A 70,690-nucleotide genomic window follows, 5' to 3' on the forward strand; every position below is an offset into this window, starting at 1 on the left:
GTGAAATGGACACAGCTAAAATTATCGCACGCCCGTTCTCGAGCTTCTAGGTCGAAATATAGCCCCCCTTAATTTTAAGACTGGAAGAGTAGCCGAGACCGCCTTACGCGCATCGTGATTTTGGGCCACTTTTGCTCAATTTCCCGGAAGTTGGCGAATAATTTAAAGTCCCGGGGACGCTAAACTAACTCCCGATGACCTTGGTTTGCAGTTTAATGAACACAGCAAAACATTCTGAACGCTCACCTTAAAGCTTCAGGGCCGAAATATAGCCCTAGTTCAATTTAAGACTGAAAGAATAGCCGAGAGCCCGTTACGCGCATCGTAATTTTCATCAACTTCGGCGCCATTTCCTGGAACTTGGAGAATATTTTCCAGTCCCGGGGACTCTATACTAACTCCTGATGGCCTTGGTTTGCAGTGAAATGGAGAGAGCAAAACTTTTTGAACGCTCACTTTCGAGCTTGTGGGCCTAAATATAGCCACACTTCACTTTAAGACTGAAACAGTAGCCGAGACCGCGTTACGCGCATCGTGATTTTGATCAACTTCTGCCCGCTTTCCTGGAACTTGGGGAATATTTTCCAGTCCCGGGGACTCTAAACTAACTCCTGATGGCCATGGTTTGCAGTGAAATTCACACAGCACAAGTTTTTGAAGGCACACTTTCGAGCTTCTAGGCCGAAATATAGTCCCACATTACTTACGACTTAAATAGTAGCCGAGACTGGCGTGCGCGCATCGTGATTTTCACCAACTTCGGGTCGATATTCCGGAACTTGGGGGATATTTTCCAGTCCCAGGGACTCTAAACCAACTCTTGATGGCCTTGGTTTGCAGTGAAAGGGAGACAGCAAAACTTTTTGAACGCTCACCTTCAAGCTTCTGGACCGAAATATAGCCCACTTTACTTTAAGACTCAAAAAGTAGCCGAGACTGCCTTACGCGCATCGTGATTTTGACAAACTTCGGGTGGATTTCCGGGAACTTGGGGGATATTTTCCAGTCCCTTGGACGCTAAACTAGGTGCCGATGGCCTTGTTTTGCAGTGAAATGGACACAGCAAAGCTTTTTGAACGCTCACGTTCGAGGTTGTGGGCCGAAATATAGCCATACTTCACTTTAAGACTGAAACAGTAGCCGAGACCGTCTTGCGCAAATCGTGATTTTGACCAACTTCGGTTCGGTTTCCCGGAACTTGGGGGATATATTCCATTTCCGCGGGCTCTAAACTAACTCCTGATGGCCTTGGTTTTCAGTCAAATGGACAAAGGAAAGCTTTTTCAACACTCTCTTTGTAGCTTCTGGGCCGAAATAGAATCCCACTTCACTTTCAGACTGAAATAGTAGCGAGACCGCCTCACGCGCATCGTGAGTTAGACCAAGTTCAGCTCAATTTCACGCAACTTTTGGGATATTTTGCAGTCCGGGGGACTCTAAACTAACTCCTGATGGCCTTGGTTTTCAGTGAAATGGACAAAGGAAAGCTTTTTGAACACTCTCTTTGTAGCTTCTGGGCCGAAATAGAATCCCACTTCACTTTCAGACTGAAATAGTAGCAGAGACCGCCTCACGCGCATCGTGTGTTAGACCAAGTTCAGCTCGATTTCACGCAACTTTTGGGATATTTTCCAGTCCGGGGGACTCTAAACTAACTCCGGATGGCCTTGGTTTGCACTGAAATGCGCACAGCATAACTTTTTGAACGCCCACTTTGGAGCTTCTGGGCCCAAATATAGCCCCACTGCACTTTAAGACTGAAAGAGTAGCCGAGACCACCTTACGCGCATCGTGATTTTGACCATTTTCGGATCGATTTTTCGGAACTTGGGGATATTTTCCAGTCCCGGGGACTCTAAACTAACTCCTGATCGCCTTGTTTTGCATTGAAATGGACAGAGCAAAACTTTTTGAACGCTCACTTTCGAGCTTTTGGGCCGAAATATAGCCACACTTTACTTTAAGACTGAAACAGTAGCTGAGACCGCATTTCGCGCATCGTGATTTTGATCAACTTCGGCTCGCTTTCCCGGAACTTGGGGAATATTTTCCAGTCCCGGGGACCCTAAACTAACTTTGATAGATTTGGTTTGCAGTGAAATACACACAGCAAAACTTTTTGAACATTCACTTTCGAGCTTCTGGACAGAAATATAGCCCGACTTCACTTTAAGACTGAAAGAGTAGCCGAAACCGCCTTACGTATATCGTAATTTTGACGAACTTCGAATGGATTTCCCGGAACTTGGGGTATATTTTCCAATCCCTTGGACGCTGAACTAGGTCCTGATGGCCTTGTTTTGAAGTGAAATGGACACAGCAAAACTTCTTGAACGCTCACTTTCTAGCTTGTGGGCCGAAATATAGGCACACTTGACTTTAAGACTGAAACAGTAGCCGAGACCACGTTACGCCCACCGTGATTGTGACCAACTTCGGCTAAATTTCCCTGAACTTGGGGGATATTTCCAGTCCCGAAGACTCTTAAGTAACCCCTGATGGCCTTCGTTTGCATTGAAATGGATACAGCAAAACTTTTTGAAGCTCACTTTTCAGCTTCTCTGCCGAAATATAGTCCCACTTCACTTTAAGACTGAAAGACTAGCCAAGACCGTCTTGCGCGCATCGTGATTTTGACCAACGTCTTCTCCATTTTCCGGAACTTGGGAAATATATTGCAGTCCCGGGAACTCTAAACTAACTCCTGATGGCCACGTTACTTTAAGACTAAAAGAGTAGCCGAGACTGCTTTACGCGCATCGTAACTTTGACAAACTTCGGTGAAATGGACACAGCAAAACTTTTTGAACTTTCACTTTGTAGCTTGTGGGCCGAAATATAGCTCCGGTTCACTTTAAGAATGAAAGAGTACCGAGACCGCCTTACGCGCATCATGAGTTTGACAAAATTCGGCTCGACTTCCCCGAACTTGGGCAATATTTTCCAGTCCCGAGGAGTCTAAACTAACTCCTGATGGCCTTGGTTTGCAGTGAAATGAACACAGCAAAACTTTTTGAACTTTCACTTTCTAGCTTCTCGGCCGAAATATAGCCCCAGTTCACTTTAAGAATGAAAGAGTAGCCGAGACCGCCTTACGCGCATCGCGATTTTGACAAAATTCGGCTCGATTTGCCCGAACTTGGGCGATATTTTGCAGTCCCGAGGAGTCTAAAATAACTCCTGATGGCCTTGGTTTGCAGTGAAATGAACACAGTAACACTTTTTGAAGGCTTATTTTCGAGCGTCTGGGATGAAATATAGCCCCACTTCACTTTAAGACTGAAAGAGTAGGCGAGACCGCCTTACGCGCATCGTGATTTTGAGCAACTTCCGCTCGATTTTCTAGAATTTTGGCGATATTTTCAAGTCCCGAGGAGTCTAAACTAACTCCTGATGGCCTTGGTTTGCAGTGAAATGGACGCAGGAAAACTTTTTGAACGCTCACTTTCGAGCTTCTGGGCCGAAACACAACCGTAGTTCACGTTAGGACTGAAATAGTAGCCGAGACCGCCTTACGAGCATCGTGATTTTGACCAAGTTCAGCTCGATTTCCCGGAACTTGAGGGATATTTTCCAGTCCAGAGGACTTTAAACTAACTCCTGGTGGCCTTGGTTTGCAGTTAAATGCAGAAAGCGTAACTTTTTAAAGGGTCACTTTCGAGCTTCTGGGCCGAAATATAGCCCCACTTTACTTAAGACTGAAAGAGTAGCCGAGACCGCCTTACGCGCTTCGTGATTTTGACAAAATTCGCTTCGACTTCCTCGAACTTGGGCGATATTTTCCACTCCCGAGGAGTGGAAACTAACTCCTGATGGCCTTGGTTTGCAGTGAAATGAACACAGTAACACTTTTTGAAGGCTTATTTTCGAGCGTCTGGGATGAAATATAGCCCCACTTCACTTTAAGACTGAAAGAGTAGGCGAGACCGCCTTACGCGCATCGTGATTTTGAGCAACTTCCGCTCGATTTTCTAGAATTTTGGCGATATTTTCAAGTCCCGAGGAGTCTAAACTAACTCCTGATGGCCTTGGTTTGCAGTGAAATGGACGCAGGAAAACTTTTTGAACGCTCACTTTCGAGCTTCTGGGCCGAAACACAACCGTAGTTCACGTTAGGACTGAAATAGTAGCCGAGACCGCCTTACGAGCATCGTGATTTTGACCAAGTTCAGCTCGATTTCCCGGAACTTGAGGGATATTTTCCAGTCCAGAGGACTTTAAACTAACTCCTGGTGGCCTTGGTTTGCAGTTAAATGCAGAAAGCGTAACTTTTTAAAGGGTCACTTTCGAGCTTCTGGGCCGAAATATAGCCCCACTTTACTTAAGACTGAAAGAGTAGCCGAGACCGTCTTACGCGCATCGTGATTTTGACCAACTTCCGTTCGATTTGCCGGAACTTGGGGGATATATTCCAGTCCCGGGGACTCTAAACTAACTGCTGATGGCCTTGGTTTGCAGTGAAATGGACACAGCACATTTTTTTGAACGCTCACTTTCGAGCTTCTCGGCAGAAATATAGCCCTACTTCACTTTAAGACTGAAAGAGTAGCCGAGACCGCCTTACGCGCATCGTAATTTTGACCAACTTCGGCTCGATTTCCGGGAAGTTGGCGAATATTTTCAATTCCCGGGGAAGCTAAACTACCTTCCGATGGCTTTAGTTTGCAGTTAAATCGACACAGCAAAACTTTTTGAACGCTCACTTTCGAGCTTATGGGTCGAAATATAGCCCCACTTAACTTTAAGGTGGCTCGATAGGCTAAAACTGGTCATTTTGACAACATAATTCTCAACACTATCTTATAAAATCATGTCAATTCAACTATATCATTGTATTAAGCAGGTCCCTATGATTCATTTGCCATACATTTGGGATGCATTTCTCACATTCCTGAGGAGCCACACCCCTTTTTATAACCACACGCATTTCCGAGGGCCTAGAAGTAGGTGTTTTTTTAAACACAATATCTCTACTCTGCTTTAGGCTGGAAAGTTGAAATTTGTCACAATTTTTTTTATGTTCTCAGAGCTATGCAATGACCAATTATTATAAAGAAATTGTGTTTTGATCATGAATGAGGCCTTCACCCAGAACATACATCAAAATGTGCAATATCGGCTTTGAAAAAATGTTAATAAGTCATGATAGGGTGTCACAAACCAAGTAAAAATTGGTCATTGCACAGATCTATTTCTGGCCAACCAAATGTGAAAGTTTCATTGAGTTATCTTAAATAGTTTTTGAGATATTGTGTTTACGGTGACTGAACATGCCTAAAAAACGGAATCTGAGAAAATAGCATTTAAAGTTGATCATCAGCAATGTTCACTGTGTTCAGTCCTAAAAGGCTCCAGCTTCATAGTGAAGTCCTTCAATAGCCTCTAAACGGTCACTGTAGCCTTAAGGTAAAGTGATGCTATATTTCGGTCCAGAAGCTCGAGAGTGAGCGTTCAAAAAGTTTCGCTGTGTCCATTTCACTGAAGACCAAGACAATCAGGAGTTAGTTTAGAGTCCCCGAAACTGGAAAATATCCCCCAAGTTCCGGCAAATCGAGCCGAAGTTGGTCAAAATCACGGTGCGCTTACGGCGGTGTCGGCTACTGTGTCAGTCCTAAAGTGAAGTGTGGCTATATTTCGGCCCACAAGCTAGAAAGTGAGCGTTCAAAAAGTTTTGTTGTGTCCGTGTTACTTCAAAAGAAGGCCATCAGGACTTTGTTTAGCGTCCAAGGGGCTGCAAAATATCCCCCAAGTTCCGGGAAATCCATTCCAAGTTCGTCAAAATTACGATGCGCGTGAGGCGGTCTCATCTACTCTTTCAGTCTTAAAGTAAAGTGGGGCTATATTTCTGCCCAGAAGCTCCAAAGTTGTGCTCTGTCCATTTCACTGAAAACCAAGGCCATCAGCTGTTACTCTAGAGTCCCTTTGACTGGAATATATCCCCCAAGTTTCGGGAAATAAAGGCGAAATTGGCCAAAATCATAATTCGCTCAAGACGGTCTCGCCTACTCTTTCAGTCTTAAAGTAAAATGGGGCTCTATTTCGGCCCAGAAGCTCGAGAGTGAGCGTTCAAAAACTTTCGCTGTGTCCATTTCACTGCAAACCAAGACAAGCAGGACTTAGTTTAGAGTCCCCGGGACTGGAAAATATTCTCCAAATCCCAGGAAATGGCGCCGAAGTTGTTGAATATTACGATGCGCGTAACGGGCTCTCGGCTATTCTTTCAGTCTTAAATTTAAGTAGGGCTATATTTCGGCCCTGAAGCTCGAAGGTGAGCGTTCAGAATTTTTTGCTGTGTTCATTAAACTGCAAACCAAGGTCATCGGGAGTTAGTTTAGCGTCCCCGGGACTTTAAATTATTCGCCAACTTCCGGGAAATTGAGCAAAGGTGGCCGAAAATCACGATGCGCGTAAGGCGGTCTCGGCTACTCTTTCAGTCTTAAAATTAAGGGGGGCTATATTTCGACCTAGAAGCTCGAGACCGGGCGTGCGCTAATTTTACCTGTGTCCATTTCACTGACATCTTACTCCATCAGGAGTTAGTTTAGAGTCCTTGGGACTGGAAAATATTTCCCAAATTCTCGCAGATCGAGCCAAAGTTGCTCAAAGTCACAATGCGCGTAAGGCGGTCTTGGCTACTCTTTCAGTCTTAAAATGAAGTGGGGCTATATTTCGGCCGACAAGCTCAACACCGAGCGTGCGCTCCTTTTGCCTGTGTACATATCACTGAAAACTAAGTTCATCAGGAGTTAGCATAGAGTCCTCGGGACTGGAAAATATTCCCCGAATTCCGGTAAATCGAGCCAAAGATGCTCACAGTCACGATGCGCGTAAGGCGTTCTCGGATACTCGTTTACTCCGAAAATGAAGTGGGGCTATATTTCGGTTCTACAAGCTCGACACCGAGCCTGCTCTCCTTTTACCTGTGTCCATTTCACTAAGAACTAAGTCCATCAGGATATAGTTTAGAATCCTCGAGACTGGAAGCTATCCTCCAAGTTTCGGCAAATTGAGCCATACTTTCTTAAAATTACGATAAGCCTACGGCAGTTTCGTTTACTCTTTCAGTCTTAAAATGAATTAGGGCTACATTTCGGCCTAGAAGTTCGACACCGAGCGTGCCCTCCTGTTACCTGTGACCATTTGACTGAAAACTAAGGCCATCAAGAGTTAGGGTAGAGTCCCCGGGACTGGAAAATATCCCCCAAGTTTTGGCAGATCGAGCCATAGTGGCTAAAAATTTCGATGCGCTTAAGGCGGTTTCGTGTACACTTTCAGTCTTAAAATAAAGTGCGGCTAAATTTCGGCCTACAACTTGGAAACCTAGCGTGCGCCCTTTTACCTGTGTCCATTTCACTAAAAACCAAGGCATTCAGGAGTTACTTTAGAGCTTCCGGGACTGGAAAATATCCCCCAAGTCCCAGGAAATCAAGCCGAAGTTCGACAAAATTACCATGCGCGTAAGGCGGTCCCGGCTACTCTTTCAGTCTTAAAGTGAAGTGGGGCTATATTTCGGCCCACAAGCTCGAAAGTGAACCTTCAAAGAGTTTGGCTGTGTCCATTTCACTGAAAACCAAGGCCATCAGGAGTTAGTTTGGAGTGGCCGGGACTGGGAATTATCTCCCAAGTTCCGGGAAATCGAGCCGAAGTAGCCCAAAATCACGCTGCGCGTAAAGCGGTCTCGGCTAGTCTTTCAGTCTTAAAGTGAACTGAGGCAATATTTCCGCCTAGAAGCTGGAAAGTGAGCGCTCAAAAAGTTGTGCTGTGTCCATTTCACTCCAGAGCAAGGTCATCAGGAGTTACTTTAGAGTCCGCGGGACTGGAAAATAGCCCCCAAGTTCCGGGAAATCGAGCCGAAGTTGGTCAAAATTACGATGGGCGTAGGGGGGTCTCGGCTACTCTTTCACTCTTAAAGTGAAGTGGAGCTATATTTCGGCCCACAAGCTCAAAAGTGAGCGTTCAAAAAGTTTTGCTGTCTCCATTTTACTTCAGACCAAGGATTTCGGGGGTCAGTTTAGAGTCCCCAGGACTGGAAAATATCCCCCAAGTTCCTGGAAATTTAACCGAAGTTGGTCAAAATCACGACGCGCGTACGGCGGTCTCGGCTACTCTTTCAGTCTTAAAGTGAAGTGGGGCAATATTTCGGCCCAGAAGCTCGAAACTGAGTGTTTCAAAAGTTTTGCTATGTCCATTTCACTGCAAAACAAGGCCATCACGACTTAGTTTAACGTGCAAGGGACTGGAAATATCCCCCAAGTTACGGGAAATCCACCCGAAGTTAGTCAAAATCACGATGCGCTTAAGGGGGTCTCGGCTACTCTTTCAGTCTTAAGGTAAAGTGGGCTTAGATTTAACTCCAGAAGCTCGAAAGTAAGGGTTCAAAAATTTTTGTCTCTATTTCACTGACATCTTAGACAATCAGGAGTGAGTTTAGAGACTTTGGGACTGGAAAATATCTCCCAAGTTTCGCCAGATCGAGCCGAAGGTCCTCAAAATCACAATGCGCGTAAGGCGCTCCGCCTACTCTTTCAGTCTTAAAAAGAAGTAGGGCTATATTTCGGCCAGCAAGCTCGAAAGTGCGCCTTCAAAAAGTGTTCCTGTGTCCATTTCACTGGAAACCAAGGCAATCAGGAGTTAGTTTAGAGTCCCCGGGACTGGAAAATATCCCCCTATTAGCGGGAAATCGAGCCGAAGTATCCCAAAATCACGATGCGCGTAAGGCGGTCTCGGCTACTCTTTCAGTCTTAAAGTTAAGTGGGGCTATATTTCGACCCATAAGCTCGAAAGTGAGCGTTCAAAAAGTTTTGCTGTGTCCATTTAACTGCAAACTAAAGCCATCGGCAGTTAGTGTAGCTTCCCCGGGAATTGATAATATTCGCCAGCTTCCGGGAAATCGAGCCGAATTTGGTCAAAATTACGATGCGCGTAAGGCGGTGTCGGCTACTCTTTCAGTCTTAAAGTGAAGTAGGGCTATATTTCGGCCCAGAAGCTCGAAAGTGCGCGTTCAAAAAAATGTGCTGTGTCCATTTCACTGCAAACCAGGGCCATCAAGAGTTAGTTTAGAGTCCCCGGGACTGCAATATATTTCCCAAGTTCCGGAAAATCGAGAAGACGTTGGTCAAAATCACGATGCGCGCAAGACGGTCTTGGGTAGTCTTTCAGTTTTAAAGTAAAGTGGGGCTATATTTCGGCCCAGAAGCTCAAGAGTGAGCGTTCAAAAAGTTTTGCTGTATCCATTTCAATGCAAACGAAGGCCATCAGGGGTTACTTAAGAGTCTTCGGGACTGGAAAATATCCCCCTAGTTCAGGGAAATTTAGCCGAAATTGGTCAAAATCACGGTGCGCGTTAGGCGGTCTCGCTTACTGTTTCAGTCTTAAAGTGAAGTGAGGCTTTATTCCTGCCCAGGAGCTTGAAAGTGAGCGTTCAAAAAGTTTCCCTGTGTTTATTTCACTGCAAACCAAGGCCATCAGGAGCTAGTTTAGAGTCCTCGGGACTGGAAAATATCCCCCAACTTGCGGGAAATCGAGCCGAAGTTGGTCAAAATCACGATTTGCGTAAGGTAGTCTCGGCTACTCTTTCAGCCTTTAAGTGACGTGGGGCTATATTTCGGGCCAGAATCCCGAAAGTGAGCGTTCAAAAAGTTTTGCTCTGTCCATTTCAATGCAAAGCAAGGCGATCAGGAGTTAGTTTAGAGTCCCCGGGACTGGAGAATATTCCCCAAGTTCCGAGAATTCGATCCGAAAATGGTCAAAATCACGATGCGCGTAAGCCGATCTCGGCTACTCTTTCAGTCTTAAAGTGAAGTGGGGCTATATTTCGGCCCAGAAGCTCCAAAGTGGGCGTTCAAAAAGTTATGCTGTGCCCATTTCAGTGCAAACAAAGGCCACCCGGAGTTAGTTTAGAGTCCCCCGGACTGGAAAATATCCCAAAAGTTGCGTGAAATCGAGCTGAACTTGGTCTAACTCACGATGCGGGTGAGGCGGTCTCGCCTACTATTTCAGTCTGAAAGTGAAGTGGGATTCTATTTCGGCCATGAAGCTACGAAGAGAGTGTTCAAAAAGCTTTCCTTTGTCCATTTCACTGAAAACCAAGGCCATCAGGAGTTAGTTTAGAGCCCGCGGAAATGGAATATATCCCTCAAGTTCCGGGAAACCGACCCGAAGTTGGTCAAAATCACGAATTGCGCAAGACGGTCTCGGCTACTCTTTCAGTCTTAAAGTAAAGTGGGGCTATATTTCGGTCCAGACGCTCGAGAGTTAGCTTTCAAAAAGTTTCGCTGTGTCCATTTCACTGAAAACCAAGACAATCGGGAGTTAGTTTAGAGTCCCCGGGGCTGGAAAATATCCCCCAAGTTCCGGCAAATTGAGCCGAAGTTGGTCAAAATCACGGTGCGCTTAAGGCGGTGTCGGCTACTCCTTCAGTCTTAAAGTGAAGTGGGGCTCTATTTCGGCCCACAAGCTCAAAGCTCAAAAAAATTACTGTGTCTATTTCACTGCAAACCAAGGCTATCAGGAGTTAGTTTAGAGTCCCCGGGAGTGGAATGTATTTCCCAAGTTCCGGAAAATCGACAAGACGTTGGTCAAAATCACGATGCGCGTAAGACCTTCTCGGCTACTCTTTCAGTCTTAAAGTGAAGTGGGGCTATATTTCGGCCCAGAAGCTCAAACGTGAGCGTTCAAAAAGTTTTGCTTTATCCATTTCAATGCAAACCAAGGCCAACAGGGGTTACTTAAGAGTCCTCGGGACTGGAAAATATGCCCCAAGTTCCGGTAAATCGAGCCGAAGTTGGTCAAAATCACGATGTGCGTAAGGTGTTCTCGCCTACTCTTTCAGTTTTAAAGTGAAGTGGGGCAATATTTCGGCCCGGAAGCTCGAAAGTGAGTGTTTCAAAAGTTTTGCTCTTTCACTTTCAGTGCAAACCAAGGCCATCAGAAGTTAGTTTAGTGTCCCCGGGACTGGAGAATATCCCCCAAGTCCCGGGAAATCGAGCCGAAGTTGATCAAATTCATGATGCGCGTAACGTGGTCTCGGCTACTGTGTCAGTGCTAAAGTGAAGTGTGGCTATATTTCGGCCCACAAGCTAGAAAGTGAGCGTTCAAAAAGTTTTGTTGTGTCCATTTTACTCCAAAAGAAGGCCACCAGGACTTAGTTTAGCGTCCAAGGGACTGCAAAATATCCCCCAAGTTCCGGGAAATCCATTCGAAGTTCTTCAAAATTACGATGCACGTAAGGCGCTCTCATCTACTTTTTCAGTCTTAAAGTAAAGTCGGGCTATATTTCTGCCCAGAAGCTCCAAAGTTGTGGTCTGTCCATTTCACTGAAAACCAAGGCCATCAGGAGTTACTTTAGAGTCCCTTTGACTGGAATATATCCACCAAGTTTCGGCAAATAAACGCGAAATTGGTCAAAATCACGATTCGCTCAAGACGGTCTCGCCTACTCTTTCAGTCTTAAAGTAAAATGGGGCTCTATTTCGGCCCAGAAGCTCGAGAGTGAGCGTTCAAAAACTTTCGCTGTGTCCATTTGACTGCAAACCAAGACAAGCAGGAGTTAGTTGAGAGTCCCCGGGACTGGAAAATATCCCCCAAGCTCCGGGAAATCCACCCGAAGTTTGTCAAAATCACGATGCGCGTAAGGCGGTCTCGGCTACTCTTTCAGTCTTAAAGTGAGGTTGGGCAATATTTCGGCCCAGAAGCTCGAAACTGAGTGTTTAAAAAGTTTTGCTATGTCCATTTCACTGCAAAACAAGGCCATCACGACTTACTTTAGCGTCCAAGGTACTGGAAATATCCCCCAAGTTACGGGAAATCCACCCGAAGTTAGTCAAAATCACGATGCGTTTAAGGGGGTCTCGGCTACTCTTTCAGTCTTAAGATAAAGTGGGCTTAGATTTAACTTCAGAAGCTCGAAAGTAAGGGTTTAAAAGTGTTTGTCTCTATTTCACTGACATCTTAGACAATCAGGAGTGAGTTTAGAGACTTTGGGACTGGAAAATATCTCCCAAGTTTCGCCAGATCGAGCCGAAGATCCTCAAAATCACAATGCGCGTAAGGCGCTCCCGCCTACTCTTTCAGTCTTAAAAACAAGTAGGGCTATATTTCGGCCAGCAAGCTCGAAAGTGCGCCTTCAAAAAGTGTTCCTGTGTCCATTTCACTGGAAACCAAGGCAATCAGGAGTTAGTTTAGAGTCCCCGGGACTGGAAAATATCCCCCTATTAGCGGGAAATCGAGCCGAAGTATCCCAAAATCACGATGCGCGTAAGGCGGTCTCGGCTACTCTTGCAGTGTTAAGTTAAGTGGGGCTATATTTCGACCCATAAGCTCGAAAGTGAGCATTCAAAAAGTTTTGTTCTGTCCATTTAACTGGAAACTAAAGCTATCGGAAGGTAGTGTAGCTTCCCCGGGAATTGAAAATATTCGCCAACTTTCGGAAAATCGAGCCGAAGTTGGTCAAAATTACGATGCGCGTAAGGCGGTGTCGGCTACTCTTTCAGTCTTAAAGTGAAGTAGGGCTATATTTCGGCCGAGAAACTCGAAACTGAGCGTTCAAAAAGTTTTCCTGCGTCCATTTCACTGCAAACCAAGGCCATCAGGAGTTGGTTTAGCGTCCCCGGAGCTTGAAAATATCGCCCAAGTTCGGGGAAATCGAGCCGAATTTTCTCAAAATCACGATGCGCGTAAGGCGGTCTCGCCTACTCTTTCATTCTTAAAGTGAACTGGGGCTATATTTTCGGCCGAGAAGCTAGAAAGTGAAAGTTCAAAAAGTTTTGCTGTGTCCATTTCACTGCAAACCAAGGCCATCAGGAGTTAGTTTAGACTCCTCGGGACTAGAAAATATCGCCCGAGTTCGGGGAAATCGAGCCGAATTTTGTCAAAATCACGATGCGCGTAAGGCGGTCTCGGCTACTCTTTCATTTTTAAAGTGAACTGGGGCTATATTTCGGCCGAGAAGCTAGAAAGTGAAAGTTCAAAAAGTTTTGCTGTGTCCATTTCACCGCAAACCAAGCCACATCAGCAGATTGTTTACAGTGTCCGGGACATCAAAATATCCCCCAAGTCCCGGGAAATCGAGCCGAAGTTTGTCAAAATCACGATGCGCGTAAAGCAGTCTCGGCTACTCTTTGAGTCTTAAAGTGACGTGGCTGTATATTTCGGCCCAGAAACTCGAAAGTGAGCGTTCAAAAAGTTTTTCTCTCTCAATTTAACTGAAAACCAAGGCCATCATGAGTTAGTTTCGAGTCCACGGGACTGGAAAATATCCCTTAAGTTCTGGCAACTCAAGCCGAAGTTGGTCAAAATCACGATGCGTCTAAGGCGGTCTCGGCTACTATTTCAGTCTTAAAGTGACGTAAGGCTATATTTCGGCCTAGAATTTCGAAAGTAAGCGTTGAAAAAAATTTGCTGTGTCCATTTCACTGCAGACCAAGGCCATCAGGGGTTAGTTTAGAGTCCTTGGGAGTTGAATATATACCCGAAGTTTCGGGAAATCGAGCCGAGGTTGGTGAAAATCACGATACGCGTAAGGCGGTCTTGGCTATTCTTTCATTCTTAAAGTGAACTCGGCCTATATTTCGGCCCAGAAGCTAGAAAGTGAAAGTTCAAAAAGTTTTGCTGTGTCCATTTCACTGCAAACCAAGGCCATCAGGAGTTAGTTTAGACTCCTCGGGACTAGAAAATATCGCCCGAGTTCGGGGAAATCGAGCCGAATTTTGTCAAAATCACGATGCGCGTAAGGCGGTCTCGGCTACTCTTTCATTTTTAAAGTGAACTAGGGCTATATTTCGGCCGAGAAGCTAGAAAGTGAAAGTTCAAAAAGTTTTGCTGTGTCCATTTCACCGGAAACCAAGCCACATCAGCAGATTGTTTACAGTGTCCGGGACATCAAAATATCCCCCAAGTCCCGGGAAATCGAGCCGAAGTTTGTCAAAATCACGATGCGCGTAAAGCAGTCTCGGCTACTCTTTGAGTCTTAAAGTGACGTGGCTGTATATTTCGGCCCAGAAGCTCGAAAGTGAGCGTTCAAAAAGTTTTTCTCTCTCCATTTAACTGAAAACCAAGGCCATCATGAGTTAGTTTCGAGTCCACGGGACTGGAAAATATCCCTTCAGTTCTGGCAACTCAAGCCGAAGTTGGTCAAAATCACGATGCGTCTAAGGCGGTCTCGGCTACTATTTCAGTCTTAAAGTGAAGTGGGGCTATATTTCGGCCTAGAATTTCGAAAGTAAGCGTTGAAAAAAATTTGCTGTGTCCATTTCACTGCAGACCAAGGCCATCAGGGGTTAGTTTAGAGTCCTTGGGAGTTGAATATATACCCGAAGTTTCGGGAAATCGAGCCGAGGTTGGTGAAAATCACGATGCGCGTAAGACGGTCTTGGCTATTCTTTCATTCTTAAAGTGAACTCGGGCTATATTTCGGCCCAGAAGCTAGAAAGTGAAAGTTCAAAAAGTTTTCCTGTGTCCATTTCACCGAAGTTGCTCAAAATCACGATGCGCCTAAGGCGGCCTCGCCTTCTCTTTCAGTCTTAAAGTGAAGTGGGGCTCTATTTCGGCCCAGAAGCTCCAAAGTGAGCGCTGCAAAAAAATTGCTGTGTCCATTTCACTGCAAACCAAGGCCATTAGGACTTAGTTTAGAGTCCCCGGGACTGCAATATATTTCCCAAGTTTCGGAAAATCGAGAAGACGTTGGTCAAAATCACGATGCGCGCAAGACGGTCTTGGCTAGTCTTTCAGTCTTAAAGTGAAGTGGGGCTATATTTCCGCCCAGAAGCTCAAAAGTGAGCTTCAAGAAGTTTTGCTGTATCCATTTCAATGCAAACGAAGGGCATCAGGGGTTACTTAAGAGTCTTCGGGACTGGAAAATATCCCCCAGGTTCAGGGAAATTTAGCCGAAATTGGTGAAAATTACGGTGCGCGTTAGGCGGTCTCGCTTACTGTTTCAGTCTTAAAGTGAAGTCAGGCTTTATTCCTGCCCAGGAGCTTGAAAGTGAGCGTTCAAAAAGTTTCCCTGTGTTTATTTCACTGCAAACCAAAGCCATCAGCAGCTAATTTAGAGTTCCCGGGACTGGAAAAGATCCCCCATCTTCCGAGAAATCGAGCTGAAGTTGGTCAAAATCACGATTTGCGTAAGGTAGTCTCGGCTACTCTTTCAGTCTTAAATTGAAGTGCGGCTATATTTCGTGCCAGAAGCCCGAAAGTGAGCGTTCAAAAAGTGTTGCTGTTTCATTTCACTGCAAACCAAGGCCATCAGGAGTTAGTTTAGCGTCCCCGGGACAAGAAAATATCCCCCAAGGTCCGGGAAATTGAGCCGAGGTTGGTCAAAATCAAGATTCCCCTAAAGTGGTCTCGGCTACTCTTTCTGTCTTAAAGTGAAGTGGGGCTATATTTCGGTTCAGAATCCCGAAAGTGAGCGTTCAAAAAGTTTTGCTGTGTCCATTTCAGTGCAAACCAAGGCCATCAGGGGTTAGTTTAGAGTCCCCGGGACTGAAAAATATTGCCCAAGTTCCGGGGAATGGAACCGAAGTTGATCAAAATCACGATGCGCGAAATGCGGTATCGGCTACTGTTTCAGTCTTAAAGTTAAGTGGGGCTATATTTCTGTCCAGAAGCTCGAAAGTGAGCGTTCAAAAAGTTTTGCTGTGTGCATTTCACTGCAAACCGAAGCTATCAAAAGTTAGTTTAGGGTCCCCGGGACTGGAAAATATTCCCCAAGTTCCGGGAAAGCGAGCAGAAGTTGATCAAAATCACGATGCCCGAAAGGCGGACTCGGCTACTGTTTCAATCTTAAAGTAAAGTGTGGCTATATTTCGGCCCACAAGCTCGAAAGTGAGCGTTCAAAAAGTTTTGCTCTGTCCATTTCGCTGCAAAACAAAGCCATCAGGACTTAGGTTAGCATCCAAGGGACTGGAAAATGTTCCCCAAGTTCCGGGAGATCCACCCGAAGTTTGTCAAAATCACAATGCGCGTAAGGTGGTCTCGGTTACTCTTTAAGTCTTAAAGTAGAGTGGGGCTTTATTTCGGCCAGGAAGCTCGAAGGTGAGCGTTCCAAAAGCTTTCCTCTGTCCATTTCACTGCAAACCAAGGCCATCAGGAGTTAGTTTAGAGTTCCTGGTACTGGAAAATATCGCCCAAGTTCTGGAATATCGACCCGAAGTTTCTCAAACTCACGATGCGAGCAAGGCGATCTCGGCTACTCTTTCAGTCTTAAGTGAAGTGGGGCTATATTTTGGGCCCAGAATCTCGAAAGTGTGCGTTCAAAAAATTGTGCTGTGTCCATTTTAATGCAAACCAAGGCCATCAGGAGTTAGTTTAGAGTCCCCGTGACTGGAAAATATCCCCCAAGTCCCGGGAATTGGAGCCAAAGTTGATCAAATTCATGTTGCGCGTAACGTGGTCTCGGCTACTGTGTCAGTCCTAAAGTGAAGTGTGGCTATATTTCGCCCCACAATCTAGAAAGTGAGTGTTCAAAAAGTTTTGCTGTGTCCATTTCACTTCAAAACAAGGCCATCAGGACTTAGTTTAGCGTCCAAGGGACTGGAAAATATACCCCAAGTTCAGGGAAATCCATTCGAAGTTCGTCAAAATTACGATGCGCGTAAGGCGGTCTCATCTACTTTTTCAGTCTTAAAGTGAAGTGGGGCTATATTTCGGCCCAAAAGCTCCAAAGTTGTGGTCTGTCCATTTCACTGAAAACCAAGGCCATCAGGAGTTAGTTTAGAGCCCGCGGAAATGGAATATATCCCCCAAGCTCCGGGAAACCGACCCGAAGTTGGTCAAAATCACGATTTGCGCAAGACGGTCTCGGCTACTTTTTCAGTCTTAAAGTAAAGTGGGGCTATATTTCGGTCCAGAAGCTCGAGAGTGAGCGTTCAAAAAGTTTCGCTGTGTCCATTTCACTGAAAACCAAGACAATCAGGAGTTAGTTTAGAGTCCCCGGGACTGGAAAAGATCCCCCAAGTTCCGGAAAATCGAGAAGACGTTGGTCAAAATCACGATGCGCGTAAGACCTTCTCGGCTACTCTTTCAGTCTTAAAGTGAAGTGGGGCTATATTTCGGCCCAGAAGCTCAAAAGTGAACGTTCAAAAAGTTTTGCTTTATCCATTTCAATGCAAACCAAGGCCATCAGGGGTTACTTAAGAGTCCTCGGGACTGGAAAATATCCCCCAAGTTCCGGTAAATCGAGCCGAAGTTGGTCAAAATCACGATGTGCGTAAGGTGGTCTCGGCTACTCTTTCAGTCTTAAAGTGAAGTGGGGCAATATTTCGGCCCGGAAGCTCGAACGTGAGTGTTTCAAAAGTTTTGCTGTGCCACTTTCAGTGCAAACCAAGGCCATCAGAAGTTACTTTAGAATCCCCGGGACTGGAGAATATCCCCCAAGTCCCGGGAAATCGAGCCGAAGTTGATCAAATTCATGATGCGCGTAACGTGGTCTCGGCTACTGTGTCAGTCCTAAAGTGAAGTGTGGCTATATTTCGGCCCACAAGCTAGAAAGTAAGGGTTCAAAAAGTTTTGTTGTGTCCATTTTACTTCAAAACAAGGCCATCAGGACTTAGTTTAGCGTCCAAAGGACTGCAAAATATCCCCCAAGTTCCGGGAAATCCATTCGAAGTTCGTCAAAGTTACGATGCGCGTAAGGCGCTCTCATCTACTCTTTCAGTCTTAAAGTAAAGTCGGGCTATATTTCTGCCCAGAAGCTCCAAAGTTGTGGTCTGTCCATTTCACTGAAAACCAAGGCCATCAGCAGTTACTTTAGAGTCCCTTTGACTGGAATATATCCACCAAGTTTCGGCAAATGAACGCGAAATTGGTCAAAATCACGATTTGCTCAAGACGGTCTCGCCTACTCTTTCAGTCTTAAAGTAAAATGGGGCTCTATCTCGGCCCAGAAGCTCGAGAGTGAGCGTTCAAAAACTTTCGCTGTGTCCATTTCACTGCAAACCAAGACAAGCAGGAGTTAGTTGAGAGTCCCTGGGACTGGAAACTATCCCCCAAGTTCCGGGAAATCCACCCGAAGTTTGTCAAAATCACGATGCGCGTAAGGCGGTCTCGGCTACTCTTTCAGTGTTAAAGTAATGGGGGGCTATATTTTGGCCCAGAAGCTCGAAATTGAGCGTTTAAAAAGTTTTGCTGGGTCCATTTTACTGCAAACCAAGGCCATCAGGAACTAGTTTACAGTCCCCAGAACTGGAATATATCCCCTTAGTTCCGGCAAATCCAGCCGAAGTTGCTCAAAATCACGATGCACGTAAGGCGGTCTCGGCTACTCTTTCAGTCTTCAAGTGAAGTGGGCTTCTATTTCGGTCCAGAAGCTCGAAAGTATGCGTTCAAAAACCTTTTCTGTTTCCGTTTCACTGCAAACCAAGACCAGCACGAGTTAGTTTAGAGTCCCCGGGACTGGAAAATATTTCGCAAGTTCCGGGAAATCGAGCCGAGGTTGATCAAAATCACGATGCGCGAAACGTGGTGTCGGCTACTGTTTCAGTCTTAAAGTGAAGTATGGCTATATTTTGGCCTAGAAGCTCGAAAGTGAGCGTTCAAAGAGCTTTGCTGTGTCCATTTCACTGCAAACCAAGGCAATCAAGAGTTAGTTTAGAGTCCCTGGGACTGGAAAATATCCCCCAAGTTCCGAAATATCGACCCGAAGTTGGTGAAAATCACGATGCGCGCACGCCAGTCTCGGCTACTCTTTAAGTCGTAAGTGATGTGGGACTATATTTCGGACTTGAAGCTCGAAAGTGTGCCTTCAAAAACTTGTGCTGTGTGAATTTCACTCGAACCAAGGCCATCAGGAGTTAGTTTAGAGTCCCCGGGACTGGAAAATATCCCCCAAGTTCCAGGGAAGCGAGCAGAAGTTGATCAAAATCACGATGCGCGTAACGGGGTCTCGGCTACTGTTTCAGTCTTAAAGGGAAGTGTGGCTATATTTAGGCCCACAAGCTCGAAAGTGAACGTTCAAAAAGGTTTGCTGTGTTCTTTCACTGAAAAACAAGGCCATCAGGAGTTAGTTTAGCGTCCCTAGGACTGGAAAATATTCGCCAAGTTCCGGTAAATCGAGCTGAAGCTGGTCAAAATCACGATGCTCCCAAAGCGGTCTCGGCTACCCTTTCAGTCTTAAAGTGAAGTCGGGCTATATTTCTGTCCAGAAGCTCGAAAGTGAGCGTTCAAAAAGTTTTGCTGTGTGCATTTCACTGGAAACCAAAGCTATCAAAAGTTAGTTTAGGGTCCCCGGGACTGGAAAATATTCCCCAAGTTCCGGGAAAGGGAGCCGAAGTTGATCAAAATCACGATGCACGAAATGCGGTCTCGGCTACAGCTTCAGTCTTAAAGTAAAGTGTGGCTATATATCGGCCCACAAGCTCGAAAGTGAGCGTTCAAAAAGTTTTGCTCTGTCCATTTCACTGCAAAGCAAGGCCATCAGGACTAAGTTAACATCCAAGGGACTGGAAAATGTTCCCCAAGTTCCGGGAGATCCACCCGAATTTTCTCAAAATCACAATGCGCGTAAGGTGGTCTCGGTTACTCTTTAAGTCTTAAAGTAAAGTGGGGCTTTATTTCGGCCAGGAAGCTCGAAGGTGAGCGTTCAAAACGTTTTGCTCTGTCCGTTTCACTGCAAACCAAGGCCATCAGGAGTTAGTTTAGAGTTCCTGGGACTGGAAAATATCGCCCAAGTTCCGGAATATCGACCCGAAGTTTCTCAAACTCACGATGCGAGCAAGGCGGTCTCGGCTACTCTTTCAGTCTTAAGTGAAGTGGGCCTATATTTCGGCCCAGAATCTCGAAAGCTTGCGTTCACAAAATTGTGCTGTGTCCATTTCAATGTAAATCAAGACCATCAGGAGTTAGTTTAGAGTCGCCGGGACTGGAAAATATTCCCCAAGTCCCGGGAATTGGAGTCGACGTTGATCAAATTCGTGATGCACGTAACGTGGTCTGGGCTTCTGTTTCAGTCTTAAAGTCAAGTGTGCCTATATTTCGGCCCAAAAGCTAGAAAGTGAGCGTTCAAAAAGTTTCGCTGTGTCCATTTCACTTCAAAACAAGGCCATCAGGACTTAGTTTAGCGTCCATGGGACTGGAAAATATACCCCAAGTTACGGGAAATCCATTCGAAGTTCGTCAAAATTACGATATACGTCAGGCGGTTTCGGCTACTCTTTCAGTCTCAAAGTAAAGTCGGGCTATATTTCTGTCCAGAAGCTCGAAAGTGAGCGTTGAAAAAGTTTTGCTGTGTGCATTTCACTGCACACCAAAGCTATCAAAAGTTAGTTTAGACTCCCCGAAACTGGAGAATATCCCCCAAATCCCGGGAAACCGAGCCGAAGTTGATCAAATTCATGATGCGCGTAACGTGGTCTCGGCTACTGTGTCAGTCCTAAAGTTAAGTGTGGCTATATTTCGGCCCACAAGCTCGAAAGTGACCGTTCAAAAAGTTTTGCTCTCTCCATTTCACTGCCAACCAAGGCCATAAGGAGTTAGTTTAGAGCCCCTGGGACTGGAAAATATTCTCCAAGTTCCCGGAAATGGCGCCGAAGTTGATGAAAATTACGATGCGCGTAACGGGCGCTCGGCTTTTCTTTCAGTCTTAAATTTAAGTAGGGCTATATTTCGGCCCTGAAGCTCGAAGGTGAGCGTTCAGAATTTTTTGCTGTGTTCATTAAACTGCAAGCCAAGGTCATCGGGAGCTAGTTTAGCGTCCCCGGGACTTTAAATTATTCGCCAACTTCCGGAAAATCGAGCAAAAGTAGCCCAAAAATCACGATGCGCGTAAGGCGGTCTCGGCTACTCTTTCAGTCTTAAAATTAAGGGGGGCTATGTTTCGACCTAGAAGCTCGAGACCGGGCGTGCGCTAATTTTACCTGTGTCCATTTCACTGACATCTTAGGCCATCAGGAGTTATTTTAGAGTCCTTGGGACTGGAAAATATTTCCCAAATTCTGGCAGATCGAGCCAAAGTTGCTCAAAATCACGATGCGCGTAAGGCGGTCAGTTAGTCGTTTACTCCGAAAATGAAGTGGGGCTATGTTTCGGTTCTACAAGCTCGACACCGAGCCTGCTCTCCTTTTACTTGTGTCCATTTCCCTAAGAACTAAGTCCATCAGGAGATAGTTGAGAATCATCGAGACTGGAAGCTATCCTCCAAGTTTCGGGAAATTGAGCCATACTTTCTTAAAATTACGATAAGCCTACGGCAGTTTCGTTTACTCTTTCAGTCTTAAAATGAACTGGGGCTACATTTCGGCCTAGAAGCTCGACACCGAGCGTGCGCTCCTGTTGCCTGTGACCATTTGACTGAAAACTAAGGCCATCAAGAGTTAGGGTAGAGTCCCCGGGACTGGAAAATATCCCGCAAGTTTTGGCAGATCGAGCCATAGTGGCTAAAAATTTCGATGCGCTTAAGGCGGTTTCGTGTACACTTTCAGTCTTAAAATAAAGTGGGGCTATATTTCGGCCTACAACCTGGAAACCTGGCGTGAGCCGTTTTACTTGTGTCCATTTCACTAAAAACCAAGGCATTCAGGAGTTACTTTAGAGCTTCCGGGACTGGAAAATATCCCCCAAGTCCCAGGAAATCAAGCCGAAGTTCGACAAAATTACCATGCGCGTAAGGCGGTCCCGGCTACTCTTTCAGTCTTAAAGTGAAGTGGGGCTATATTTCGGCCCAGAAGCTCGAAAGTGAACCTTCAAAGAGTTTGGCTGTGTCCATTTCACTGAAAAGCAAGCCCATCAGGAATTAGTTTAGAGTGGCCGGGACTGGGAATTATCTCCCAAGTTCCGGGAAATCGACTCCAAGTAGCCCAAAATCACGATGCGCGTAAAGCGGTCTCGGCTAGTCTTTCAGTCTTAAAGTGAAGTAGGGCTATGCTTCGGCCCAGAAGCTCAAACGTGAGCGTTCAAAAAGTTGTGCTGTGTCCATTTCACTGCAAACCAAGGCAATCAGGAGTTAGTTTACAGTCCCCGGTACCGGAAAATATCCCCCATTGCCAGGGAAATCGAGCCAAAGTTGGCCAAAATCACGATGCGCGTAAGGCGGTCCCGGTTACTCTTTCATTCTTAAAGTGAACTGGGGCAATATTTCCCCCTAGAAGCTGGAAAGTGAGCGTTCAAAAAGTTGTGCTGTGTCCATTTCACTCCAGAGCAAGGCCATCAGGAGTTACTTTAGAGTCCGCGGGACTGGAAGATATCCCCAAGTTCTGGGAAATCGAGCCGAAGTTGGTCAAAATTACGATGGGCGTAAGGCGGTCTCGGCTACTCTTTCACTGTAAAGTGAAGTGGAGCTATATTTCGATCAAGAAGCTTAAAAGTGAGCGTTCAAAAAGTTTTGCTGTGTCCATTTTACTGCAGACCAAGGACGTCGAGGGTCAGTTTAGAGTCCGCGGGACTGGAAAATATCCCCCAAGTTCCGGGAAATTTAACCGAAGTTGGTCCAAATCACGACGCGCGTACAGCGGTCTCGGCTACTCTTGCAGTCTTAAAGTGAAGTGGGGCAATATTTCGGCCCAGAAGCTCGAAACTGAGTGTTTAAAAAGTTTTGCTGTGTCCATTTCACTGCAAAACAAGGCCATCACGACTTACTTTAGCGTCCAAGGCACTGGAAATATCCCCCAAGTTACGGGAAATCCACCCGAAGTTAGTCAAAATAACAATGTGCTTAAGGGGGTCTCGGCTACTCTTTCAGTCTTAAGGTAAAGTGGGCTTAGATTTAGCTCCAGAAGCTCGAAAGTAAGGGTTCAAAAATTTTTGTCTCTATTTCACTCACATTTTAGACAATCAGGAGTGATTTTAAAGACTTTTGGACTGGAAAATATCTCCCAAGTTTCGCCAGATCGGCCCGAAGATCCTCAAAATCACAATGCGCGTAAGGCGCTCCCGCCTACTCTTTCAGTCTTAAAAAAAAGTAGGGCTATATTTCGGCCAGCAAGCTCGAAAGCGCGCGTTCAAAAAGTTTTGCTGTGTCCATTTCACTCCAAAGCAAGGCCATCAGGACTTAGTTTAGCGTCCAAGGGACTGGAAAATGTTCCCCAAGTTCCGGGAGATCCACCCGAATTTTCTCAAAATCACAATGCGCGTAAGGTGGTCTCGGTTTCTCTTTAAGTCTTAAAGTGAAGTGGGGCTATATTTCGACCCATAAGCTCGAAAGTGAGCGTTGAAAAAGTTTTGCTGTGTCCATTTCACCGCAAACCAAGCCACATCAGCAGATTGTTTACAGTGTCCGGGACATCAAAATATCCCCAGAGTCCCGGGAAATCGAGCCGAAGTTTGTCAAAAACACGATGCGCGTAAAGCAGTCTCGGCTACTGTTTTAGTCTTAAAGTGACGTGGCTGTATATTTCGGCCCAGAAGCTCGAAAGTGAGCGTTCAAAAAGTTTTGCTCTCTCAATTTAACTGAAAACCAAGGCCATCATGAGTTAGTTTCGAGTCCACGGGACTGGAAAATATCCCTTAAGTTCTGGTAACTCAAGCCGAAGTTGGTCAAAATCACGATGCGTCTAATGCGGTCTCGGCTACTATTCCAGTCTTAAAGTGAAGTGGGGCTATATTTCGGCCCAGAATTTCGAAAGTAAGCGTTCAAAAAAATTTGCTGTGTCCATTTCACCACAGACCAAGGCCATCAGGGGTTAGTTTAGAGTCCTTGGGACTTGAATATATCCCCGAAGTTTCGGGTAATCGAGCCGAAGTTGGTCAAAATCACGATGCGCGTAAGACGGTGTCGGCTACTCTTTCAGTCTTAAACTGAAGTGGGGCTATATTTCGGCTCAGAAGCCCGAACGGGAGCGTTGAAAAAGTTTTGCTCTCTCCATTTCAATGCAAACCAAGGCAATCAGGAGTTACTTTAGAGTCCCCGGTACCGGAAAATATTCCCCATTTCCCGGGAAATCGAGCCAAAGCTGGTCAAAATCACGATGCGCGTAAGCCGGTCTCGGCTATTCTTTCATTCTTAAAGTGAGCTCGGGCTATATTTCGGCCCAGAAGCTCGAAAGTGAAAGTTCAAAAAGTTTTCCTGTGTGCATTTCACTGCAAACCAAAGCTATCAAAAGTTAGTTTAGGGTCCCCGGGACTGGAAAATATTCCCCAAGTTCCGGGAAAGCGAGCCGAAGTTGATTAAAATCACGATGCGCGAAATGCGGTCTCGGCTACTGTTTCAGTCTTAAAGTAAAGTGTGGCTATATTTCGGCCCACAAGCTCGAAAGTGAGCGTCCCAAAAGTTTTGCTCTGTCCATTTCACTGCAAAGCAAGGCCATCAGGACTTAGTTTAGCGTCCAAGGGACTGGAAAATATCCCCAAGTTCCGGGAGATCCACCCGAATTTTCTCAAAATCACAATGCGCGTAAGGTGGTCTCGGTTACTCTTTAAGTCTTAAAGTAAAGTGGGGCTTTATTTCGGCCAGGAAGCTCGAAGGTGAGCGTTCAAAACGTTTTGCTCTGTCCATTTCACTGCAAACCAAGGCCATCAGGAGTTAGTTTAGAGTTCCTGGGACTGGAAAATATCCCCCAAGTTCCGGAATATCGACCCGAAGTTTCTCAAACTCACGATGTGAGCAAGGCGGCCTCGGCTACTCTTTCAGTCTTAAGTGAAGTGGGGCTATATTTCGGCCCAAAATCTCGAAAGTGTGCGTTCAAAAAATTGTGCTGTGTCCATTTCAATGCAAACCAAGGCCATCAGGAGTTAGTTTAGAGTCCCCGGGACTGGAAAATATCCCCTAAGTCCCGGGAATTGGAGCCGAAGTTGATCAAATTCATGATGCGCGTAACGTGGTCTCGGCTACTGTTTCAGCCTTAAAGTCAAGTGTGCCTATATTTCGGCCCACAAGCTAGAAAGTGAGCGTTCAAAAAGTTTTGCTGTGTCCATTTCACTTCAAAACAAGGCCATCAGGACTTAGTTTAGCGTCCAAGGGACTGGAAAATATTCCCCAATTTCCGGGAAATCCATTCGGAGTTCGTCAAAATTACCATATACGTAAGGCGGTTTCGGCTACTCTTTCAGTCTTAAAGTAAAGTCGGGCTATATTTCTGTCCAGAAGCTCGAAAGTGAGCGTTCAAAAAGTTTTGCTGTGTCCATTTCACTGCAAACCAAGGCCATCAGGACTTAGTTTAGAGTCCCCGGCACTGGAAAATATTCTCCTAATTCCAGGAAATGGCGCCGAAGTTGATGAAAATTACGGTGCGCGTAACGGACTCTCGGCTATTCTTTCAGTCTTAAATTGAACTAGGGCTATATTTCGGCCCTGAAGCTCGAAGGTGAGCGTTCAGAATGTGTTGCTGTGTTCGTTAAACTGCAAACGAAGGTGATCGGGAGTTAGTTTAGCGTCCCCAGGACTTTAAATTATTCGCCAACTTCCGGGAAATAGAGCAAAAGTGGCCCAAAATCACGATGCGCGTAAGGCGGTCTAGGCTAGTCTTTCAGTCTTAAAGTGAAGTAGGGCTATGCTTCGGCCCAGAAGCTCAAAAGTGAGGGTTCAAAAAGTTGTGCTGTGTCCATTTCACTGCAAACCAAGGCAATCAGGAGTTAGTTTACAGTCCCCGGCACCTGAAAATATCGCCCATTTCCCGGGAAATCGAGCCAAAGTTGGTCAAAATCACGATGCGCGTAAGGCGGTCCCGGTTGCTCTTTCATTCTTAAAGTGAACTGGGGCAATATTTCCCCCCGGAAGCTCGAAAGTGATCGTTCAAAAAGTTGTGCTCTGTCTATTTCACTCCAGAGCAAGGCCATCAGGAGTTACTTTAGAGTCCGCGGGACTGGAAAATATCCTCCAAGTTCCGGGAAATCGAGCCGAAGTTGGTCAAAATTACGATGGGCGTAAGGCGGTCTCGGCTACTCTTTGACTCTTAAAGTGAAGTGGAGCTATATTTCGGCCCAGAAGCTCAAAAGTGAGCTTTCAAAAAGTTTGGCTGTGTCCATTTTACTGCAGACCAAGGACGTCGGGGGTCAGTTTAGAGTCCGCGGGACTGGAAAAAATCCCCCAAGTTCCGGAAAATTTAACTAAACTTGGTCAAAATCAGGACGCGCGTACGGCGGTCTCGGCTACTCTTTCAGTCTTAAAGTGAAGTGGGGCAATATTTCGGCCCAGAAGCTCGAAACTGAGTGTTTAAAAAGGTTTGCTGTGTCCATTTCACTGCAAAACAAGGCCATCACGACTTAGTTTAACGTCCAAGGGACTGGAAATATCCCCAAAGTTACGGAAAATCCACCCAAAGTTAGTCAAAATCACGATGCGCTTAAGGGGGTCTCGGGTACTCTTTCAGTCTTAAGGTAAAGTGGGCTTAGATTTAACTCCAGAAGGTCGAAAGTAAGGCTTCAAAAATTTTTCCTGTGTCCATTTCACTGGAAACCTAGGCTATGAGGAGTTAGTTTAGAGTCCGCGGGACTGGAAAATATCCCCCTATTTGCGGGAAATCCAGCCGAAGTATCCCAAAATCACGATGCGCGTAAGGCGGTCTCGGCTACTCTTTCAGTCTTAAAGTGAAGTGGGGCTATATTTCGGCCCAGAAGCTCAAAAGTGAGCGTTCAAAAAGTTTTGCTGTATCCATTTCAATGCAAACTAAGGCCATCGGGGGTTACTTAAGAGTCCTCGGGACTGGAAAATATCCCCAAAGTTCCGGTAAAGCGAGCCGAAGTTGGTCAAAATCACGATGCGCGTAAGGCGGTCTCGGCTACTCTTTCAGTCTTAAAGTGAAGTAGGGCTATATTTCGGCCGAGAAGCTCGAAAGTGAGGGTTGAAAAAAATGTGCTGTGTCCATTTCACTGCAAACCAAGGCCATCAGCAGTTAGTTTAGAGTCCCTAGGACTGGAATATATCCCCCAGGTTCCGGTAAATCGAACGGAAGTTGGTCAAAATCACGATGCGCGTAAGACGATCTTGGCTACTCTTTCAGTCTTAAAGTAAAGTGGGGCTATATTTCGGCCCGGAAGCTCGAAAGTCACCCTTTAAAAAGTTACGCTTTCTGTATTTAACTGCAAACCAAGGCCATCAGGAGTTAGTTTAAAGTCCCTTGGACTGGAAAATATCCCCCAAATTCCGGGAAATCGAGCTGAACTTGGTCAAAATCACGATGCTCGTAAGGCCGTCTCGGCTACTATTGCAGTCTTAAACTGAAATACGGCTGTATTTTGGCTCAGAAGCTCGAAACTGAGCGTTCAAAAAGTTTTCCTGCGTCCATTTCACTGCAAACCAAGGCCATCAGGAGTTAGTTTAGACTCCTCGGGACTGGAAAATATCGCCCAAGTTCGGGCAAATCGAGCCGAATTTTGTCAAAATCACGATGCGCCTAAGGCGGTCTCGGCTACTCTTTCATTCTTAAAGTGAACTGGGGCTATATTTCGGCCGAGAAGCTAGAAAGTGAAAGTTCAAAAAGTTTTGCTGTGTCCATTTCACCGCAAACCAAGCCACATCAGCAGATTGTTTACAGTGTCCGGGACATCAAAATATCCCCCAAGTCCCGGGAAATCGAGCCGAAGGATGTCAAAATCACGATGCGCGTCAAGCAGTCTCGGCTACTCTTTTAGTCTTAAAGTGACGTGGCTGTATATTTCGGCCCAGAAGCTCGAAAGTGAGCGTTCAAAAAGTTTTTCTCTCTCAATTTAACTGAAAACCAAGGCCATCATGAGTTAGTTTAGAGTCCACGGGAATGGAAAATATCCCTTAAGTTCTGGCAACTCAAGCCGAAGTTGGTCAAAATCACGAAGCGTCTAAGGCCGTCTCGGCTACTATTTCAGTCTTAAAGTAAAATGGGGCTCTATTTCGGCCCAGAATTTAGAAAGTAAGCGTTCAAAAAAATTTGCTGTGTCCATTTCACTGCAGACCAAGGCCATCAGGGGTTAGTTTAGATTCCTTGGGACATGAATATATCCCCGAAGTTTCGGGAAATCTAGCCGAAGTTAGTCAAATCACGATGCGCGTAAGACGGTGTCGGCTACTCTTTCAGTCTTAAACTGAAGTGGGGCTATATTTCGGCTCAGAAGCCCGAAGGGGAGCGTTGAAAAAGTTTTGCTCTCTCCATTTCAATGCAAACCAAGGCAATCAGGAGTTACTTTAGGGTCCCCGGTACCGGAAAATACTCCCCATTTCCCGGGAAATCGAGCCAAAGCTGGTTAAAATCACGATGCACGTAAGGCGGTGTCGCCTATTCTTTCATTCTTTAAAGTGAGCCCGGGCTATATTTCGGCCCAGAAGCTAGAAAGTGAAAGTTCAAAAAGTTTTGCTGTGTCCATTTCACCGCGAACCAAGCCACATCAGGAGATAGTTTACAGTCTCCGGGACATCAAAATATCCCCCAAGTTGCGGGAAATCGAGCCGAAGTTTGTCAAAATCACGATGCGCGTAAAGCAGTCTCGGCTACTCTTTGAGTCTTAAAGTGCCGTGGCTGTATATTTCGACCCAGAAGCTCGAAAGTGAGCGTTCAAAAAGTTATGCTGTGCCCATTTCACTGCAAAGCAAGGCCCGGAACTGGAAAATATCCCCCAAGTTCCGCGAAATGGAGACGAAGTTGGTCAAAATAACGATTCCCGTAAGGCGGTCTCGGCTACTCTTTCAGTCTTAAAGTGAAGTAGGGCTATATTTCGGTCCAGAAGCTCCAAAGTGAGCGTTCAAAAAGTTTTCCTCTCTGAATTTCACTGAAAACCAAGGCCATCATGAGTTAGTTTAGAGTCCCCGGGACTGGAAAATATCTTCTAAGTTCTGGCAACTCAAGCCGAAGTTGGTCAAAATCACGATGCGCCTAAGGCGGCCTGGGCTACTCTTTCAGTCTGGGCTCTATTTCGGCCCAGAAGCTCCAAAGTGAGCGCTGCAAAAAATTTGCTGTGTCCATTTCACTGCAAACCAAGGCCATCAGGAGTTAGTTTAGAGTCCCCGGGACTGCCATATATTTCCCAAGTTCCGGAAAATGGAGAAGACGTTGGTCAAAATCACGATGCTCGGAAGACGGTCTTGGCTAGTCTTTCAGTCTTAAAGTGAAGTGATCAAAATCACGGTGCGCGTTAGGCGGTCTCGCTTACCGTTTCAGTCTTAAAGTGAAGTGAGACTTTATTCCTGCCCAGGAGCTTCAAAGTGAGTATTCAAAAAGTTTCCCTGTGTTTGCTTCACCGCAAACCAAAGCCATCAGGAGCTAGTTTAGACTCCCCGGGACTGGAAAATATCCCCCAACTTGCGGGAAATCGAGCCGAAGTTGGTCAAAATCACGATTTGCGTAAGGTAGTCTCGGCTACTCTTTCAGTCTTAAAGTGAAGTGGGGCTATATTTCGGGCCAGAAGCCCGAAAGTGAGGGTTCAAAATGTTTTGCTGGGTCCATTTCACTGCAAACCAAGCCCATCAGGCGTTAGTTTAGAGTCCTCGGGACTTAAAAATATTGCCCGAGTTCCGGGGAATCGAACCGAAGTTGATCAAAATCACGATGCCCGAAATGCGGTATCGGCTACTGTTTCAGTCTTAAAGTGAAGTCGGGCTATATTTCGGCCCAGAAGCCCGAAAGTGAACGTTCAAAATGTTTTGCTGTGTCCATTTTACTGCAAACCAAGCCCATCAGGCGTTAGTTTAGAGTCCTCGGGACTTAAAAATATTGCCCGAGTTCCGGGGAATCGAACCGAAGTTGATCAAAATCACGATGCCCGAAATGCGGTATCGGCTACTGTTTCAGTCTTAAAGTGAAGTCGGGCTATATTTCGGCCCAGAAGCCCGAAAGTTAGCGTTCAAAAAGTTTTGCTGTGTTCTTTGACTGAAAAACAAGACCATCACGAGTTAGTTTAGCGTCCCTGGGACTGGAAAATAATCCCCAAGTTCCGGTAAATCGAGCTGAAGTTGGTCAAAATCACGACTCTCCCAAAGCGGTCTCGGCTACCCTTTCAGTCCTAAAGTGAAGTGGGGCTATATATTTGTCCAAAAGCTCGAAAGTGTGCGTTCAAAAAGTTTTGCTGTGTGCATTTCACTGCAAACCAAAGCGATCAAAAGTTAGTTTAGAGTCCCCGGCACTGGAAAATATTCCCCAAGTTCCGGGAAAGCGAGCCGTAGTTGATCAAAATCACGATGCGCGAAATGCGGTCTCGGCTACTGTTTCAGTCTTAAAGTAAAGTGTGGGTATATTTCGGCCCACAAGCTCGAAAGTGAGCGTTCAAAACGTTTTGCTCTGTCCATTTCAATGCAAAGCAAGGCGATCAGGAGTTAGTTTAGAGTCCCCAGGACCGGAAAATATCCCCCAAGTTCCGAGAAATCGATCCGAAAATGGTCAAAATCACGATGCGCGCAAGGCGATTTCGGCTACTCTTAAGTCTTAAAGTGAAGTGGGGCTATATTTCGGCCCAGAAGCTCCACAGTGGGCGTTCAAAAAGTTATGCTCTGCGCTTTTCAGTGCAAACCAAAGCCATCCGGTGTTCGTTTAGAGTCCCCCGGACTGGAAAATATCCCAAAAGTTGCGTGAAATCGAGCTGAACTTGGTCTAACTCACGATGCGCGTGAGGCGGTCTCGGCTACTATTTGAGTCTGAAAGTGAAGTGGGATTCTATTTCGGCCCAGAAGCTACAAAGAGAGTGTTCAAAAAGCTTTCCTTTGTCAATTTCACTGAAAACCAAGGCCATCAGGAGTTAGTTTAGAGCCCGCGGAAATGGAATATATCCTCCAAGTTCCGGGAAACCGATGATCACCGCTTAAGGCGGTGTCGGCTACGCCTTCAGTCTTAAAGTGAAGTGGGGCTCTATTGCGGCCCACAAGCTCAAAGCTCAAAAAAAATTACTGTGTCTATTTCACTGCAAACCAAGGCTATCAGGAGCTAGTTTAGAGTCCCCGGGAGTGGAATGTATTTCGCAAGTTCCGGAAAATCGAGAAGACGTTGGTCAAAATCACGATGCGCGTAAGACCTTTTCGGCTACTCTTTCAGTCCTAAAGTGAAGTGGGGCTATATTTCGGCCCAGAAGCTCAAAAGTGAGCGTTCAAAAAGTTTTGCTGTATCCATTTCAATGCAAACCAAGGCCAACAGGGGTTACTTAAGAGTCCTCGGGACTGGAAAATATCGCCCAAGTTCTGGTAAATCGAGGCGAAGTTGGTCAAAATCACGATGTGCGTAAGGTGGTCTCGGCTACTCTTTCAGTTTTAAAGTGAAGTGGGGCAATATTTCGGCCCGGAAGCTCGAAAGGGAGTGTTTAGAAAGTTTTGCTCTGTAACTTTTAGTGCAAACCAAGGCAATCAGAAGTTAGTTTAGAGTCCCCGGGACTGGAGAATATCCCCCAAGTCCCGGGAAATCGAGCCGAAGTTGATCAAATTCATGATGCGCGTAACGTGGTCTCGGCTACTGTGTCAGTCCTAAAGTGAAGTGTGGCTATATTTCGGCCCACAAGCTAGAGAGTGAGCGTTCAAAAAGTTTGGTTGTGTCCATTTTACTTCAAAACAAGGCCATCAGGACTTAGTTTAGCGTGTCAAGGGACTGGAAAATATACCCCAAGTTCCGGGATATCCATTCGAAGTTCGTCAAACTTACGATGCGCGTAAGGCGGTCTCATCTACTCTTTCAGTCTTAAAGTAAAGTGGGGCTATATTTCTGCCCAGAAGCTCCAAAGTTGTGGTCTGTCCATTTCACTGAAAACCAAGGCCATCAGGAGTTACTTTAGAGTCCCTTTGACTGGAATATATCCCCCAAATTTCGGGAAATAAACGCGAAATTGGTCACAATCACGATTCGCTCAAGACGGTCTCGCCTACTCTTTCAGTCTTAAAGTAAAATGGGGCTCTATTTCGGCCCAGAAGCTCGAGAGTGAGCGTCCAAAAACTTTCGCTGTGTCCACTTCACTGCAAACCAAGACAAATAGGAGTTGGTTGAGAGTCCCCGGGACTGGAAAATATCCCCCAAGTTCCGGGAAATCCATTCGAAGTTCGTCAAAATTACGATATACGTAAGGTGGTTTCGGCTACTCTTTCAGTCTTAAAGTAAAGTCGAGCTATATTTCGGCCCAGAAGCTTGAAGGTGAGCGTTCAAAAAGTTTTGCTGTGTCCATTTCACTGCAAAACAAGGCCATCGGCACCTAGTTTAGTGTCCAAGGGACTGGAAAATATCCCCCAAGTTCCGGAATATCGACCCGAAGTTGGTCAAAATCACGATGCGTGCACGCCGGTCTCGGCTACTCTTTAAGTCGTTAGTGATGTGGGACTATATTTCGGCCTCGAAGCTCGAAAGTGTGCCTTCAAAAACTTGTGCTGTGTGAATTTCCCTGCAAACCATGGCCATCAGGAGTTAGTTTAGAGTCTCCGGGACTGGAAAATATTCCCCAAGTTCCGGGAAAGCATGCAGAAGTTGATCAAAATCACGATGCGCTTAACGCGGTCTCGGCTACTGTTTCAGTCTTAAAGTGAAGTGTGGCTATATTTAGGCCCACAAGCTCGAAAGTGAGCGTTCAAAAAGTTTTGCTGTGTCCATTTTACTGCAAGCCAAGGCCATCAGGAGTTAGTATAGAGTCCCCGGGACTGGAAAATATTCTCCAAGTTCCCGGAAATGGCGCCGAAGTTGATGAAAATTACGATGCGCGTAACGGGCTCTCGGCTATTCTTTCAGTCTTAAATTTAAGTAGGGCTATATTTCGGCCCTGAAGCTCGAAGGTGAGCGTTCAGAATGTTTTGCTGTGTTCGTTAAACTACAAACCAAGGTCATCGGGAGTTAGTTTAGCGTCCCCCGGACTTTAAATTATTCGCCAACTTCCGGGAAATCGAGCAAAAGTGGCCCAAAATCACGATGCGCGTAAGGCGGTCTCGGCTACTCTTTCAGTCTTAAAATTAAGGGGGGCTATGTTATGACCTAGAAACTCGAGATCGGCTGTGCGCTAACTTTACCTGTGTCCATTTTACTGACATCTTAGGCCATCTGGAGTTAGTTTAGAGTCCTTGGGACTGGAAAATATTTCCCAAATTCTGGCAAATCGAGCCAAAGTTGCTCAAAATCACGATGCGCCTAAGGCGTTCTCGGCTACTCTTTCAGTCTTAAAATGAACTGGGGCTATATTTCGGCCGACAAGCTCAACACCGAGCGTGCGCTCCTTTTGCCTGTGTACATATCACTGAAAACTAAGTTCATCAGGAGTTAGCATAGAGTCCTCGAGACTGGAAAATATTCCCCGAATTCCGGCAAATCGAGCCATAGATGCTCACAGTCGAGATACGCGTAAGGCGGTCTCGGCTACTCGTTTACTCCGAAAATGAAGTGGGGCTATATTTCGGTTCTACAAGCTCGACACCGAGCGTGCTCTCCTTTCACCTGTGTCCATTTCACTAAGAACTAAGTCCATCAGGAGATAGTTTAGAATCCTCGAGACTGGAAGCTATCCTCCAAGTTTCGGCAAATTGAGCCATACTTTCTTAAAATTACGATAAGCCTACGGCAGTTTCGTTTACTCTTTCAGTCTTAAAATGAATGGGGCTACATTTCGGCCTACAAGCTCGACACCGAGCGTGCGCTCCTGTTACCTGTGACCATTTGACTGAAAACTAAGGCCGTAAAGGGTTAGGGTAGAGTCCTCGGGACTGGAAAATATCCCCCAAGTTTTGGCAGATCGAGCCATAGTGGCTAAAAATTTCGATGCGTTTAAGGCGGTTTCGTGTACACTTTCAGTCTTAAAAGAAAGTGGGGCTATATTTCGGCCTACAACCTGGAACCCTAGCGTGCGCCCCTTTTACCTGTGTCCATTTCACTAAACACCAAGGCATTCAGGAGTTAGTTTAGAGCTTCCGGGACTGGAAAATATCCCCCAAGTCCCAGGAAATCAAGCCGAAGTTCGACAAAATTACCATGCGCGTAAGGCGGTCCCGGCTACTCTTTCAGTCTTAAAGTGAAGTGGGGCTATATTTCGGCCCAGAAGCTCGAAAGTGAACCTTCAAAGAGTTTGGCTGTGTCCATTTCACTGAAAACCAAGGCCATCAGGAATTAGTTTAGAGTGGCCGAGACTGGGAATTATCTCCCAAGTTCCGGGAAATCGAGCCGAAGTAGCCAAAAATCACGATCCACGTAAGGCGGTCTTGGCTAGCCTTTCAGTCTTAAAGTGAAGTAGGGGTATGCTTCGGCCCAGAAGCTCAAACGTGAGCGTTCAAAAAGTTGTGCTGTGTCCATTTCACTGCAAACCAAGGATATCAGGCGTTAGTTTAGCGTCCCCAGTACCGGAAAATATCCCCCATTTCCCGGGAAATCAAGCCAAAGTTGGTCAAAATCACGATGCGGGTAAGGCGGTCCCGGTTACTCTTTCATTGCTATAGTGAACTGGGGCAATATTTCCGCCCAGAAGCTGGAAAGTGAGCGTTCAAAAAGTTGTGCTGTGTCCATTTCACTCCAGAGCAACGCCATCAGGAGTTACTTTAGAGTCCGCAGGACTGGAAAATATCCCCCAAGTTCCGGGAAATCGAGCCGAAGTTGGTCAAAATTACGATGGGCGTAAGGCAGTCTCGGCTACTCTTTGACTCTTAAAGTGAAGTGGAGCTACATTTCGGCCCAGGAGCTCAAAAGTGAGCGTTCAAAAAGTTTTGCTGTGTCCATTTTACTGCAGACCAATGATTTCGGGGGTCAGTTTAGAGTCCCCGGGACTGAAAAATATCCCCCAAGTTCCGGGAAATTTTCTCGGCTACTCTTTCAGTCTTAAAGTGAAGTGGGGCAATATTTCTGCCCAGCAGCTCGAAACTGAGTGTTGAAAAAGTTTTGCTGTGTCCATTTCACTGCAAACCAAGGCTATCAGGAGTTAGCTTAGAGTCCCCCGGACTGCAATATATTTCCCAAGTTCCGGAAAATGGAGAAGACGTTGGTCAAAATCACGATGCGCGCATAACGGTCTTGGCTAGTCTTTCAGTCTTAAAGTGAAGTGGGGCTATATTTCGGCCCAGAATCTTAAAAGGGAGCGTTCAAAAAGTATTGCTGTATCCATTTCAATGCAAACAAAGGCCATCAGGGGTAACTTAAGAGTCTTCGAAACTGGAAAATATCCCCCAAGTTCAGGGAAATTTAGCCGAAGTTGCTCAAAATCACGGTGCGCGTTAGGCGGTCTCGCTTACTGCTTCAGTCTTAAAGTGAAATGAGGCTTTATTCCTGCCCAGGAGCTTCAAAGCGAGCGTTCAAAAAGTTTTCCTGTGTTTATTTCACTGCAAACCAAAGCCATCAGGAGCTAGTTTAGAGTCCCCGGGACTGGAAAATATCCCCCAACTTCCGGGAAATCGAGGCGAAGTTGGTCAAAATCACGATTTGCGTAAGGTAGTCTCGGCTACTCTTTCAGTCTTAAAGTGAAGTGGGGCTATATTTCGGGCCAGAAGCCCGAAAGTAAGCGTTCAAAAAGTTTTGCTGTGTTCATTTCACTGCAAACCAAGGCCATCAGGAGTTAGTTTAGCGTCCCCGGGACAAGAAAATATGCCCCAAGGTCCGGGAAATTGAGCCGAGGTTGGTCAAAATCAAGATGCCCCTAAAGTGGTCTCGGCTACTCTTTCTGTCTTAAAGTGAAGTGGGGCTATATTTCGGGCCAGAAGCCCGAAAGTGAGCGTTCAAAAAGTTTTGCTGTGTCCATTTCACTGCAAACCAAGGCCATCAGGGGTTAGTTTAGAGTCCCCGGGACTGAAAAATATTGCCCAAGTTCCGGGGAATGGAACCGAAGTTGATCAAAATCACGATGCGCGAAATGCGGTATCGGCTCCTTTTTCAGTCTTAAAGTGAAGTGGGGCTATATTTCGGGCCAGAAGCCCGAAAGTGAGCGTTCAAAAAGTTTTGCTGTGTTCTTTGACTGAAAAACAAAGCCATCACGAGTTAGTTTAGCGTCCCTGGGACTGGAAAATATTCCCCAAGTTCCGGTAAATCGACCTGAAATTGGTCAAAATCACAATCCTCCCAAAGCGGTCTTGGCTACCCTTTCAGTCTTAAAGTGAAGTGGGGCTATATTTCTGTCCAGAAGCACGAAAGTGAGCGTTCAAAAAGTTTTGCTGTGTGCATTTCACTGCAAACCAAAGCTATCAAAAGTTAGTTTAGGGTCCACGGGACTGGAAAATATCCCCCAACTTCCGGAATATCGCCCGAAGTTTCTCAAACTCACGATGCGAGCAAGGCGGTCTCGGATACTCTTTCAGTCTTAAGTGAAGTGGGGCTATATTTAGGCCCAGAATCTCGAAAGTGTGCGTTCAAAAAATTGTGCTGTGTCCATTTCAATGCAAACGTAGGCCATTAGGAGTTAGTTTAGAGTCCCCGGGACTGGAAAATATCCCCCAAGTTCCGGGAATTGGAGCCGAAGTTCATCAAATTTATGATGCGCGTAACGTGGTCTCGGCTACTGTTTCAGTCTCAAAGTCAAGTGTGCCTATATTTCGGCCCACAAGCTAGAATGTGAGCGTTCAAAAAGTTTTGCTGTGTCCATTTCACTTCAAAACAAGGCCATGAGGACTTAGTTTAGCGTCCATGGGACTGGAAAATATACCCCAAGTTCCGGGAATTGGAGCCGAAGTTCATCAAATTCATGATGCGCGTAACGTGGTCTCGGCTACTGTTTCAGTCTTAAAGTCAAGTGTGCCTATATTTCGGCCCACAAGCTAGAAAGTGAGCGTTCAAAAAGTTTTGCTGTGTCCATTTCACTTCAAAACAAGGCCATTAGGACTAAAGTTTAGCGTCCATATGACTGGAAAATATACCCCAAGTTCCGGGAAATCCATTCGAAGTTCGTCAAAATTACGGTATAGGTAAGGCGGTTTCGGCTACTCTTTCAGTCTTAAAGTAAAGTCGGGCTATATTTCTGTCCAGAAGCTCGAAAGTGAGCGTTCAAAAAGTTTTCCTGTGTGCATTTCACTGCAAACCAAAGCTATCAAAAGTTAGTTTAGGGTCCCCGGGACTGGAAAATATTCCCCAAGTTCCGGGAAAGCGAGCCGAAGTTGATGAAAATCACGATGCGGGAAATGCGGTTTCGGCTACTGTTTCAGTCTTAAGTGAAGTGGGGCTATATTTCGGCCCAGAAGCTCCACAGTGGGCGTTCAAAAAGTTAAGCTGTGCGCATTTCAGTGCAAACCAAGGCCATCCGGAGTTAGTTTAGAGTCCCCCGGACTGGAAAATATCCCAAAAGTTGCGTGAAATCGAGCTGAACTTGGTCTAACTCACGATGCGCGTGAGGCGGTCTCGGCTACTATTTGAGTCTGAAAGTGAAGTGGGATTGTATTTCGGCCCAGAAGCTACAAAGAGAGTGTTCAAAAAGCTTTCCTTTGTCCATTTCACTGAAAACCAAGGCTATCAGGAGTTAGTTTAGAGCTCGCGGAAATGGAATATATCCCCCAAGTTCCGGGAAACCGACCCGAAGTTGGTCAAAATCACGATTTGCGCAAGACGGTCTCGGCTACTCTTTCAGTCTTAAAGTAAAGTGGGGCTATTTTTCGGTCCAGAAGCTCGAGAGTGAGCGTTCAAAAAGTTTCGCTGTGTCCATTTCACTGAAAACCAAGACAATCAGGAGTTAGTTTAGAGTCCCCGGGACTGGAAAATATCCCCCAAGTTCCGGCAAATCGAGCCGAAGTTGGTCAAAATCACGGTGCGCTTAAGGCGGTGTCAGCTACGCCTTCAGTCTTAAAGTGAAGTGGGGCTCTATTTCGGCCCACAAGCTCAAAGCTCAAAAAAATTACTGTGTCTATTTCATCGCAAACCAAGGCTATTAGGAGTTAGTTTAGAGTCCCCGGGAGTGGAATGTATTTCCCAAGTTCCGGAAAATCGAGGAGACGTTGGTCAAAATCACGATGCGCGTAAGACGGTCTCGGCTACTCTTTCAGTCTTAAAGTGAAGTGGGGCTATATTTCGGCCCAGAAGCTCAAAAGTGAGCGTTCAAAAAGTTTTGCTGTATCCGTTTCAATGCAAAACAAGGCCATCAGGGGTTACTTAAGAGTCCTCGGGACTGGAAAATATCCCCCAAGTTCCGGTAAATCGAGCCGAAGTTGGTCAAAATCACGATGTGCGTAAGGTGGTCTCGGCTACTCTTTCGGTCTTAAAGTGAAGTGTGGCTATATTTCGGCCCAGAAGCTAGAAAGTGAGCATTCAAAAAGTTTTGTTGTGTCCATTTTACTTCAAAACAAGGCCATCAGGACTTAGTTTAGCGTCCAAGGGACTGGAAAATATCCCCCAAGTTTCGGGAAATCCATTCAAAGTTCGTCAAAGTTACGATGCGCGTAAGTCGGTCTCATCTACTCTTTCAGTCTTAAAGTAAAGTGGGGCTATATTTCTGCCCAGAAGCTCCAAAGTTGTGGTCTGTCCATTTCACTGAAAACCAAGGCCATCAGCAGTTACTTTAGAGTCCCTTTGACTGGAATATATCCCCCAAGTTTCGGCAAATAAACGCTAAATTGGTCAAAAGCACGATTCGCTCAAGACGGTCTCACCTACTCTTTCAGTCTTAAAGTAAAATGGGGCTCTATTTCGGCCCAGAAGCTCGAGAGTGAGCGTTCAAAAACTGTCGCTGTGTCCATTTCACTGCAAACCAAGACAAGCAGGAGTTAGTTGAGAGTCCCCGGGACTGGAAAATATCCCCCAAGTTCCGGGAAATCAACCCGAAGTTTGTCAAAATCACGATGCGCGTAATGCGGTCTCGGCTACTCTTTCAGTGTTAAAGTAATGGGGGGCTATATTTTGGCCCAGAAGATCGAAATTGAGGGTTAAAAAAGTTTTGCTGGGTCCATTTTACTGCAAGCCAAGGCCACCAGGAATTAGTTTAGAGTCCTCAGAACTGGAATATATCCCCTTAGTTCCGGCAAATCGAGCCGAAGTTGCTCAAAATCACGATGCACGTAAGGCGGACTCCGCTACTCTTTCAGTCTTCAAGTGAAATGGGGTTCTATTTCGGTCCAGAAGCTCGAAAGTATGCGTTCAAAAACTTTTTCTGTTTCCGTTTCACTGCAGACCAAGACCAGCACGAGTTAGTTTAGAGTCCCCAGGACTAGAAAATATTTCGCAAGTTCAGGGAAATCGAGCCGAAGTTGATCAAAATCACGATGCGCGAAACGTGGTGTCGGCTACTGTTTCAGTCTTAAAGTGAAGTATGGCTATATTTCGGCCCACAAGCTCGAAAGTGAGCGTTCAAAAAGTTTTGCTGTGTCCATTTTCCTGCAGACCAAGGAAGTCAGGGGTCAGTTTAGAGTCCCCGGGACTGGAAAATATCCCCCAAGTTCCGGGAAATTTAACCGAAGTTGGTCAAAATCACGACGCGTGTACGGCGGTCTCGGCTACTCTTTCAGTCTTAAAGTGAAGTGGGGCAATATTTCGGCCCAGAAGCTCGAAACTGAGTGTTTAAAAAGTTTTGCTGTGTCCATTTCACTGCAAAACAAGGCCATCACGACTTAGTTTAGCGTCCAAGGGACTGGAAATATCCCCCAAGTTACGGGAAATCCACCCGAAGTTAGTCAAAATCACGATGCGCTTAAGGGGGTCTCGGCTACTCTTTCAGTCTTAAGGTAAAGTGGGCTTAGATTTAACTCCAGAAGCTCGAAAGTAAGGGTTCAAAAATTTTTGTCTCTATTTCACTCACATCTTAGACAATCAGGAGTGAGTTTAGAGACTTTGGGACTGGAAAATATCTCGCAAGTTTCGCCAGATCGAGCCGAAGATCCTCAAAATCACCTTGCAAGTAAGGCGCTCCCGCCTACTCTTTCAGTCTTAAAAAGAAGTAGGGCTATATTTCGGCCAGCAAGCTCGAAAGTGCGCGTTCAAAAAATGTTCCTGTGTCCATTTCACTGGAAACCAAGGCCATCACGAGTTAGCTTAGAGTCCCCGGGACTGGAAAATATCCCCCTATTTGCGGGAAATCGAGCCGAAGTATCCCAAAATCACGAAGCGCGTAAGGCGGTCTCGGCTACTCTTTCAGTCTTAAAGTAAAGTGGGGCTATATTTCGACCCAGAAGCTCGAAAATGAGCGTTCAAAAAGTTTTGCTGTGTCGATTTAACTGCAAACTAAGGCCATCGGAAGTTAGTTTAGCTTGCCCGGGAATTGAAAATATTCGCCAACTTTCGGGAAATCGAGCCGAAGTTGGTCAAAATTACGATGCGCGTAAGGCGGTCTCGGCTACTCTTTCAGTCTTAAAGTGAAGTAGGGCTATATTTCGGCCGAGAAGCTCGAAAGTGAGCGTTCAAAAAAATGTGCTGTGTCCATTTCACTGTAAACCAAGGCCATCAGCAGCTACTTTAGAGTCCCCGGGACTGGAAAATATCCCCCAAGTTCCGGGAAATCGAGCTGAACTTGGTCAAAATCACGATGCTTTGTCTCGGCTACTATTTCAGTCTTAAAGTGAAATACGGTTGTATTTCGGCCCAGAAGCTCGAAACTGAGTGTTCCAAAAGTTTTCCTGCGTCCATTTCACTGCAAACCAAGGCAATCAGGAGTTAGTTTAGAGTCCCCGGGACTTGAAAATATCGCCAAAATTCTAGAAAATCGAGCGGAAGTTGCTCAAAATCACGATGCGCGTAAGGCGGTCTCGCCTACTCTTTCAGTCTTAAAGTGAACTGGGGCTATATTTCATCCCAGACGCTCGAAAATAAGCCTTCAAAAAGTGTTACTGTGTTCATTTCACTGCAAACCAAGGCCATCAGGAGTTAGTTTCCACTCCTCGGGAGTGGAAAATATCGCCCAAGTTCGAGGAAGTCGAAGCGAATTTTGTCAAAATCACGAAGCGCGTAAGGCGGTCTCGGCTACTCTTTCATTCTTAAAGTGAACTGGGGCTATATTTCGGCCGAGAAGTTAGAAAGTGAAAGTTCAAAAAGTTTTGCTGTGTTCATTTCACTGCAAACCAAGGCCATCAGGAGTTAGTTTAGACTCTTCGGGACTGGAAAATATCGCCCAAGTTCGGGCAAATCGAGCCGAATTTTGTCAAAATCACGATGCGCGTAAGGCGGTCTCGGCTACTCTTTCATTCTTAAAGTGAACTGGGGCTATATTTCGGCCGAGAAGTTAGAAAGTGAAAGTTCAAAAAGTTTTGCTGTGTTCATTTCACTGCAAACCAAGGCCATCAGGAGTTAGTTTAGACTCTTCGGGACTGGAAAATATCGCCCAAGTTCGGGCAAATCGAGCCGAATTTTGTCAAAATCACGATGCGCGTAAGGCGGTCTCGGCTACTCTTTCATTCTTAAAGTGAACTGGGGCTATATTTCGGCCCAGAAGCAAGAAAGTGAAAGTTCAAAAAGTTTTGCTGTGTCCATTTCAAAGCAAACCAAGCCACATCAGGAGATTTTTTACAGTGTCCGGGACATCAAAATATCCCCAGAGTCCCGGGAAATCGAGCCGAAGTTTGTCAAAATCAAGATGCGCGTAAAGCAGTCTCGGCTACTCTTTTAGTCTTAAAGTGACGTGGCTGTATATTTCGGCCCAGAAGCTCGAAAGTGAGCGTTCAAAAAGTTTTGCTCTCTCAATTTAACTGAAAACCAAGGCCATCATGAGTTAGTTTAGAGTCCACGGGAATGGAAAATATCCCTTAAGTTCTGGCAACTCAAGCCGAAGTTGGTCAAAATCACGATGCGTCTAAGGCCGTCTCGGCTACTATTTCAGTCTTAAAGTGCAGTGGGGCTATATTTCGGCCCAGAATTTGGAAAGTAACCGTTCAAAAAAAATTGCTGTGTCCCTTTCACTGCAGACCAAGGCCATCAGGGGTTAGTTTAGAGTCCTTGGGACTTGAATATATCCCCGAAGTTTCGGGTAATCGAGCCGAAGTTAGTCAAATACACGATGCGCGTAAGACGGTGTCGGCTACTCTTTCAGTCTTAAACTGAAGTGACGCTATATTTCGGCTCAGAAGCCCGAAGGGGAGCGTTGAAAAAGTTTTGCTCTCTCCATTTCAATGCAAACCAAGGCAATCAGGAGTTACTTTAGAGTCCGAGGTACCGGAAAATATTCCCCATTTCCCGGGAAATCGAGCCAAAGCTGGTCAAAATCACGATGCGTGTAAGGCGGTCTCGGCTATTCGTTCATATTTAAAGTGAACTCGGGCTATATTTCGGCCCAGAAGCTCGAAAGTGAGCGTTCAAAAAGTTTTGCTGTGTCCATTTCACTGCAAAGCAAGGCCATCAGGACTTGGGTTAGCGTCCAAGGGACTGGAAAATGTTCCCCAAGTTCCGGGAGAGCCACCCGAAGTTTTTCAAAATCACAATGCGCGTAAAGTGGTCTCGGTTACTCTTTAAGTCTTAAAGAAAAGTGGGGCTTTATTTCGGCCAGGAAGCTCGAAGGTGAGCGTTCAAAAAGTTTTGCTCTGTCCATTTCACTTCAAACCAAGACCATCAGGAGTTAGTTTAGAGTTCCTGGGACTGGAAAATATCCCCCAAGTTCCGGAATATCGACCCGACGTTTGTCAAACTCACGATGCGAGCAAGGCGGTCTCGGCTACTCTTTCAGTCTTAAGTGAAGTGGGGCTATATTTCGGCCCAGAATGTCGAAAGTATGCGTTCAAAAAATTGTGCTGTGTCCATTTCAATGCAAACGAAGGCCATCAGGAGTTAGTTTAGAGTCCCCGGGACTGGAAATTATCCCCCAAGTCCCGGCAATTGGAGCCGAGGTTGATCAAATTCATGATGCGCGTAACGTGGTCTCGGCTACTGTTTCAGTCTTAAAGCCTATATTTCGGCCCACAAGCTAGAAAGTGAGCGCTCAAAAAGTTTTGCTGTGTCCATTTCACTGCAAACCAAGGCCATCAGGACTTAGTTTAGAGTCCCCGGCACTGGAAAATATTCTCCAAATCCCAGGAAATGGCGCCGAAGTTGTTGAATATTACGATGCGCGTAACGGGCTCTCGGCTATTCTTTCAGTCTTAAATTTAAGTAGGGCTATATTTCGGCCCTGAAGCTCGAAGGTGAGCGTTCAGCATGTTTTGCTGTGTTCATTAAACTGCAAACCAAGGTCATCGGGAGTTAGTTTAGCGTCCCCCGGACTTTAAATTATTCGCCAACTTCCGGGAAATCGAGCAAAAGTGGCCCAAAATCACGATGCGCGTAAGGCGGTCTCGGCTACTCTTTCAGTCTTAAAATTAAGGGGGGCTATATTTCGACCTAGAAGCTCGAGACCGGGCGTGCGCAAATTTTACCTGTGTCCATTTCACTGACATCTTAGGCCATCAGGAGTTAGTTTAGAGTCCTTGGGACTGGAAAATATTTCCCAAATTCTGGCAGATCGAGCCAAAGTTGCTCAAAATCACGATGCGCGTAAGGCGGTCCCGGCTACTCTTTCAGTCTTAAAGTGAAGTGGGGCTATATTTCGGCCCAGAAGCTCGAAAGTGAACATTCAAAGAGTTTGAGTGTGTCCATTTCAGTGAAAACCAAGGCCATCAGGAATTAGTTTAGAGTGGCCGGGACTGGGAATTATCTCCCAAGTTCCGGGAAATCGAGCCGAAGTAGCCCAAAATCACGATGCGCGTAGGGCGGTCTCGGCTAGTCTTTCAGTCTTAAAGTAAAGTAGGGCTATGCTTCGGCGCAGAAGCTCAAACGTGAGCGTTCAAAAAGTTGTGCTGTGTCCATTTCACTGCAAACCAAGGCAATCAGGAGTTAGTTTAGAGTCCCCGGTACCGGAAAATATCCCCCATTTCCCGGAAATCGAGCCAAACTTGGTCAAAATCACGATATGCGTAAGGCGGTCCCGGTTACTCTTTCATTGCTATAGTGAACTGGGGCAATATTTCCGCCCAGAAGCTGGAAAGTGAGCGTTCAAAAAGTTGTGCTGTGTCCATTTCACTTCAGAGCAAGGCCATCAGGAGTTACTTTAAAGTCCGCGGGACTGGAAAATATCCCCCAAGTACCGGGAAATCGAGCCGAAGTTGGTCAAAATTACGATGGGCGTAAGGCGGTCTCGGCTACTCTTTGACTCTTAAAGTGAAGTGGAGCTATATTTCGGCCCAGGAGCTCAAAAGTGAGCGTCCAAAAAGTTTTGCTGTGTCCATTTTACTGCAGACCAAGGACGTCGGGGGTCAGTTTAGAGTGCTCGGGACTGGAAAATATCCCCCAAGTTCCGGGAAATTTAACCGAAGTTGGTCAAAATCACGACGCGCGTACGGCGGTCTCGGCTATTCTTTCAGTCTTAAAGTGAAGTGGGGCAATATTTCGGCCCAGAAGCTCGAAACTGAGTGTTTAAAAAGTTTTGCTGTGTCCATTTCACTGCAAAACAAGGCCATCACGACTTAGTTTAACGTCCAAGGGACTGGAAATATCCCCCAAGTTACGGGAAATCCACCCGAAGTTAGTCAAAATCACGATGCGCTTAAGGGGGTCTCGGGTACTCTTTCAGTCTTAAGGTAAAGTGGGCTTAGATTTAACTCCAGAAGCTTGAAAGTAAGGGTTCAAAAATCTTTGTGTCTATTTCACTCACATCTTAGACAATCAGGAGTGAGTTTAGAGACTTTGGGACTGGAAAATATCTCCCAAGTTTCGCCAGATCGAGCCGAAGATCCTCAAAATCACAGTGCAAGTAAGGCGCTCCCGGCTACCCTTTCAGTCTTAATAAGAAGTAGGGCTATATTTCGGCCAGCAAGCTCGAAAGTGCGCGTCCAAAAAGTGTTCCTGTGTCCATTTCACTGGAAACCAAGGCAATAAGGAGTTAGTTTAGAGTCCCCGGGACTGGAAAATATCCCCCTATTTGCGGGAAATCGAGCCGAAGTATCCCAAAATCACGATGCGCATAAGGCGGTCTCGGCTACTGTTTCAGTCTTAAAGTTAAGTGGGGCTACATTTCGACCCATAAGCTCGAAAGTGAGCTTTCAAAAAAATGTGCTGTGTCCATTTGACTGCAAACCAAGGCCATCAGCAGTTAGTTTAGAGTCCCCGGGACTGGAATATATCCCCGAAGTTCCGGCAAATCGAACGGAAGTTGGTCAAAATCACGATGCGCGTAAGACGGTCTCGGCTACTCTTTCAGTCTTAAAGTAAAGTGGGGCTATATTTTAACCCAGAAGCTCGAAAGTGACCCTTTAAAAAGTTACGCTTTGTGCACTTAACTGCAAAGCAAGGCCATCAGGAGTTAGTTTAAAGTCCCCCGGACTGGAAAATATCCCCCAAGTTCCGGGAAATCGTGCTGAACTTGGTCAAAATCACGATGCTCGTAAGGCGGTGTCGGCTCCTATTTCAGTCTTAAAGTGAAATACGGCTGTATTTCGGCCGAAAAGCTCGACACTGAGCGTTCAAAAAGTTTTCCTGCGTCCATTTCACTGCAAACCAAGGCAATCATGAGTTAGTTTAAAGTCTCCGGACTTGAAAATATCGCCAAAATTCTTGAAAATCGAGCGGAAGTTGCTCAAAATCACGATATGCGTGAGGCGGTCTCGCCTACTTTTTCAGTCTTAAAGTGAAGTGGGGCTATATTTCATCCCAGAAGCTCGAAAATAAGCCTTCAAAAAGGGTTACTGTGTTCATTTCACTGCAAACCAAGGCCATCAGGAGTTAGTTTAAACTCCTCGGGACTGGAAAATATCGCCCAAGTTCGGGGAAATCGAGCCGAATTTTGTCAAAATCACGATGCGCCTAAGGCGGTCTCGGCTACTCTTTCATTCTTAAAGTGAACTGGGGCTATATTTCGGCCCAGAAGCTAGAAAGCGAAAGTTCAAAAACTTTTGCTGTGTCCATTTCCCCGCAAACCAAGCCACATCAGCAGATTGTTTACAGTGTCCGGGACATCAAAATATCCCCAGAGTCCCGGGAAATCGAGCCGAAGTATGTCAAAATCACGATGCGCGTAAAGCAGTCTCGGCTACTCTTTTAGTCTTAAAGTGACGTGGCTGTATATTCCGGCCCAGAAGCTCAAAAGTGAGCGTTCAAAAAGTTTTGCTCTCTCAATTTAACTGAAAACCAAGGCCATCATGAGTTAGTTTAGAGTCCACGGGAATGGAAAATATCCCTTAAGTTCTGGCAACTCAAGCCGAAGTTGGTCAAAATCACGATGCGTCTAAGGCCGTCTCGGCTACTATTTCAGTTTTAAAGTGCAGTGGGGCTATATTTCGGCCCAGAATTTCGAAAGTAAGCGTTCAAAAAAAAATTGCTGTGTCCCTTTCACTGCAGACCAAGGCCATCAGGGGTTAGTTTAGAGTCCTTGGGACTTGAATATGTACCCGAAGTTTCGGGAAATCGAGCCGAATTTTGTCAAAATCACGATGCGCGTAAGGCGGTCTCGGCTACTCTTTCAGTCTTAAACTGAAGTAAGGCTATATTTCGGCTCAGAAGCCAGAAGGGGAGCGTTGAAAAAGTTTTGCTCTCTCCATTTCAATGTAAACCAACGCAATCAGGAGTTACTTTAGCGTCCCCGGTACCGGAAAACATTCCCCATTTCCCGCGAAATTGAGCCAAAGTTGGTCAAAATCACGATGCGCATAAGGCGCTGTCGGCTATTCTTTCATTCTTAAAGTGAACTCGGGCTATTTTTCGGTCCAGAAGCTAGAAACTGAAAGTTCAAAAAGTTTTGCTGTGTCCATTTCACTGAAAACCAAGACAATCAGGAGTTAGTTTAGAGTCCCCGGAACTGGAAAATATCTCCCAAGTTCCGGCAAATCGAGCCGAAGTTGGTCAAAATCACGGTGCGCTTAAGGCGGTGTCGGCTACGCCTTCAGTCTTAAAGTGAAGTGGGGCTCTATTTCGGCCCACAAGCTCAAAGCTAAAAAAAATTACTGTGTCTATTTCACTGCAAACCAAGGCTATCAGGAGTTAGTTTAGAGTCCCCGGGAGTGGAATGTACTTCCCAAGTTCCGGAAAATCGAGGAGACGTTGGTCAAAATCACGATGCGCGTAAGGCGGTCGCGGCTACTCTTTCAGTCTTAAAGTGAAGTGGGGCTATATTTCGGCCCAGAAGCTCAAAAGTGAGCGTTCAAAAAGTTTTGCTGTATCCATTTCAATGCAAACCAAGGCCATCAGGGGTTACTTAAGAGTCCTCGGGACTGGAAAATATCCCCCAAGTTCCGAGAAATGGATCCGAAAATGGTCAAAATCACGATGCGCGTAAGGGGATCTCGGCTACTCTTTCAATCTTAAAGTAAAGTGTGGCTATATTTCTGTCCAGAAGCTCGAAAGTGAGCGTTCAAAAAGTCTTGCTGTGTGCATTTCACTGCAAACCAAAGCTATCAAAAGTTAGTTTAGGGTCCCCGGGACTGGAAAATATTTCCCAAGTTCCGGGAAAGCGAGCCGAAGTTGAACAAAATCCCGATGCGCGAAATGCGGTCTCGGCTACTCTTTCAGTCTTAAAGTGAAGTGTGGCAATATTTCGGCCCAGAAGCTCGAAAGTGAGTGTTTCAAAAGTTTTGCTCTGTCACTTTCAGTGCAAACCAAGGCCATCAGAAGTTACTTTAGAGTCCCTGGGACTGGAAAATATCCCCCTATTTGCGGGAAATCGAGCCGAAGTATCCCAAAATCACGATGCGCGTAAGGCGGTCTCGGCTACCCTTTCAGTCTTAAAGTTAAGTGGGGCTATATTTCGACCCAGAAGCTCGAAAGTGAGCGTTCAAAAAGTTTTGCTGTGTCCATTTCACTGCAAAGCAAGGCCATCAGGACTTGGGTTAGCGTCCAAGGGACTGGAAAATGTTCCCCAAGTTCCGGGAGAGCCACCCGAAGTTTGTCAAAATCACAATGCGCGTAAAGTGGTCTCGGTTACTCTTTAAGTCCTAAAGTAAAGTGGGGCTTTATTTCGGCCAGGAAGCTCGAAGGTGAGCGTTGAAAAAGTTTTGCTCTGTCCATTTCACTTCAAACCAAGGCCATCAGGAGTTAGTTTAGAGTTCCTGGGACTGGAAAATATCCCCCAAGTTCCGGAATATCGACCCGACGTTTGTCAAACTCACGATGCGAGCAAGGCGGTCTCGGCTACTCTTTCAGTCTTAAGTGAAGTGGGGCTATATTTCGGCCCAGAATGTCGAAAGTATGCGTTCAAAAAATTGTGCTGTGTCCATTTCAATGCAAACGAAGGCCATCAGGAGTTAGTTTAGAGTCCCCGGGACTGGAAAATATCCCCCAAGTCCCGGCAATTGGAGCCGAGGTTGATCAAATTCATGATGCGCGTAACGTGGTCTCGGCTACTGTTTCAGTCTTAAAGTCAAGTGTGCCTATATTTCGGCCCACAAGCTAGAAAGTGAGCGCTCAAAACGTTTTGCTGTGTCCATTTCACTGCAAACCAAGGCCATCAGGACTTAGTTTAGAGTCCCCGGGACTGGAAAATATTCTCCAAATCCCAGGAAATGGCGCCGAAGTTGTTGAATATTACGATGCGCGTAACGGGCTCTCGGCTATTCTTTCAGTCTTAAATTTAAGTAGGGCTATATTTCGGCCCTGAAGCTCGAAGGTGAGCGTTCAGCATGTTTTGCTGTGTTCATTAAACTGCAAACCAAGGTCATCGGGAGTTAGTTTAGCGTCCCCCGGACTTTAAATTATTCGCCAACTTCCGGGAAATCGAGCAAAAGTGGCCCAAAATCACGATGCGCGTAAGGCGGTCTCGGCTACTCTTTCAGTCTTAAAATTAAGGGGGGCTATATTTCGACCTAGAAGCTCGAGACCGGGCGTGCGCAAATTTTACCTGTGTCCATTTCACTGACATCTTAGTCCATCAGGAGTTAGTTTAGAGTCCTTGGGACTGGAAAATATTTCCGAAATTCTGGCAGATCGAGCCAAAGTTGCTCAAAATCACAATGCGCGTAAGGCGGTCCCGGCTACTCTTTCAGTCTTAAAGTGAAGTGGGGCTATATTTCGGCCCAGAAGCTCGAAAGTGAACATTCAAAGAGTTTGAGTGTGTCCATTTCAGTGAAAACCTAGGCCATCAGGAATTAGTTTAGGGTGGCCGAGACTGGGAATTATCTCCCAAGTTCCGGGAAATCGAGCCGAAGTAGCCCAAAATCACGATGCGCGTAAGGCGGTCTCGGCTAGTCTTTCAGTCTTAAAGTAAAGTAGGGCTATGCTTCGGCCCAGAAGCTCAAACGTGAGCGTTCAAAAAGTTGTGCTGTGTCCATTTCACTGCAAACCAAGGCAATCAGGAGTTAGTTTAGAGTCCCCGGTACCGGAAAATATCCCCTATTTCCCGGAAATCGAGCCAAAGTTGGTCAAAATCAAGATGTGCGTAAGGCGGTCCCGGTTACTCTTTCATTCCTATAGTGAACTGGGGCAATATTTCCGCCCAGAAGCTGGAAAGTGAGCGTTCAAAAAGTTGTGCTGTGTCCATTTCACTCCAGAGCAAGGCCATCAGGAGTTACTTTAGAGTCCGCGGGACTGGAAAATATCCCCCAAGTTCCGGGAAATCGAGCCGAAGTTGGTCAAAATTACGATGGGCGTAAGGCGGTCTCGCCTACTCTTTCACTCTTAAAGTGAAGTGGAGCTATATTTCGGCCCACAAGCTCAAAAGTGAGCGTCCAAAAAGTTTTGCTGTGTCCATTTTACTGCAGACCAAGGACGTCCGGGGTCAGTTTAGAGTGCTCGGGACTGGAAAATATCCCCCAAGTTCCGGGAAATTTAACCGAAGTTAGTCAAAATCACGATGCGCGTACGGCGGTCTCGGCTACTCTTTCAGTCTTAAAGTGAAGTGGGGCAATATTTCGGCCCAGAAGCTCGGAACTGAGTGTTTAAAAAGTTTTGCTGTGTTCTTTGACTGAAAAACAAGGCCATCAGGACTTAGGTTAGCGTCCAAGGGACTGGAAAATGTTCGCCAAGTTCTGGGAGATCCACCCGAAGTTTGTTAAAATCACAGTGCGCGTAAGGTGGTCTCGGTTACTCTTTAAGTCTTAAAGTAAAGTGGGGCTTTATTTCGGTCCAGAAGCTCGAGAGTGATTGTTCAAAAAGTTTCGCTGTGTCCATTTCACTGAAAACCAAGACAATCAGGAGTTAGTTTAGAGTCCCCGGAACTGGAAAATATCTCCCAAGTTCCGGCAAATCGAGCCGAAGTTGGTCAAAATCACGGTGCGCTTAAGGCGGTGTCGGCTACGCCTTCAGTCTTAAAGTGAAGTGGGGCTCTATTTCGGCCCACAAGCTCAAAGCTAAAAAAATTACTGTGTCTATTTCACTGCAAACCAAGACTATCAGGAGTTAGTTTAGAGTCCCCGGGAGTGGAATGTATTTCCCAAGTTCCGGAAAATCGAGGAGACGTTGGTCAAAATCACAATGCGCGTAAGGCGGTCGCGGCTACTCTTTCAGTCTTAAAGTGAAGTGGGGCTATATTTCGGCCCAGAAGCTCAAAAGTGAGCGTTCAAAAAGTTTTGCTGTATCCATTTCAATGCAAACCAAGGCCATCAGGGGTTACTTAAGAGTCCTCGGGACTGGAAAATATTCCCCAAGTTCCGGTAAATCGAGCCGAAGTTGGTCAAAATCACGATGTGCGAAAGGTGGTCTCGGCTTCTCTTTCAGTTTTAAGGTGAAGTGGGGCAATATTTCGGCCCAGAAGCTCGAAAGTGAGTGTTTCGAAAGTTTTGCTCTGTCACTTTCAGTGCAAACCAAGGCAATCAGAAGTTAGTTTAGAGTCCCCGGGACTGGAGAATATTCCCCAAGTTCCGGGAAATCGAGCCGAAGTTGATCAAATTCATGATGCGCGTAACGTGGTCTCGGCTACTGTGTCAGTGCTAAAGTGAAGTGTGGCTATATTTCGGCCCAGAAGCTAGAAAGTGAGCGTTCAAAAAGTTTTGTTGTGTCCCTTTTACTTCAAAACAAGGCCATCAGGACTTAGTTTAGCGTCCAAGGGACTGCAAAATATCCCCCAAGTTCCGGGAAATCCATTCGAAGTTCGTCAAAATTACGATGCGCGTAAGGCGGTCTCATCTACTCTTTCAGTCTTAAAGTAAAGTGAGGCTATATTTCTGCCCAGAAGCTCCAAAGTTGTGCTGTCCATTTCACTGAAAACCAAGGCCATCAGGAGTTACTTTAGAGTCTCTTTGACTGGAATATATCCCCCAAGTTTCGGGAAATAAACGCGAAATTGCTCAAAATCACGATTCGCTCAAGACGGTCTCACTTACTCTTTGAGTCTTAAAGTAAAATGGGGCTCTATTTCGGCCCAGAAGCTCGAGAGTGAGCGTTCAAAAACTTTCGCTGTGTCCATTTCACTGCAAACCAAGACAAGCAGGAGTTAGTTGAGAGTCCCCGGGACTGGAAAATATCCCCCAAGTTCCGGGAAATCCACCCGATGTTTGTCAAAATCACGATGCGCGTAAGTCGATCTCGGCTACTCTTTCAGTGTTAAAGTAATGGGGGCTATATTTTGGCCCAGAAGCTGGAAATTGAGCGTTCAAAAAGTTTTGCTGGGTCCATTTTACTGCAAACCAAGGCCCTCTGGAATTAGTTTAGAGTCCTCAGAACTGGAATACATCCCCTTAGTTCCGGCAAATTGAGCCGAAGTTGCTCAAAATCACGATGCACGTAAGGCGGTCTCGGCTACTCTTTCAGTCTTCAAGTGAAGTGGGGTTCTATTTCGGTCCAGAAGCTCGAAAGTATGCGTTCAAAAACTTTTTCTGTTTCCGTTTCACTGCAGACAAAGACAAGCACGAGTGAGTTTAGAGTCCCCAGGACTGGAAAATATTTCGCAAGTTCTGGGAAATCGAGCCGAAGTTGATCAAAATCACGATGCGCGAAACGTGGTGTCGGCTACTGTTTCAGTCTTAAAGTGAAGTATGGCTATATTTCGGCCCACAAGCTCGAAAGTGAGCGTTCAAAAAGCTTTGCCGTGTCCATTTGACTGAAAAACAAGGCCATCGGCACCTAGTTTAGCGTCCAAGGGACTGGAAAATATGCCCCAAATTCCGGGAAATCCACCCGAAGTTTGTCAAAATCACGATGCGCGTAAGGCGGTCTCGGCTTCTTTTTCAGTATTAAAGTAAGGTAGGCTCTATTTCGGCCCAGAAGGTTGAAGGTGAGCGCTCAAAAAGTTTTGCTGTCTCCATTTCACTGCAAACCAAGGCCATCAAGAGTTAGTTTAGAGTCCCTGGGACTGGAAAATATCCCCCAAGTTCCGGAATATCGACCCGAAGTTGATCAAAATCACGATGCGCGCACGCCGGTCTCGGCTACTCTTTAAGTCGTAAGTGATGTGGGACAATATCTCGACCTAGAAGCTCGAAAGTGTGCCTTCAAAAACTTGTGCTGTGTGAATTTCACTTCAAACCATGGCCATCAGGAGTTAGTTTAGAGTCCCCGGGACTGGGAAATATTCCCCAAGTTCCAGGAAAGCGAGCAGAAGTTGGTCAAAATCACGATGCGCGTAACACGGTCTCGGCTACTGTTTCAGTCTTAAAGTGAAGTGTGGCTATATTTAGGCCCACAAGCTCGAAAGTGAGTGTTCAAAAAGTTTTGCTGTGTCCATTTCACTGCAAACCAAGGCCATCAGGAGTTAGTATAGAGTCCCCGGGACTGGAAAATATTCTCCAAGTTCCAGGAAATGGCGCCGAAGTTGATGAAAATTACGATGCGCGGAACGGGCTCTCGGCTATTCTTTCAGTCTTAAATTTAAGTAGGGCTATATTTGGCCCTGAAGCTCGAAGGTGAGCGTTCAGAATTTTTTGCTGTGTTCATTAAACTGCAAACCAAGGTCATCGGGAGTTAGTTTAGCGTCCCCGGGACTTTAAATTACTCTCCAACTTACGGGAAATCGAGCAAAAGTGGCCCAAAATCACGATGCGCGTAAGGCAGTCTCGGGTAGTCTTTCAGTCTTAATGTGGAGTAGGGCTATGCTTCGGCCAGTAAGCTCAAAAGCGAGGGTTCAAAACGTTGTGCTGTGTCCATTTCACTGCAAACCAAGGCAATCAGGAGTTAGTTTAGAGTCCGCGAGACTGGAAAATATCCCCCAAGTTCCGGGAAATCGAGCCGAAGTTGGTCAAAATTACGATGGGCGTAAGGGGGTCTCGGCTACTCTTTTACTGTTAAAGTGAAGTGGAGCTATATTTCGGCCCACAAGCTCAAAAGTGAGCGTTCAAAAAGTTTTGCTGTGTCCATTTTACTGCAGACCAAGGACGTCGGGGGTCAGTTTAGAGTCCCCGGGACTGGAGAATACCCCCCAAGTTCCGGGAAATTTAACCAAAGTTGGTCAAAATCACGACGCGCGTACGGCGGTCTCGGCTACTCTTTCAGTCTTAAAGTGAAGTGGGGCAATATTTCGGCCCAGAAGCTCGAAACTGAGTGTTTCAAAAGTTTTGCTGTGTCCATTTCACTGCAAAACAAGGCCATCACGACTTAGTTTAGCGTCCAAGGGACTGGAAATATCCCCCAAGTTACGGGAAATCCACCCGAAGTTAGTCAAAATCACGATGCGCTTAAGGGGGTCTCGGCTACTCTTTCAGTCTTAAGGTAAAGTGGGCTTAGATTTAACTCCAGAAGCTCGAAAGTAAGGGTTCAAAAATTTTTGTCTCTATTTCACTCACATCGTAGACAATCAGGAGTGAGTTTAGAGACTTTGGGACTGGAAAATATCTCCCAAGTTTCGCCAGATCGAGCCGAAGATCCTCAAAATCACAATGCGCGTAAGGCGCTCCCGGCTACTCTTTCAGTCTTAAAAAGAAGTAGGGCTATATTTCGGCTAGCAAGCTCGAAAGTTCGCCTTCAAAAAGTGTTCCTGTGTCCATTTCACTGGAAAGCAAGGCAATCAGGAGTTAGTTTAGAGTCTCCGGGAGTGGAAAATATCCGCCTATTTGCGGGAAATCGAGCCGAAGTATCCCAAAATGACGATGCGCGTAAGGCGGTCTCGGCTACTCTTTCAGTCTTAAAATTAAGGGGGGGTATAGTTCGGCCCAGAAGCATAAAAGTGGGCCTTCAAAAAGTTTTGCTGTATCCATTTCAATGCAAACCAAGGCCATTAGGGGTTACTTAAGAGTCCTCGGAACTGGAAAATATCCCCAAAGTTCCGGTAAACCGAGCCGAAGTTGGTCAAAATTCCGATGCGCGTAAGGCGGTCTCGGCTACTCTTTCAGTCTTAAAGTGAAGTAGGGCTATATTTCGGCCGAGAGGCTCGAAAGTGAGCGTTCAAAAAAATGTGCTGTGTCCATTTCACTGAAAACCAAGGCCATCAGCAGTTAGTTTAGAGTCCTCGGGACTGGAATATATCCCCGAAGTTCCGGCAAATCGAACGGAAGCTGGTCAAAATCACGATGCGCGTAAGACGATCTCGGCTACTCTTTCAGTCTTAAAGTAAAGTGGGGCTATATTTCGGCCCAGAAGCTCGAAAGTGACCCTTTAAAAAGTTACGCTTTGTGCACTTAACTGCAAACCAAGGCCATCAGGAGTTAGTTTAAAGTCCCCCGGACTGGAAAATATCCCCCAAGTTCCGGGAAATCGAGCTCAACTTGGTCAAAATCACGATGCTCGTAAGGCGGTCTCGGCTACTATTTCAGTCTTAAAGTCAAATACGGTTGTATTTCGGCCCAGAAGCTCGAAAGTGAGCGTTCAAAAAGTTTTGCTCTCTCAATTTAACTGAAAACCAAGGCCATCATCAGTTAGTTTAGAGTCCACGGGACTGGAAAATATCCCTTAAGTTCTGGCAACTCAACCCGAAGTTGGTCAAAATCACGATGCGTCTAAGGCGGTCTCGGCTACTATTTCAGTCTTAAAGTGAAGTGGGGCTATATTTCGGCGCAGAAGCTCGAAAGTAAGCGTTGAAAAAAATTTGCTGTGTCCATTTGACTGCAAACCAAGGCCATCAGGGGTTAGTTTAGAGTCCTTGGGACTTGAATATATACCCGATGTTTCGGGAAATCGAGCCGAAGTTGGTCAAAATCACGATGCGCGTAAGACGGTCTCGGCTACTCTTTCAGTCTTAAACTGAAGTGGGGCTATATTTCGGCTCAGAAGCCCGAAGGGGAGCGTTGAAAAAGTTTTGCTCTCTCCATTTCAATGCAAACCAAGGCAATCAGGAGTTACTTTAGACTCCCCGGTACCGGAAAATTTTCCCCATTTTCCGGGAAATCGAGCCAAAGTTGGTCAAAATCACGATGCGCGTAAGGCGGTCTCGGCTATTCTTTCATTCTTTAAAGTGAACTCGGGCTATATTTCGGCCCAGAAGCTCGAAAGTGAAAGTTCAAAAAGTTTTGCTGTGTCCATTTCACCGCGAACCAAGCCACATCAGGAGATAGTTTACAGTCTCCGGGACATCAAAATATCCCCCAAGTTCCGGGAAATCGAGCCGAAGTTTGTCAAAATCACGGTGCGCCTAAGGCGGCCTCGGCTACTCTTTCAGTCTTAAAGTGAAGTGGGGCTCTATTTCGGCCCACAAGCTCCAAAGTGAGCGTTGCAAAAAATTTGCTGTGTCCCTTTCACTGCTAACCAAGGCCATCAGGAGTTAGTTTAGAGTCCCCGAAACTGCAATATATTTCCCAAGTTCCGGAAAATCGAGAAGACGTTGGTCAAAATCACGATGCGCGTAAGACGGTCTCGGCTACTCTTTCAGTCTTAAAGTGAAGTGGGGCTACATTTCTGCCCAGAAGCTTAAAAGTGAGCGTTCAAAAAGTTTTGCTGTATTCATTTCAATGCAAACCAAGGCTATCAGGGGTTACTTAAGAGTCCTCGGGACTGGAAAATATCCCCCAAGTTCTGGTAAATCGAGCCGAAGTTGGTCAAAATCACGATGTGCGTAAGGTGGTCTCGCCTACTCTTTCAGTTTTAAAGTGAAGTGGGGCAATATTTCGGCCCAAAAGCTCGAAAGTGAGTGTTTAAAAAGTTTTGCTCTGTAACTTTCAGTGCAAACCAAGGCCATCAGAAGTTAGTTTAGAGTCCCCGGGACTGGAGAATATCCCCCAAGTCCCGGGAAATCGAGCCGAAGTTGATCAAATTCATGATGCGCGTAACGAGGTCTCGGCTACTGTCTCAGTCCTAAAGTTAAGTGTGGCTATATTTCGGCCCACAAGCTAGAAAGTGAGCGTTCAAAAAGTTTTGTTGTGTCCATTTTACTTCAAAACAAGGCCATCAGGACTTAGTTTAGCGTCCAAGGGACTGCAAAATATCCCCCAAGTTCCGGGAAATCCAGTCGAGGTTCGTCAAAATTACGATGCGCGTAAGGCGCTCTCATCTACTCTTTCAGTCTTAAAGTAAAGTGGGGCTATATTTCTGCCAAGAAGCTCCAAAGTTGTGCTCTGTCCATTTCACTGAAAACCAAGGCCATCAGGAGTTACTTTAGAGTCCCTTTGACTGGAATATATCCCCCAAGTTTCGGGAAATAAACGCGAAATTGGTCAAAATCGCGATTCGCTCAAGACGGTCTCGCCTACTCTTTCAGTCTTAAAGTAAAATGGGGCTCTATTTCTGCCCACAAGCTCGAGAGTGAGCGTTCAAAAACTTTCGCTGTGTCCATTTCACTGCAAACCAAGACAAGCAGGAGTTAGTTGAGAGTCACCGGGACTGGAAAATATCCCCCAAGTTCCGGGAAATCAACCCGAAGTTTGTCAAAATCACGATGCGCGTAAGGCGGTCTCGGCTACTCTTTCAGTGTTAAAATAATGGGGGGCTATATTTTGGCCCAGAAGCTCGAAATTGAGCGTTCAAAAAGTTTTGCTAAGTCCATTTTACTGCAAACCAAGGCCATCAGGAATTAGTTTACAGTCCTCAGAACTGGAATATATCCCCTTAGTTCCGGGAAATCCAGCCGAGGTTGCTCAAAATCACGATGCACGTAAGGCGGTCTCGGCTACTCTTTCAGTCTTCAAGTGAAGTGGGGTTCTATTTCGGTCCAGAAGCTCGAAAGTATGCGTTCAAAAACTTTTTCTGTTTCCGTTTCACTGCAAACCAATACCAGCACGAGTTAGTTTAGAGTCCCCGGGACTGGAAAATATTTCGCAAGTTCCGGAAAATCGAGCCGAAGTTGATCAAAATCATGATGCGCGAAACGTGGTCTCGGCTACTGTTTCAGTCTTAAAGTGAAGTATGGCTATATTTCGGCCCACAAGCTCGAAAGTGAGCGTTCAAAAAGCTTTGCTGTGTCCATTTCACTGCAAAACAAGGCCATCGGCACCTAGTTTAGCATCCAGGGGACTGGAAAATATCCCCCAAGTTCCGGGAAATCCACCCGAAGTCTGTTAAAATCACCATGCGCGTAAGGTAGTCTCGGCTACTTTTTCAGTATAAAAGTAAAGTGGGCTACATTTCGGCCCAAAAGCTTGAAGGTGAGCGTTTAAACAGTTTTGCTGTCTCCATTTCACTGCAAACCAAGGCCATCAAGAGTTAGTTTAGAGTCCCTCGGACTGGAAAATATCCCCCAAGTTCCGGGAAATCCATTCGAAGTTCGTCAAAATCACGATGCGCGTAAGGCGCTCTCATCTACTCTTTCAGTCTTAAAGTAAAGTGGGGCTATATTTCTGCCCAGAAGCTCCAAAGTTGTGCTCTGACCATTTCACTGAAAACCAAGGCCATCAGGAGTTACTTTAGAGTGCCTGGGACTGGAAAATATTCCCCAAGTTCCAGGAAAGCGAGCAGAAGTTGATCAAAATCACGATGCGCGTAACGCGGTCTCGGCTACTGTTTCAGTCTTAAATTGAAGTAGGGCTATATTTCGGCCCTGAAGCTCGAAGGTGAGCGTTCAGAATGTTTTGCTGTGTTGATTAAACTGCAAACCAAGGTCATCGGGAGTTACTTTCGCGTCCCCGGGACTTTAAATTTTTTCGCCAACTTCCGGGAAATCGAGCAAAAGTGGCCCAAAATCACGATGCACGTAAGGCGGTCTCGGCTACTCTTTCAGTCTTAAAATTAAGGGGGGGCTATATTTCGACCTAGAAGCTCGAGACCGGGCGTGCGCTAATTTTACCTGTGTCAATTTCACTGACATCTTAGGCCATCAGGAGTTAATTTAGAGACCTTGAGACTGGAAAATATTTCCCAAATTCTGGCAAATCGAGCCAAAGTTGCTCAAAATCACGATGCGCGTAAGGCGGTCTCGGCTACTCTTTGAGTCTCAAAATGAAGTGGGGCTATATTTCGGCCGACAAGCTCAACACCGAGCGTGCGCTCCTTTTGCCTGTGTACATATCACTGAAAACTAAGTTCATCATGAGTTAGCATAGAGTCCTCGGGACTGGAAAATATTCCCCGAATTCCGGCAAATCGAGCCAAAAATGCTCAAAATCCCGATGCGCGTAAGGCGGTCTCGGCTACTCGTTTACTCCGAAAATGAAGTGGGGCTATATTTCGGTTCTACAAGCTCGACACCGAACGTGCTTTCCTTTTACCTGTGTCCATTTCACTAAGAACTAAGTCCATCAGGAGATAGTTTAGAGTGCCTGGGACTGGAAAATATTCCCCAAGTTCCAGGAAAGCGAGCAGAAGTTGATCAAAATCACGATGCGCGTAACGCGGTCTCGGCTACTGTTTCAGTCTTAAAGTGAAGTGTGGCTATATTTAGGCCCACAAGCTCGAAAGTGAGCGTTCAAAAAGTTTTGCTTTGTCCATTTCACTGCAAACTAAGGCCATCAGGAGTTAGTTTAGGGTCCCCGGGACTGGAAAATATTCTCCAAATTATAGGAAATGGCGCCGAAGTTGATGAAAATTACGATGCGCGTAACGGGCTCTCGGCTATTCTTTCAGTCTTAAATTGAAGTAGGGCTATATTTCGGCCCTGAAGCTCGAAGGTGAGCGTTCAGCATGTTTTGCTGTGTTGATTAAACTGCAAACCAAGGTCATCGGGAGTTACTTTCGCGTCCCCGGGACTTTAAATTTTTTCGCCAACTTCCGGGAAATCGAGCAAAAGTGGCCCAAAATCACGATGCACGTAAGGCGGTCTCGGCTACTCTTTCAGTCTTAAAATTAAGGGGGGGCTATATTTCGACCTAGAAGCTCGAGACCGGGCGTGCGCTAATTTTACCTGTGTCAATTTCACTGACATCTTAGGCCATCAGGAGTTAATTTAGAGTCCTTGAGACTGGAAAATATTTCCCAAATTCTGGCAAATCGAGCCAAAGTTGCTCAAAATCACGATGCGCGTAAGGCGGTCTCGGCTACTCTTTCAGTCTTAAAATGAAGTGGGGCTATATTTCGGCCGACAAGCTCAACACCGAGCGTGCGCTCCTTTTGCCTGTGTACATATCACTGAAAACTAAGTTCATCAGGAGTTAGCATAGAGTCCTCGGGACTGGAAAATATTCCCCGAATTCCGGCAAATCGAGCCAAAGATGCTCAAAATCACGATGCGCGTAAGGCGGTCTCGGCTACTCGTTTACTCCGAAAATGAAGTGGGGCTATATTTCGGTTCTACAAACTCGACACCGAACGTGCTTTCCTTTTACCTGTGTCCATTTCACTAAGAACTAAGTCCATCAGGAGATAGTTTAGAATCCTCGAGACTGGAAGCTATCCTTCAAGTTTTGGCAAATTGAGCCATACTTTCTTAAAATTACGATAAGCGTACGGCAGTTTCGTTTACTCTTTCAGTCTTAAAATGAACTGGGGTTACATTTCGGCCTACAAGCTCGACACCGGGCGTGCGCTCCTGTTACCTGTGACCATTTTACGGAAACCTAACGCCATCAAGAGTTACGGTAGAGTCCCGGGAACTGGAAAATATCCCCCAAGTTTTGGCAGATCGAGCCATAGTGGCTAAAAATTTCGATGCGCTTAAGGCGGTTTCGTGTACACTTTCAGTCTTAAAATAAAGTGGGGCTCTATTTCGGCCTACAACCTGGAAACCTAGCGTGCGCCCCTTTTACCTGTGTCCATTTCACTAAAAACCAAGGCATTCAGGAGTTAGTTTAGAGCTTCCGGGACTGGAAAATATCCCCCAAGTCCCAGGAAATCAAGCCGAAGTTCGACAAAATTACCATGCGCGTAAGGCGGTCCCGGCTACTCTTTCAGTCTTAAAGTGAAGTGGGGCTATATTTCGGCCCAGAAGCTCGAAAGTGAACCTTCAAAGAGTGTGGCTGTGTCCATTTCACTGAAAACCAAGGCCATCAGGAATTAGTTTAGAGTGGCCGGGACTGGGAATTATCTCCCAAGTTCCGGGAAATCGACCCAAAGTAGCCCAAAATCACGATGCGCGTAAGGGGGTCTCGGCTAGTCTTTCATTCTTAAAGTGAAGTAGGGCTATATTTCGACCCATAAGCTCGAAAGTGAGCGTTCAAAAAGTTTTGCTGTGTCGATTTAACTGCAAACTAAGGCCATCGGAAGTTAGTTTAGCTTCCCCGGGAATTGAAAATATTCGCCAACTTCCGGGAAATCGAGCCGAAGTTGGTCAAAATTCCAATGCGCGTAAGGCGGTCTCGGCTACTCTTTCAGTCTTAAAGTAAAGTGGGGCTATATTTCGGCCGAGAAGCTCCAAAGTGAGCTTTCAAAAAAAATGTGCTGTGTCCATTTCATTGCAAACCAAGGCAATCAGCAGTTTGTTTAGAGTCCCCGGGACTGGAATATATCGCCCAAGTTCGGGGAAATCGAGCTGAATTTTATCAAAATCACGATGGGCGTAAGGCGGGCTCGGTTACTCTTTCATTCTTAAAGTGAACTGGGGCTATATTTTGGCCCAGAAGCTCGAAAGTGAAAGTTCAAAAAGTTTTGCTGTGTCCATTTCACCGCAAACCAAGCCACATCAGCAGATTGTTTACAGTGTCCGGGACATCAAAATATCCCCCAAGTCCCGGGAAATCGAGCCGAAGTTTGTCAAAATCACGATGCGCGTAAAGCAGTCTCGCTACTCTTTTAGCTTGAAGTGATGTGGCTGTATATTTCGGCCCAGAAGCTCGAAAGTGAGCGTTCAAAAAGTTTTGCTCTCTCAATTTAACTGAAAACCAAGCCATCATGACTTAGTTTAGAGTGCACGGGACCGGAAAATATCCCTTAAGTTCTGGCAACTCAACCCGAAGTTTGTCAAAATCACGATGCGTCTAATGCGGTCTCGGCTACTATTTCAGTCTTAAAGTGAAGTGGGGCTATATTTCGGCCCAGAATTTGGAAAGGAAGCGTTCAAAAAAAAATTTGCTGTGTTCATTTCACTGCAGACCAAGGTCATCAGGGGTTAGTTTAGAGTCCTTTGGACTTGAATATATCCCCGAAGTTTCGGGAAATCGAGCCGAAGTTGGTCAAAATCACGATGCGCGTAAGACGGTGTCGGCTACTCTTTCAGTCTTAAACTGAAGTGGGGCTATATTTCGGCTCAGAAGCCCGAAGGGGAGCGTTGAAAAAGTTTTGGTCTCTCCATTTCAATGCAAACCAAGGCAATCAGGAGTTACTTTAGAGTCCCCGGTACCGGAAAATATTCCCCATTTCCCGGGAAATCGAGCCAAAGTTGGTCAAAATCACGATGCGCGTAAGGCGGTGTCGGCTATTCTTTCATTCTTAAAGTGGACTCGGGCTATGTTTCGGCCCAGAAGCTGGAAAGTGAAAGTTCAAAAAGTTTTGCTGTTTCCATTTCACCGCGAACCAAGCCACATCAGGAGATAGTTTACAGTCTCCGGGACATCAAAATATCCCCCAAGTTCCGGGAAATCGAGACGAAGTTTGTCAAAATCACGATGCGCGTAAAGCAGTCTCGGCTACTCTTTGAGTCTTAAAGTGACGTGGCTGTATATTTCGGCCCAGAAGCTCGAAAGTGAGCGTTCAAAGAGTTATGCTGTGCCTATTTCACTGCAAAACAAGGCCCTCAGGAAGTAGTTTACAGTGCCCGGAACTGGAAAATATCCCCCAACTTCCGGGAAATCGAGACGAAGTTGGTCAAAATAACGATTCGCGTAAGGCGGTCTCGGCTACTCTTTCAGTCTTAAAGTTAAGTAGGGCTATATTTCGGTCCAGAAGCTCCAAAGTGAGCGTTCAAAAAGTTTTCCTCTCTGAATTTCACTGAAAACCAAGGCCATCACGAGTTAGTTTAGAGTCCCCGGGACTGGAAAATATCTTTTAAGTTCTGGCAGATCAAGCCGAAGTTGGTCAAAATCACGATGCGCCTAAGGCAGCCTCGGCTACTCTTTCAGTGTTAAAGTGACGTGGGCTCTATTTCGGCCCAGAAGCTCCAAAGTGAGCGCTGCAAAAAATTTGCTGTGTCCATTTCACTGCAAACCAAGGCCATCAGGAGTTAGTTTAGAGTCCCCGGGACTGCAATATATTTCGCAAGTTCCGGACAATGGAGACGACGTTGGTCAAAATCACGATGCGCGCAAGACGGTATTGGCTAGTCTTTCAGTCTTAAAGTGAAGTGGGGCTATATTTCGGCCCAGAAGCTCAAAAGTGAGCGTTCAAAAAGTTTTGCTGTATCCATTTCAATGCAAACGAAGGCCCTCAGGGGTTACTTAAGAGTCATCGGGACTGGAAAATATCCCCTAAGTTCAGGGAAATTTAGCCGAAGTTGGTCAAAATCACCGTGCGCGTTAGCCGGTCTCGCTTACTGTTTCAGTCTTAAAGTGAAGTGAGGCTTTATTCCTGCCCAGGAGCTTGAAAGTGAGCGTTCAAAAAGTTTCCCTGTATTTATTTCACTGCAAACTAAAGCGATCGGAGCTAGTTTAGAGTCCCCGGGACTGGAAAATATCCCCCAACTTCCGGGAAATCGAGCCGAAGTTGGTCAAAATAACGATTCGCGTAAGGCGGTCTCGGCTACTCTTTCAGTCTTAAAGTGAAGTGGGGCTATATTTCGGGCCAAAAGCCACAAAGTGAGCGTTGAAAAAGTTTTGCTGTGTTCATTTCGCTGCAAACCAAGGCCATCAGGACTTAGTTTAGCGTGCCCGGGACAAGAAAATATGCCCCAAGGTCCGGGAAATTGAGCCGAGGTTGGTCAAAATCACGATGCCCCTAAAGTGCTCTCGGCTACTGTTTCAGTCTTAAAGTAAAGTGGGGCTATATTTTGGGCCAGAAGCTCGAGAGTGAGCGTTCAAAAAGTTTCGCTGTGTCCATTTCACTGAAAACCAAGGCCATCAGGGGTTAGTTTAGAGTTCCCGGGCCTGGAAAATATCCCCCAAGTTCCGGCAAATCGAGCCGAAGTTGGTCAAAATCACGGTGCGCTTAAGGCGGTGTCGGCTACTCCTTCAGTCTTAAAGTGAAGTGGGGTTCTATTTCGGCCCACAAGCTCAAAGCTCAAAAAAAATTACTGTGTCTATTTCACTGCAAACCAAGGCTATCAGGAGTTAGTTTAGAGTCCCTGGGAGTGGAATGTATTTCCCAAGTTCCGGAAAATCGAGAAGACGTTGGTCAAAATCACGATGCGCGTAAGACCTTCTCGGCTACTCTTTCAGTCTTAAAGTGAAGTGGGGCTATATTTCGGCCCAGAAGCTCAAAAGTAAGCGTTCAAACAGTTTTGCTGTATCCATTTCAATGCAAACCAAGGCCATCAGGGGTTACTTAAGAGTCCTCGGGACTGGAAAATATGCCCCAAGTTCCGGTAAATCGAGCCGAAGTTGGTCAAAATCACGATGTGCGTAAGGTGGTCTCGGCTACTCTTTCAGTCTTAAAGTGAAGTGGGGCAATATTTCAGGTAAGAGCCTCGTAAGTGAGTGTTTAAAAAGTTTTGCTCTGTCACTTTCAGTGCAAACCAAGGCCATCAGAAGTTAGTTTAGAGTCCCCGAAACTGGAGAATATCCCCCAAGTCCCGGGAAATCGAGCCGAAGTTGATCAAATTCATGATGCGCGTAACGTGGTCTCGGCTACTCTGTCAGTCCTAAAGTGGAGTGAAGTGGAGCTATATTTCGGTCCAGAAGCTCAAAAGTGAGCGTTCAAAAAGTTGTGCTGTGTCCATTTCACTGCAAACCAAGGCCATCAGGACTTAGTTTAGCGTCCAAGGGACGGGAAAATATCCCCCAAGTTCCGGAAAATCCATTCGAAGTTCGTCAAAATTACGATGCGCGTAAGGCGCTCTCATCTACTCTTTCAGTCTTAAAGTAAAGTGGGGCTATATTTCTGCCCAGAAGCTCCAAAGTTGTGGTCTGTCCATTTCACTGAAAACCAAGGCCATCAGCAGTTACTTTAGAGTCCCTTTGACTGGAATATATCCCCCAAGTTTCGGCAAATAAACGCGAAATTGGTCACAATCACGATTCGCTCAAGACGGTCTCGCCTACTCTTTCAGTCTTAAAGTAAAATGGGGCTCTATTTCGGCCCACAAGCTCGAGAGTGAGCGTTCAAAAACTTTCGCTGTGTCCATTTCACTGCAAACCAAGACAAGCAGGAGTTAGTTGAGAGTCCCTGGGACTGGAAAATATCCCCCAAGTTCCGGGAAATCAACCCAAAGCTTGTCAAAATCACGATGCGCGTAAGGCGGTCTCGGCTACTCTTTCAGTGTTAAAGTAATGGGGTGCTATATTTTGGCCCAGAAGCTCGAAATTGAGCGTTCAAAAAGTTTTGCTAAGTCCATTTTACTGCAAACCAAGGCCACCAGGAATTAGTTTACAGTCCCCAGAACTGGAATATATCCCCTTAGTTCCGGGAAATCGAGACGAAGTTGCTCAAAATCACGATGCACGTAAGGCGGTCTCGGCTACTCTTTCAGTCTTCAAGTGAAGTGGGGTTCTATTTCGGTCCAGAAGCTCGAAAGTATGCGTTCAAAAAGTTTTTCTGTTTCCGTTTCACTGCAAACCAAGACCAGCACGAGTTAGTTTAGAGTCCCCGGGACTGGAAAATATTTCGCAAGTTCCGGGAAATCGAGCCGAAGTTGATCAAAATCACGATGCGCGAAACGTGGTCTCGGCTACTCTTTCAGTCTTAAAGTTAATTATGGCCATATTTCGGCCCACAACCTGGAAAGTTAGCGTTCAAAACGTTTTGGTGTGTCCATTTCACTGCAAAACAAGGCCATCGGCACCTAGTTTAGCGTCCAAGGGACGGGAAAATAGCCCCCAAGTTCCGGGAAATCCACCCGAAGTTTGTCAAAATCACGATGCGCGTAAGGCGATTTCGGCTACTCTTTCAGTCTTAAAGTGATATGGGGGTATATTTCGGCCCCAAAGCTCCAAAGTGGGCGTTTAAACAGTTATGCTGTGCACATTTTAGTGCAAACCAAGGCCATCCGGAGTTAGTTTAGAGTCCGCCGGACTGGAAAATATCCCAAAAGTTGCGTGAAATCGAGCTGAACTTGGTCTAACTCACGATGCGCGTGAGGCGGTCTCGGCTACTCTTTCAGTCTTAAAGGGAAGTGGGGCAATATTTCGGCCCAGAAGCTCGAAAGTGAGTGTTTCAAAAGTTTTGCTCTGTAACTTTCAGTGCAAACCAAGGCCATCAGAAGTTAGTTTAGGGTCCCCGGGACTGGAGAATATCCCCCAAGTCCCGGGAAATCGAGCCGAAGTTGATCAAATTCATGATGCGCGTAACGTGGTCTCGGCTACTCTGTCAGTGCTAAAGTGAAGTGTGGCTATATTTCGGCCCACAAGCTAGAAAGTAAGGGTTCAAAAAGTTTTGTTGTGTCCATTTTACTTCAAAACAAGGCCATCAGGACTTAGTTTAGCGTCCAAGGGACTGCAAAATATCCCCCAAGTTCCGGGAAATCCATTTCAAGTTCGTCAAAATTACGATGCGCGTAAGGCGCTCTCATCTACTCTTTCAGTCTTAAAGTAAAGTGGGGCTATATTTCTGCCCAGAAGCTCCAAAGTTGTGGTCTGTCCATTTCACTGAAAACCAAGGCCATCAGCAGTTACTTTAGAGTCCCTTTGACTGGAATATATCCCCCAAGTTTCGGCAAATAAACGCGAAATTGGTCACAATCACGATTCGCTCAAGACGGTCTCGCCTACTCTTTCAGTCTTAAAGTAAAATGGGGCTCTATTTCGGCCCACAAGCTCGAGAGTGAGCGTTCAAAAACTTTCGCTGTGTCCATTTCACTGCAAACCAAGACAAGCAGGAGTTAGTTGAGAGTCCCTGGGACTGGAAAATATCCCCCAAGTTCCGGGAAATCAACCCGAAGCTTGTCAAAATCACGATGCGCGTAAGGCGGTCTCGGCTACTCTTTCAGTGTTAAAATAATGGGGGGCTATATTTTGGCCCAGAAGCTCGAAATTGAGCGTTCAAAAAGTTTTGCTGGGTCCATTTTACTGCAAACCAAGGCCATCAGGAATTAGTTTACAGTCCTCAGAACTGGAATATATCCCTTAGTTCCGGCAAATCGAGCCGAAGTTGCTCAAAATCACGATGCACGTAAGGCGGTCTCGGCTACTCTTTCAGTCTTCAAGTGAAGTGGGGTTCTATTTCGGTCCAGAAGCTCGAAAGTATGCGTTCAAAAACCTTTTCTGTTTCCGTTTCACTGCAAACCAAGACCAGCACGAGTTAGTTTAGAGTCCCCGGGACTGGAAAATATTTCGCAAGTTCCGGGAAATCCACCCGAAGTTGATCAAAATCACGATGCGCGAAACGTGGTGTCTGCTACTGTTTCAGTCTTAAAGTGAAGTATGGCTATATTTCGGCCCACAAGCTCGAAAGTGAGCGTTCAAAAAGCTTTGCTGTGTCCATTTCACTGGAAACCAAGCCCATCAAGACTTAGTTTAGAGTTCCTGGGACTGGAAAATATCCCCCAAGTTCCGGAATATCGACCCGAAGTTGGTCAAAATCACGATGCGCGCACGCCGGTCTCGGCTACTCTGTAAGTCGTAAGTGATGTGGGACTATATTTCGGCCTAGAAGATCGAAAGTGTGCGTTCAAAAACTTGTGCTGTGTGAATTTCACTGCAAACCATGGCCATCAGGAGTTAGTTTAGAGTCCCCAGGACTGGAAATATTCCCCAAGTTCCAGGAAAGCGAGCAGAAGTTGATCAAAATCACGATGCGCGTAACGCGGTCTCGGCTACTGTTTCAGTCTTAAAGTGAAGTGTGGCTATATTTAGGCCCACAAGCTCGAAAGTGAGCGTTCAAAACGTTTTGCTCTCTCCATTTCACTGCAAACCAAGGCCATCAGGAGTTAGTTTAGAGTCCCCGGGACTGGAAAATATTCTCCAAATTATAGGAAATGGCGCCGAAGTTGATGAAAATTACGATGCGCGTAACGGGCTCTCGGCTATTCTTTCAGTCTTAAATTGAAGTAGGGCTATATTTCGGCCCTGAAGATCGAAGGTGAGCGTTCAGAATGTTTTGCTATGTATATTAAACTGCAAACCAAGGTCATCGGGAGTTAGTTTAGCGTCCCCGGGACTTTAAATTATTCGCCAACTTCCGGGAAATCGAGCAAAAGTGGCCCAAAATCACGATGCGCGTAACGCGGTCTCGGCTACTCTTTCAGTCTTAAAATTGAGGGGGGCTATATTTCGACGTAGAAGCTCGAGACCGGAAGTGCGCTAATTTTACCTGTGTCCATTTCACTGAAATCTTAGGCCATGAGGAGTTAGTTTAGAGTCCTTGGGACTGGAAAATATTTCCCAAATTCTGACAAATCGAGCCAAAGATGCTCAAAATCACGATGCGCGTAAGGCGGTCTAGGCTACTCTTTCAGTCTTAAAATGAAGTGGCGCTATATTTCGGCCGACAAGCTCAACACCGAGCGTGCGCTCCTTTTGCCTGTGTACATATCACTGAAAACTAAGTTCATCAGGAGTTAGCATAGAGTCCTCGGGACTGGAAAATATTCCCCGAATTCCGGCAAATCGAGCCAAAGATGCTCAAAATCACGATGCGCGTAAGGCGGTCTCGGCTACTCGTTTACTCCGAAAATGAAGTGGGGCTATATTTCGGTTCTACAAGCTCGACACCGAGCGTGCTCTCCTTTCACCTGTGTCCATTTCCCTAAGAACTAAGTCCATCAGGAGATAGTTTAGAGTCCTCGAGACTGGAAGCTATCCTCCAAGTTTCGGCAAATTGAGCCATACTTTCTTAAAATTACGATAAGCGTACGGCAGTTTCGTTTACTCTTTCAGTCTTAAAATGAACTGGGGCTACATTTCGGCGTACAAGCTCGACACCGAGCGTGCGCTCCTGTTACCTGTGACCATTTGACTGAAAACTAACGCCATCAAGAGTTAGGGGAGAGTCCCCGGGACTGGAAAATATCCCCCAAGTTTTGGCAGATCGAGCCATAGTGGCTAAAAATTTCGATGCGCTTAAGGCGGTTTCGTGTACAGTTTCAGTCTTAAAAGAAAGTGGCGCTATATTTCGGCCTACAACCTGGGAACCCAGCGTGCGCCCCTTTTACCTGTGTCCATTTCACTAAAAACCAAGGCATTCAGGAGTTAGTTTAGAGCTTCCGGGACTGGAAAATATCCCCCAAGTCCCAGGAAATCAAGCCGAAGTTCGACAAAATTACCATGCGCGTAAGGCGGTCCCGGCTACTCTTTCAGTCTTAAAGTGAAGTGGGGCTATATTTCGGCCCAGAAGCTCGAAAGTGAACCTTCAAAGAGTGTGGCTGTGTCCATTTCACTGAAAACCAAGGCCATCAGGAATTAGTTTAGAGTGGCCAGGACTGGGAATTATCTCCCAAGTTCCGGGAAATCGAGCCGAAGTAGCCCAAAATCACGACGCGCGTAAGGCGGTCTCGGCTAGCCTTTCAGTCTTAAAGTGAAGAAGGGCTATATTTTGGCCGAGAATCTCGAAAGTGAGCGTTCAAAAAAATGTGCTGTGTCCCTTTCACTGCAAACCAAGGCCATTAGCAGTTAGTTTAGAGTTCCTGGGACTGGAATATATCACCGAAGTTCCTGCAAATCGAACGGAAGTAGGTCAAAATGACGATGCGCGTAAGACGGTCTCGGCTACTCTTTCAGTCTTAAAGTAAAGTGGGGCTATATTTCGGCCCAGAAGCTCGAAAGTGACCCTTTAAAAAGTTACGCTTTCTTCATTTAACTGCAAACCAAGGCCATCAGGAGTTCGTTTAAAGTCCCCCGGACTGGAAAATATCCCCCAAGTTCCGGGAAATCGAGCTGATCTTGGTCAAAATCACGATGCTCGTAAGGCGGTCTCGGCTACTATTTCAGTCTTAAAGCTCGAAACTGAGCGTTCAAAAAGTTTTCCTGCGTCCATTTCACTCCAAACCAAGGCCATCAGGAGTTGGTTGAGAGTCCCCGGGACTTGAAAATATCGCCCAAGTTCGGGGAAATCGAGCCGAATTTTGTCAAAATCACGATGCGCGTAAGGCAGTCTCGGGTTCTCTTTCATTCTTAAAGTGAGCTGGGGCTATATGTCGGCCGAGAAGCTAGAAAGTGAAAGTTCAAAAAGTTTTGCTGTGTTCATTTCACTGCAAACCAAGGCAATCAGGAGTTAGTTTAGACTCCTCGGGACTGGAAAATATCGCCCAAGTTCGGGGAAATCGAGCCGAATTTTGTCAAAATCACGATGCGCGTAAGGCGGTCTCGGCTACTCTTTCATTCTTAAAGTGAACTAGGGCTATATTTCGGCCCAGAAGCTAGAAAGTGAAAGTTCAAAAAGTTTTGCTGTGTCCATTTCACCGGAAACCAAGCCACATCAGCAGATTGTTTACAGTGTCCGGGACATCAAAATATCCCCCAAGTCACGGGAAATCGAGCCGAAGTTTGTCAAAATCACGATGCCCGTAAAGCAGTCTCGGTTACTCATTTAGTCTTAAAGTGACGTGGCTGTATATTTCGGCGCAGAAGCTCGAAAGTGAGCGTTCAAAAAGTTTTGCTCTCTCAATTTAACTGAAAACCAAGGCCATCATGAGTTAGTTTAGAGTCCACGGGACTGGAAAAGATCCCTTAAGTTCTGGCAACTCAAGCCGAAGTTGGTCAAAATCACGATGCGTCTAAGGCGGTCTCGGCTACTATTTCAGTCTTACAGTGAAGTGGGGCTATATTTCGGCCCAGAATTTCGAAAGTAAGCGTTCAAAAAAAATTTGCTGTGTCCATTTGACTGCAGACCAAGGCCATCAGGGGTTAGTTTATAGTCCTTGGGACTTGAATATATCCCCGAAGTTTCGGGTAATCGAGCCGAAGTTAGTCAAAATCACAATACGCGTAAGACGGTGTCGGCTACTCTTTCAGTCTTAAACTGAATTGGGGTTATATTTCGGCTAAGACGCTCGAGGGGGAGCGTTGAAAAAGTTTTGCTCTCTCCATTTCAATGCAAACCAAGGCAATCAGAAGTTACTTTAGAGTCCCCGGTAACGGAAAATATTCCCCATTTCCCGGGAAATCGAGCCAAAGTTGGTCAAAATCACGATCCGCGCAAGGCGGTCTCGGCTATTCTTTCATTCTTTAAAGTGAACTCGGGCTATATTTCGGCCCAGAAGCTAGAAAGTGAAAGTTCAAAAGTTTTGCTGTGTCCATTTAACCGCGAACCAAGCCTCATCAGGAGATAGTTTACAGTCTCCGGGACATCAAAATAACCCCCAAGTTGCGGGAAATCGAGCCGAAGTTTGTCAAAATCACGATGCGCGTAAAGCAGTCTCGGCTACTCTTTGAGTCTTAAAGTGACGTGGCTGTATATTTCGGCCCAGAAGCTCGAAAGTGAGCGTTCAAAAAGTTATGCTGTGCCCATTCCACTGCAAAGCAAGGCCCTCAGGAAGTAGTTTACAGTGCCCGAAACTGGAAAATATCCCCCAAGTGCCGCAAAATCAAGACGAAGTTGGTCAAAATAACGAATCGCGTAAGGCGGTCTCGGCTACTCTTTCAGTCTTAAAGTGGAGTAGGGCTATATTTCGGGCCAGAAGGTCCAAAGTGAGCGCTGCAAAACATTTGCTGTGTCCATTTCACTGCAAACCAACGCCATCAGGAGTTAGTCTAGAGTCCCCGGGACTGCAATATATTTCCCAAGTTCCGGAAAATGGAGAAGACGTTGGTCAAAATCACGATGCGCGCAAGACGGTCTTGGCTGGTCTTTCAGTCTTAAAGTGAAGTGGGGCTATATTTCGGCCCAAAAGTGAGCTTCAAAAAGTATTGGTGTATCCATTTCAATGCAAACCAAGGCCATCAGGGGTTACTTAAGAGTCTTCGGGACTGGAAAATATCCCCAAGTTCAGGGAAATTTAGCCGAAATTGGTGAAAATCACGCTG

This window comes from Orbicella faveolata, unplaced genomic scaffold (genome assembly GCF_042242905.1).
Source record: "Orbicella faveolata isolate gen_17 unplaced genomic scaffold, um_ofav_v1 contig_2, whole genome shotgun sequence".
Lineage (NCBI taxonomy): Eukaryota > Metazoa > Cnidaria > Anthozoa > Scleractinia > Merulinidae > Orbicella > Orbicella faveolata.